At 39.7% G+C, this 60,948-nt stretch overlaps 1 long non-coding RNA gene across 2 annotated transcripts; it reads left to right on the forward strand.

Annotated features, from left to right (window-relative positions):
• The first annotated feature begins 1,985 nt into the window (after positions 1-1,985).
• On the forward strand, positions 1,986-37,108 carry LOC117196936 (uncharacterized). 2 transcript variants are annotated; one of them, XR_004477372.2, is made up of 3 exons: positions 1,986-2,573; positions 18,631-18,757; positions 36,378-37,108. It is a non-coding gene; the product is annotated as an uncharacterized LOC117196936 (long non-coding RNA). The 2 variants fall into 2 exon arrangements; XR_007470909.1 differs by lacking the exon at positions 36,378-37,108 and adding an exon at positions 24,357-27,486.
• The last annotated feature ends 23,840 nt before the right edge of the window (positions 37,109-60,948 follow it).

A 60,948-nucleotide genomic window follows, 5' to 3' on the forward strand; every position in this document is an offset into this window, starting at 1 on the left:
GAGAGCATTCCCATGAAACCTTTCCTAAACCGAAATGGTATAAAGCGAAGACACAATTACCTTGGGGACACATCTTGCTAACAGATGCACAAAATAAATCGAGATGCTCAAAGACACAGTTCAAAGCTATGGTAGCTTGATGCTGAGATGCTCTGTACAGCTCTTAAAATAGAACACACTAACACCTCTCATTCTCTATTGTCTCTTCAGCACTCTTTGTCTTTGTGGGTTTTACATTTTCTTATTTCAGTGGGGTTTCACAGGGAAACAAAATAACACGTTTCACCTCTCAAATTAAGTCAAAAGTCACTTTGTGGAATATGTTTCCAAAATTATGAACTTTAAAAATCAATGATGGAGTTTTCAATTTCTTTGTTTTTTTCTGATTAGAAAAGTAATGCTTGCTCACTATGATAATCCAAATAATACAGAAATATCTAACAAAGAAAGTCTCTAATAGACCTAACCCTAGACAAAGTCACAGGTTGGTTTCTATCAAATAAACTGTTTAGTGATTCTATGCTTGTAAAACATATGATAGGAGAAAACAGAAAGATATTAAAATATTAACAACAGTTAACTCTGGATAGTGGGATTAATGGATTTTCCCCTTCTTTTTGTTTATCTGTATTTTCTAATGTGCCCAAAGAAACATCTAATTTTTTTTTGGAACGTTTTTTATTTTAAAAAACTTATAATGTTAAACTATAAGTATCTTCCTTAAAATATGTGTAATTATATACAAAGTCTTCTTTTTGCAGTTTTTTGAAATGAAAATTTTCACTTAAAACAATATTCCAAGAATAAAATAGTAAAAGGCTCTCATATCTACAAATTAAGAGAAATTTAAAATTATAATTAATAGTAGCCAACGAGTCAGTATAACCTACCATAAAGTTTCCATCACTTAGTTTTGTAACTCAGTTTTGTAATTTGTTTTAAGATAAACAGGTACTTAAGCCTGAAGAGTTTCACAGATGAGCACACTCTCAATTCTTCCTTTAAACGTCCTTCACCAGATCGTCTGGAAATCTGGAAGCCTTACTCATCTGCCAGGTCTCCCATGGAGGTATTACTCTCTCGAAACATTATGTGATTCTTGTCCACTCTCTGGGGCTCCAAACGACTTTTACTAAAGCTACTCACTCATCACCATAAATTAGATAATAGCCAAAGTGAACGGAATGAATTGTACAACGCCATTTACCGGCTGTTTTTAGTATTATAAAGACACAAATCAGTATTATAAAGACACAAATCAGGGAACCACTTTCCACAGGCAATTCACAAAGACTGCCTTAAAAGACCTCACGTCAACATTTCTACCCAAATGTCCTGATACCCTAAACCCAATGGCCATTTATCTTGAATGACAGTCGTTCAAAAATTGGTTATCAACCCCCACCCCAAACACAAGCTTAGTCAGGTCTATCTAGTTCCCAGTAACCAGGACGGTGACCCTCACGAGTTAACGCGAGGGTGTGAGCCTGCTCATCTGCCGGGCCCCTCACCTCCTAATAGTCTACTCTCTCGTATCAGCTTCGCTGTATCAGTGCGGTCTAGCGGGTAGGGGCGGGGGGGGGGTTCGGGGCAGTGGGCCCCTCCACTCCCGCTTTCCCGCCCAAGTCTTCCCCGCCCTTCGCTACGCAGGCAGCGGCCCGCACCTGACCCGACCTTTTGGCCTGGGCCTCGCCTCTCCCTCCTCCTCTGCAGTTCCTCGCCTGCACTGGGCCAGGCCTCGGAGGAAAGCCTCGATTGACTCACGCGCCCGGCTAGTTACGCGTGTGAGAAAGATTAACCGCCTACATTATCGAGGCCAGGCCTTCATAACTTCCTTCGCTCCGCCCAGTTCCCCGACTGGAGCACCCACACTGGCACCGGGGAGACCGGCAGGAGCGCGAGGACGCCTCTCCGCACGCGCGCCGCGCCGCCCCGCCCTTCCATCGGCCTGAGGAACCGGGGGCCAGTCAGAGCGTGCCTCGCCTCCGCGCCCGGCGCTCCGTCGCGCACCGTCCACCTTTCCGGGCGGCATTAGTACACAATAGTCGGCTCGCGGCATTTAAGCTTGCCGTGTTCCTGCAAGTTGTCACCCGTAGAAACAGCCTTCCCCGGGGCGGCCTCGAAGCTCCTGCGGAGTGACGGGAAGAGGCTGGTGGAGGGGAGGGGGAGACAAGGAAGACTTTAATTTTAAAGAAAGACTTTCGCCCTCGCGACCTCCCCCGCACTCATCTCAGGATAGAAACGCCCCTTGACTGAGCTAATGGTGTTGTGTTAAAGGAAAGAGATGGTTTTTCTTTTAAATGTAACAGTTTCTTCCTTGTGAGGTAACGCGGGACCAGTGCGTACCCAGAATTCCCGAGGTCTCGCGTGGCGTGTTTCCGGTTACTGTGCTCTCGCGGCAGCGGCAGGGCGAGGCTCGGACGACCGGCATCCGCTTCTCTCAGTCCCCGGTCTGGCGGGCTTGTCACCCGTTGCCCGTTTCTCTCAGCAAATTAACAGTTTCCTAGTATTTTGTGATTGTAAGAAGAACACTGCTTTTTAAAAAAATGCCTACTTCCTGCAACTGTCCAGTAGTAAGTACATAAACCTGTATGAAAGAAACTTAAACTCACCCACGATCTCGTCGCCCAGAAATAACCGTATTAACGTAGTGCTGTATAAACTTGGAGACTTTTCCATATATACACGTAAAGCTTTTTTTAAAATAGGAAAATGTGAGCATGTTATATTCTCCAAATAATGTCTCATATCTTTACAGATAAAGTAGGCTACGTAATCATTTTTAATGGCTATGTGTATGTAATGGCATTTAATGGCTATATGGTTATAATATGTACAACCAACCCCTAAATTGTTGGACTTTTAGGGTATTTACAGTTTTTTACTTGTGCAAGCAAAACTAGATGAGTGTTCTTATACATAAACTGTACATATCCCTGATAATTTCCGTACTGTAAATTCATACAAATATAATTACTGGATCAAAGGGAATGCACATTTGTAAGATTCTAGATGTTGTTACCAGACTCTTCCCTTGAAAAGTATTGAATACTTTTCCACCAACATAGTGGCTAGTGAATGACAGCTGGGTCTTCCTCTCTTTGCCGGTCGAGTATTGTTAATCTTTGTGATCTTTGTCACCTTTTAAAAAAATCTTTTATCATCTTTATCGTCTTGTTCTAATTTGCATTTTGTTGACTAAGTGTAAAACTGAACATCTTCCGTATATTTATTGGGTCTGTTTCTGTGAATTGCCAGTTCATGATTTCTGCCTATTTGAAATAGTCACATTTTTTAAATTACAAGGGCTTTTTGTAAGTTAGGAATATTATTAACCTTTGTCTAAAACATAATCACAAGTATTTTTCAATTTTTCAATTTATCTTTAAATATAGCCTGTGGTGTTTATTTGCTGAAGGAAGTTTTTCTTTCCTTTGTTTTCTTTATATGGCTTCCACCCAATAAAACTTTTATTGGAAGAAAAAAAGGGACGTCTAGCAAAAAGAACATACGATGCCAGATGGACTAATACAATTATCAAAGGATACAGTTCATCTCTAGGTTATTTGTATATTATCAGTTTCAATTAAAATGCAAAAATATATATATACTTTATAGATCTCAAGAAAACAATACTAAAACTCACTTAAGAAAAAGTACATGGTTATAACTTTCAAAGAAAGTTATTTTAAAAGGGGAGAGAGAAGCAGAGTAGAGAATGGACTATCCTGGCATGATGCGTGGGCTAAATAGAAAGTAGGAGTACAAGAAAAGTACATGATAAGGTTATATAAAATGTTTACCATAAAATTATATATGTTCAGTTTTGTATTATGTAAAAACTGTTTATATAGAATTAATCAGAATCAGAACCCATAAATAGGTGCAAATGAGTAGTAAGTTTAAGGTGATGGGGTTCTTGTGAAGTTTTTCATTTTTAGGTAGGTCCTTTATTTACATTTACAGCTTTAATGTCATGCTTAGCAGTGTGTATTTTCTTCTAACGTTTTTAGGTATCTTCTTAAAAATATTTCAATAGTTAATCCTTCTGAAATTTGTTTAGGAGGAGGAAAGGAAGAATCTAGCTTAATATTTTTTTCCCTAAACGACTTGATGGTGCCCTATACCATTTATTGAATGCTCAGTCTTCCCTGTAGATTTGAAATTCTACCTTTATACAGTACTAAATTTCCATATGTACTTTATTTTCTATTCCATTGATTTGTTATTGGATAATAATATTATTGTTTTAGTGTACTTTTAAATTATTTTTAAATTTCTTGTAGGGTAAATCCCTGCTTAGTGGTCTTCTTTTTTGGAGTATTTCTTTAAGAAGTGTCTTTTTGTAGAGAATGGACTTGAGGACACGGGGAGGGGGAAGGGTAAGCTGGGACGAAGTGAGAGAGTGGCATGGACATGTATACACTACCAAATGTAAAATAGATAGCCAGTGGGAAGCAGCTGCATAGCACAGGGAGAACAGCTTGGTGCTTTGTAACCACCTAGAGGGGTGGGATAGGGAGGGTGGGAGGGTGACGCAAGAGGGAGGAGATATGGGGATATATGTATACGTATAGCTGATTCACTTTGTTATACAGCAGAAACTAACACACCATTATAAAGCAAGATGTTAAAAAAAAGACGTTAAAGAAAAGACACTGGGGTTTGTGTTAGTCATTATCCCTCTTATAAGCATAGAAAAAACGGAATGATCAGAATCATTGACATAGGAAGAGCGGTGTTACTGGTGTTTTACCAAGAAAAAAAGAAGTATCTTTCAAAAATATATTTGATACATATAAAAGAAAATTTTGTCATATATGTACATTAAAAAACATAATGTGAAACAAACCACCAATGTAATATCTAGAACATAACCAATAACTTGCATCAGTCTCTGTGCTCTTCACATTCTACCTATGCCATTCTCTCCATAGATATTTCTTCCATAGTAACTTTAAAATTATTTTATCAAATTAAGAGTTGTGATTTTGATTTGAATTGCATTAATTTTATAGACTAATTTAGGGGAAATGGGCATCTTTATAAAAGTAATAAAATACTTATGTGCTTTTTACTGAGTGCTTTATATGTGTTAATTCATTTAATCCATGCAACAACTCTATTATCATCACCCTCATTTTACAGATGAGGAAACTGAAGCATAAAGAGATTGAATAACTTGTTGAAGGTCAAGCAGCTAATAAGTTGGCAAAGTCAAACTCAGGCAGTTTGGTCCCAGAGCCTGTGCTCTTAACCTCTGTATTGTATTTCATCTCCACAGTGTGGAATCTGCTCATTTGTAATGGACATGTCATTCAATTTGCCTGCACCACTCACTCATGTTCCAGTCTGCATCCTTATCCCATGTTAGTAAGCAGATAGCCACTTAACCCTCTCCCTTCCCCTGCCATAGCTGCTTGGACCAGGAGTAGGTGGATAACGGATTCAAACTGGTCCAATCAGATTCTCTCTCAAGAAATTTGCAGTCAGTCTTACCTGGGCTCTTGACCTAGAAAGTGATGACACAAGGGTAAGGCAGGGAGAGACGTTTGACCCACGTGCAGGTAGTACAGAGAAAGCAGGCCTGCAGAGAGCAGCAGATGCACAGAGAGCAGCAGAGTTAGGAAGCCCTGTGGTCCCCAAAGAGGGTAGTGGGGTAGTTGCCTGGCGTTCTGGGGCTTTCCAGGTCCTGGTTTGCCCTACTAAGGTCTTACTGTCCTTTCTGCTTCTGGGGACCTACACAAGTTACCTCTCTTCAAATAAACTTCTCTTTCAGTTTAAAGTCACCTGATTCCTCTTCCTTTTGAAACCAAATATGCAGTCTAGAAATATGTGGTCCTCTATTTACCCAAGTTTTCTTTTAATGTTTCCCAGTGGCGTTTTCTTCATAGATCCTGTACAGTTCTTGTTCAGTTCATTCCTAAATATATCTTAGGTGTTTTTTGCTCTTTACAGTGATAATATCTGTTACTGTTGTCCGCTTTACATTTTAATCTACAAAAATTCTGCTTTCATCAGTTGAGTCTGCCAAATGTCAGTGGCTTGTAAGTGTGACATTAGCCTTTCAGATGTGTTTCAAAATGATATGTTTCCACTAGACATTTTTTTTAGTTCTATACTTTCAGTTGTTCTGGTGATGATTCATGTGAGGATGATGATGATTCATCTGATGGGAGTGAGCCACAGGATCCCGAAGAAGTATAGAATTTCCTTAATTTAAAAAGAAAGTATCATATATGAATAGAAGCAGTGAGTTTCCAACAGTATTTATCTAATGTTAAAACAGATAAAATGAAGAAAGCTTTTTTTGGGGGGCCACACCGTGCGGCTTGTGGGATTTTAGTTCCCTGACCAGGGATTGAACCTAGGCCCACAGCAGTGAGAGCACAGTCCTAACTACTGGACCGCCAGGGAATTCCCAAAAGCTATTTTCATTAAGACCAATTTTTCAGATACAAAATGAGAAAACAATAGGGGGCATTATTTAGATAAATATTTCAAATACAGTAGACAAAAATACAGGGATTAGAGAAATTGATATCTCAATACAGGCACATAATCCTTCATCCCAACCCTTTGGGCCAAATGTGTTTCAGAATTCAGAATTGTTGGGATTTTAGACAGGAATATAATGCATATACCATATTTTCTATAACACCTCAGTGGGGTCTGGAGTAGCATCTTAGAATCAAACATATTAATATTCATGCCACAAAAATGCATTAGTATTAACACTAATTTGGATAAAGCCCTATAACATAAAATAACTACATATCTGTTTGGGTCAGATTTTGCTGCTAAATGAATTTGCCTTAAACTTGTGAAAAATTTTACGTTTCTAGAGCTTTTTTGGAATTTGGAATTTTAGATAATGGTTTATAGACCTGTGCAAGCAAGTATGTTCTGATTTCAACATCTGGCCAGCTCTGGGGTTCAATTAAAGCGTTCTTTGAAGTCCTGGCTATGTTAGATAGTCTTGTGGTTTGGGGTGTTTAGTCTGAAGGGAAGAGAGTTCACTTTTAGAAGAACAAAATACAGACTTTGAAGTAATTATTGAAAAAGTATGGGTAAAGTATCTTAACTTGAATTCTTGACCTTTGTCATCAGTCATTATTTCAGTGTGAGGTGTTCTGGTTGAAAAGAATTGTAATAAACAATAACACTTCCTAGAAAATCTTAACATTAAAAATTGCCTTATTTATCCTTAAACCTATTGATGAAGGGATCCTTGGTGTGTTTTCATCTTTTATTTTTAGCCCATAGAAGCACTGCCTTCTAAATAACATATGACTGTAAAGATATTGTTTCAGTTGAGTCTTTTAAGGTATCAAAATTAAGGAACCTATTCAGTCATTATATACATTGAGTGCCTACTCTGTCAGACTGTGCTAAGTGCTGAGGATATAGTCTGGTGGGAGAGAGACACACCTAAATAGGACATTATAATATCCTGTGATAAGTAATGGGATAGGGTAAGTACAGTGTGCCGTGGAACACCATGTTCTGGGGTGAGGGAAGGACTGAAGGTTAAGTAAGAAATTAGGCAAGTGAAATGGGAAGGGAAATAAAAAAATGTTCTAACACAATGATTTTCCAAGTATGGTTCATGGACCAGCAGCATCAGCATCACCTGGGAATTTGTCAGAAATGCAGATTCTCAGGACTTATCCCAGACCTACTGAATTTAAAACTCTGAGAGTGGAGCCTAGCAATCTGTTTGTTTTGTTTTTAAGGGTTATTTTATTTTGTTTTGTTTCGTTTTTGGCTGCGCCAAGCGGCCTGTGGGATCTTAGTTCCCTGACCAGGGATAGAACCCGTGCCCCCCCTGCAGTGGGGAGCACAGAGTCTTAACCACTAGACCACCAGGGAAGTCCCTAGCAATCTGTTTTAATAAGCCTGATCAGCCGGGTGATTCTGATGCACACTAAAGTTTGAGAACCACAGTTCTAAACAGCAAAAGTGGAAAAAACAACAACAACACATCAGAGCACATAGGCAATCTGCTATAAATGGCAAGATGTTTAGTGTAACTGAATGGCGTTATTCACTATTTAGTGTATCTGGATGGGAGTGGTGTGGCAGGGTGGAGGAGCCATGGAAATGAAAGATGAGGTTGGAAAGGTAAGCATGCTTCATTTAGGATCTTATAGGTCATGTTGAAGAGTTTGGACTTTATTTATTCAACAGATGTTTATGCCTACATCATAAGTACAGTATACAAAATAGATTCCCTGCTCTCGGGGAACTTTTCCTAATAAGCAAATAAATATGTATGTATATATGTCAGGTGATAAAAAATGCCATTACAAAACAACTTGGATGCATCTCCAGGGAATTATGCTAAGTGGAAAAGGCCAATCCCGAAAGGTTAATACTGTATGACTACATTTATATAACATTCTTGAAATAACAAAACTATAGAAATGGAGAACAGATTAGTGGTTGTCAGGGGTTAAGGAGGGAGTAGAGGCTAGAGGGTGGTTGGTGTGGCTGTAAAAGGGCACCATGAATCGCTGAGGTGATAGAACTGTGGAAATGTTCTGTATCTTGGCTGTATCAGTGTCAGTATCCTAGTTGCACTATTGCACTGTAGTTTTTGTAAAATGTGACCATTAGGGGAAACTGAGTAAAGCGTACACAAGGTCTCTCTGTATTATTTCTTGCAAGTGCATATGAATCTACAATTATTTCAAAATAAAAAGGTGTTAAGAATAATAAATCAGGATAGGGTATCGAGAGAGATGAGGGGACTTATTTTATACAGGATAGTTAGGAAAGGCCTAGGTGACAAAGAAGGTAGAGCATTACGTAGGAATATTTGTAGAACATTAGAAGTCCAAAGGCCCTGAGATAGAGTGTGCTTGGTGTCTGTGAGGAGCAGCAAGGACACTATTGTGGATACTGTGGGAGCAGGATACTGAGGGAGAGCAGTAGGAAATGAGATCAGAGAGTTGGTAGAGGTGTTGTTGTTGGTGGAAACATCATAGGGGGCTTATGGGTCACAATTAAAGACTTTTCATTTTGAGTAAAATGGGAAGCCATAGGAAAGTTTTAAGCAGAAAAAGTAACAATCTAACTTACATTTTAAATGCATTGCTTCACGAGATAAAAAACTGACCAAGTGAAGGGGACATGAGATGATAGAGGTTTGGACTAAGTTGGCAGAGCAGAAGGTAATGAGAAGTAGTGTGACTGGTAGTGTGAATAAGTTTACAGCTGACTAGATGTTCTAATGGACTGGATGTGGGGTGTGAGAGAAGGAGAGGAGTCAAGAATGATTCCAGGGTTTGGGCCTGAGCAAGTGGAAGAATGGTGCTACTACTTTTATGAAATGGAGAAGATGAAGGAAGAGCGATAGGGTAGAAGATTAGCAGTTTAGTTTGGGGCTTGTTGAGATGCCTGTAGACATCCAAATGGAGATGTCAGTAGCCTGTTGGATATGTATACCTGTCTGCAGTTTGTGTAGGAGTTGGGCTAGGTGTATGAATTTGTGAGGCAATAGCATGTAAATAACATTTAAAGTCATGGACTGGATGAGAACTCCAATGAGTGAGTGTATGTAGATAATGAAGAGGTCTATACAAGGAGTCCTAGACACTCCAATTTTTAGAGGTTAGGAAGATAAAAGAGAACTCAACAAAGAATGCAGAATGCAGAGAAAGAATGGCCATTGAGGGAGGAGGAGAACCAAGGAGGGAGGTGTCTTGGAGATCTAGTGAAAAAACTGTTTCAGGAAGAAGAAACCAACCAATAAGTCATATGCTACTGATAGGTGGAATGAGATAAGAGCTGAGATTTGTCCTTGAGATTTAACTGCATGGAGGTCATTGGTGATTCTGATAAGCACAGTTTTGATGACACAGTGGGAGGAAGACCTGATTGAAGTAGGCTCAAGAGAGAAAGGAGAGTCAGTGGAATTAAGTAGACAATTCTTTGGAAGAGCTTTGACCAGGGAAGAGGAAGTGCAAAGAGAAGAGTCAGTAGCTCTTGCCTAAGGACAATGGGGAGTCCATGAAGAACTCTTGGTGTCTACCCTTTCAAGGACAGTTTAAAATACTTGACACGACTGCTTTGTTAATGTGTCTTCATTAGCTATTACATGCCAGAAAGAATGATTATGTTAGCTAACATTTAAATTTTGTGTCCTGTGGAACAATGTCATTGAAAGTGAATAAATAACTCAACTATTTAAAGAATTTTGATTGTCTGTTTTAAGTAATAAGAGATTTGTTCTATGCCTTTGTGTGTATATACATGTGTGTGTGTGCATGTGTGTATGTATATATACAGTTGACCTTAGAACCACTTGGGATTGAATTGTGAGGGCCATTTATACACATATTTTTTCAATAAATATATTGGAAAAAGTTTTTGAGATTTGTGAACAATCTAAAATAACTCGCAAACTGAGTAGCCTAGAAATACCAAAAAATAAAAAAAAGAAGTTAGGTATGTCATGAATGCATAAAATGTATGCAGATACTAGTCTACTTTATCATTTACTACCATAAAATATACACAGATCTATTATAAAAAGTTAAAATTTATCAAAACACACTTACAGACCATACATGGCACCATTCCCAGTCAAGAAAAAGGTAAACAAACATAAAGATTTAAATCATATTTAAATTTAAATCATATTTAAATCATAACTGCATAAAACTAACTGTAGCACATAGTATACTACTGTAATAATTTCGTAGCCACCTCCTGCTGCTATAATGATAAACTCAAGTGTTGCGTGTTATGAGTACAGTGCTGTGTGACGCTAATCATCTCCATGTGAGCACTTGTCTCCCTAGTAAATTGCATATTGCAGTAAAAAGTGATCTCTCATGGTTTTCAAGTATTTTTCATCGTGTTTAGTGCAATGCCATAAACTTTGAATAACACCAGGGACCCATATGAAGTGCTGCTAGTGATCCTGGAAATTCTCCCAAGAAGCAAAGTTATGACATTACAAGAAAAAACTGAATTGCTTGATATGCAGCATAGATTGAGGTCTGCAACTGTGGTTACCCACCATTTCAAGATAAATAAATCCAGAATAAAGACCGTTGTTAAAAACGAAAAGGAAAATCATGAAAACTTGTAGCTGGTGCAAAACTTCGCACTTTTGGCGAAATACCTTCTTATCTCATATTGAAAATGCAGCTTTTATGTGGGTGCAGGATTGCTATAAGAAAGGGATACCTATAGACTCTAATATGATTGGAGAGAAAAACAAAGCCATATGGCAACTTAAAGCAAAAGGAAGGTAAAGGATCTAAAGCTGGAGAAGTTAATGCCAGCAAAGGATGGTCTGATAATTTTAAAAAGAAGTTTGGCTTTAAAATGTCAAGATAACAGGAGAAGAAGCTCCTGCTCACCAAGAGGCAGCAGAAAAGTTCCCAGATCCCATTAAGAGAATCATTGAGGAGAAAGGATATCTGTCTGAACAGGTTTTTAATGCAGACAAAAGTGCCCTATTCTGGGAGGAAAAATGCCACAAAGGACATTTATTAGTAAGGAAGAGAAGCAAGCATTTAAGGCAGGGATAGGCTAACTCTAGTGTTTTGTGCAAATACAGTCAGGTTTATGATCAGGACTGCCCTTATCTATAAGGCTGCTAACTCCTGAGCTTTGAAGGGAAAAGATAAACACCAGATGCCAGTCTTTTGGTTTTACAACTAGAAGGCCTAGACAACCAGAACCATTTTTCTGGATTGGTTCTGTCAATGCTTTGTCTCTAAAGTCAGGAAGTACCTTGCCGGTAAGTGATTGCCTTTTAAATTTCTTTTAATATTGGACAATGTCTTTGGCCACTTCGAACCCCATGAGTTCAACACCAAATGTGTCGAAGTGACCACTTGCCCCCAAACGCAACGTCTCTAATTCAGCCTCTAGATCAGGGGTCATAAGGACCTTTAAACCTCATTGCACATGGTACTTTATGGAAAGGATTGTCAATGCTATGGAAGAGAACCCCAAGAGAGAGAACATCATGAAAGTCTGGAAGGATTACACCATTGAATATGCCATCACAGTTATAGAAAAACCCATGAAAGCCATCAAGCCTGAAACGATGAATTCCTGCTGGAGAAAACTGTGTCCAGATGTTGTGCATGACTTCACAGAATTACAACAGAGCCAATCAAGGAGATCATGAAAGAGATTATGGATATACAGTAAAAAAAGGTGGGGATGGAGGGTGAAGAGTTTCAAGATACGGATCTTGGAGAAACCTAAGAGCTAACAGACACCACACCAGAGGAATTAACAGAAGATGACTTGGTGGAGAAGAGTGCTTCCGAACCAGGGCCAGGAAATGAGGAAGAAGACGTAGAAGAAGCAGTGGCAGAAACAATTGACAGTAGACAATCTGGCAGAAGGTTTCTGATTATTCAAGACTACTTTTGACTTCTTTTATAACCTAGGCCCTTCTGTGATATGGGCACGGAAACTAAAGCAAATGGTGTTTGCTCCCATATAAAAACAATTTTAGAGAAATGAAAAAGCAAAAAAGTCATTCAGAAATTACAATGTATTTCCTTCAAATTACACCAAGTGTGCCTGCCTCTCTTGCCTCCCCTTCCATCTCCTCCACCTTGGCCACCCAAGACAGCAAGACCAACCCCTCCTCTTCCTCCTCAGTGTGGAGACATGAGGATTAACTGAAATAATGTACATGAGGGGTTTATTACAGAGCAATAACAAAAAGTACATCTGATTTGATTTTTTTAAAGCAAAACTATTAATTCTTTTGCAACTAACTAGTTCACATCTAATGCTTCCATATATTTACATATATATATTCCCCCAAACCCTTTAATGTAGATTTACATGAAAATATTCCTTGTTTCCAGAAAGAAATATAGAAGTGAAATCAACTTTAATAATTGTTTCCCAATTTAGAACATTATGTGGGCTGGAATTCTGCTTTTAATGGACTAATCTCTTAAAATGTACAGATATAAAACCTAGAGATGGGGGAGGGGACAATCCTATAAGACAGGAGATTTGGACATTTCTGCTCTGTGGTCTGAATAGTATATAACCAGTTTTCAGAGAAAATAGTTATATGTAACATTTACCAAGAATTTACTGTCAAACTACCAGGCTCTGTGCAGAGAGGTAACCTGACCAAAGCTCTGTAGTTTGTAAGTGAGAGAGGTGGGATTTGAACCCAGGCAGTCTGCCTCGGGAGCCCAGGAACTTCACCACCACCCTCACAGATAAAGAGAAAGAAATTGACACAACAAATTGCAAGAATACCGCTTAAATTTGCCTAAGCAGAAAGCAAAAATGGAAGTTATTATAAAGGCACAACAAACCTGGTTACCTCCCAGAATCCAAGGGCAAGGTATCTGGAAGGACTGTGAACTGGTGATTCATCAGGAAGCAGGCAAGATGTCTCATTACCAAATGGCAGACTTTATACGGAGTCTGCAGTATAAGTTTGGGGCTTCTACAAATAAAATATTTTATCTTCAATTATGTTCTTTTCCATAAATGTACAATAGCACACAATATGGATGAATAACATACAAAATCACAAACTTTCTTCAAGTATAATAGAAGCAGCACCAGCCTAGGAGTCTGAAGATTTGGTTTTTGTTCACACATAAAGTTGACGGAAGCTTTTGGGAGTGATGGATATGCTTGATAATGTTTAATATCTTGGTGGCGGTGTTGGTTTCACAGATGTATACATATGTCAAAAGTTAACGTGCAGTTTATTGTAAATCATTTATACCTCAGTAAAGCTGTTTAATCTTTTATTTTAATTGAAGTATAGTTGAGTTACAATGTTGTGTTAGTTTCTGGTGTACAGCAAAGTGATTCAGTTATACATATATGTACATATTCTTTTTCCTTTTCTTTTCCGTTATGGTTTATTACAGGATATTGAATATAGTTCCCTGTGCTATACAGTAGGACCTTGTTATTTACCTAATTTATATATAGTAGTTTGTATCTGCTAATTCCAAACTCCTAATTTATCCCTCCCCCACTGCCTTTCCCCTTTGCTAACCATAAGTTTATTTTCTATGTCTGAGAGTCTGTTTCTGTTTTGTAAAGAAGTTCATTTGTGTCATATTTTAGATTCCACATATAAGTGATATCATATGGTATTTGTCTTTCTCTTTCTGACTTCACTTAGTATGATAATCTCTAGGTCCATCTATGTTGCTGTAAATGGCATTATTTCATTCTTTTTTATGGCTGAGCAGTATTCCATTATGTATATATACCACATCTTCTTTATCCATTCATCTATCAATGGGCATTTAGATTGCTTCCATGTCTTGGCTATTGTAAATAGTGCTGCTATGAACATTGGGGTGTATGTACCTTTTTGAATTAGAGTTTTCTCCATATGTATGCCAAGGAGTGGGATTGCTGGATCATATGGCATTGATTTTTAGTTTTTTTAAGGGACTTTCATACTGTTTTCCATAGTAGCTGCACCAATTTACATTCCCACTAACAGTGTAGGAGGGTTCCCTTTTCTCCACACCTTCTCCAGCATTTGCTATTTGTAGACTTTTTAATGGTGGCCATTCTGACCAGTGTGAGATGGTATCTCATTGTAGTTTTGATTGGCATTTTTCTAATAATTAGCAACGTTGAGTATCTTTTCATGTGCCTATTGGTCATCTGTGTGTTTTCTTTTTTTTTTTGTATGTCTTCTTTGAAGAAAAGTCTATTTAGGTCTTCTGCCTATTTTTTGATTTTTTTTTGTTGTTATTGAGTTTTATGAGCTGTTTGTGTATTTTGGAAATTAAGCCCTTGTCAGTCGCATCTTTTGCAAATATTTTCTCCCATTCTGTAGGTTGTCTTTTTGTTTGTTTTTTGTTTGTTTCCTTTTCTGTGTGAAAGCTTATAAGTTTGATTCGGTCCTATTTGCTTATTTTTGCTTTTATTTCTATTGCCTTGGGGGACTGACCTAACAAAACATTGGTGCGATTTATGTCAGATAATGTATTGCCTATGTTCTCTTCTAGGAGTTTTATGGTATCATGTCTTGTATTTAAGCCTTTAAGTCATTTTGAGTTTATTTTTGTGTGTGGTGTGAGGGTGTGAGAGCAGCCACATGTAAATCAACTTTATTGATTTACATGTGGCTACCCAGCTTTCTCTGCTGAAGAGACTGTCTTTTCTCCATTGTATAGCCTTGCCTCCTTTGTCAAAGATTAATTGACCATAGGTGTGTGGTTTATTTCTGGGCTCTCTGTTCTATTCCATTGATCCATATTTCTGTTTTTGTGCCAATACCACACTATTTTGATTACTGTAGCTTTGTAGTATTGTTTGAAGTCTGGGAGGGTTATGCCTCCTGCTTTGTTCTTTTTCCTCAAGATTGCTTGGGCAATTCTGTGTCTTTCAAGGCTCCATATAAATTTTTGAGTTATTTGTTCTAATTCTGTGAAAAATGTCATGGGTAATTTGATAGGGATCACATTAAATCTGTGGATTGCTTTGGGTAGTATGGCCATTTTAACAATATTAATTTTTCCAATCCAAAAGCATGGGGTATCTTTCCATTTCTTTGCATCATCTTCAATTTCCTTTATCAATGTTTTATAGTTCTTTCATCTCCTTGGTCAGGTTTGTTCTTAAGTTTGTTTGGTTTTTTTTATGTGATTTTAAAAGGGATTGTTTTTTTCTTTCCCTTTCTGATATTTCATTGCTAGTGTAAAGAAATGCAACAGATTTCTGTATGTTAATCTTGAATCCTGCTACCTTGCTGAATTTATCAGTTCTAGTAGCTTTTGTGTGGAGTCTTTAGGGTTTTCTATACATAGTATCATGTCATCTGCATATAATGACAGTTTACCTCTTCTCTTCCAATTTGGATACATTTTATTTCTTCTTGTCTGATTGCTATGGCTAGGACTTCCAATACTATGTTGAATAAAAGTGGTGAGAGTGGGCATCCTTTCTTTGTTCCATATTTTAGTGGAAGGCTTTTCAGCTTTTCACCGTTCAGTATTATGTTGTCATATATAGCTTAAAAAGCTGTTTAAAATGTTTATGGAGTGACCAGAATGTCATCTGTTAAGAACTAAAGCTAAAAGAAGATGCAAATTATGTTTAGTGCAGACTCAACATAGAAAATGAGTAGTAAATCTCTAACAAAGTGCCCAGCTCATAATAAATGCCCATCACAATAGTTTTTTTTTTTTTTTTTTTTTTTTTTAAACATCTTTATTGGAGCATAATTGCTTTACAATGGTATGTTAGTTTCAGCTTCACAACAAAATGAATCAGTTATATATATACATATGTTCCCATATCTCTTCCTGCTTGCGTCACCCTCCCTCCCACCCTCCCTATCCCACCCCTCCAGGCGGTCACAAAGCACAATAGTTTTTGAATGTATAAATGAATGAATAAATTTGAATGTATTGCCATATGTCCCATATAGGTCCTTTAAAATGACTTGTATATCAACCAGTAATTTTTTTTTTTTCATCTCACCTGATTCTATCTCATTTAAACTTAAAAGTCCTGGCCAAGGATCCAGCAAGTGAAATAATTTCCTTTAATAAAGACTTAAGTTTACTTTCTATGTATTTCCTTAAAGAACCTCTGGCACATATATTAATAGCAGATCTTATAAGCTCTGCAAAGTGGCACTGTTATGGAATACTTAGATGAGTGGATTCTCTTTAATCTAAATAATATTGAAAACATTTACATAACTATAAACTTTAATATTAGAAAGAAGCCCACGGTGATTGAACACATACTACTTCCCTAAATTATTATCTCCATTAATCCTCACAATATTAGTTGAAAGAGGTATTACCCTCTTTACTGCTGCAGGAACTGAGGGTCTGGGAAGTTAAGTAAATTGCTCCAGGATAAATAGTAGGTAGTAGAGTGAAGATTCAAATCCAAGTCTTTGGATTCCATGAAGAGGGTTCTGTCTCCTTGTGCTTGCCAAGTCCCAGGCATTAGAAGTAAAAGGAAATACAAAGATGAGTAAGGCATAGTCCCTGCCCTCTAGAAGCTTAGAAGCCAACTGGTCAGTTAGAAACGTAAGCGGATAGTTGAAATAAGTTCTAACTTCTTTGTGTACTGGAGAGTTATCCAGTCTCCTGGAGTAGCTGCAGCTTAAGGTGGACATCACATCCCAGGTCTCTTTCTCAGTTTAGCATTATTTTATTTTATAGTATTTATAAGTTTTAGTTTCTTTATGAAGATTAACTCATATAATTCTCATTTAACAATGCTATGAGAGGGCTTCCCTGGTGGCGCAGTGGTTGAGAGTCCGCCTGCTGATGCAGGGGACATGAGTTCGTGCCCCGGTCCAGGAAGATCCCACATGCCGCGGAGCGGCTGGGCCCGTGAACCATGGCCGCTGAGCCTGCGCGTCCGGAGCCTGTTGCTCCGCAACGGGAGAGGTCACAACAGTGAGAGGCCCGCGTACTGCAAAAAAAAAAACCCAAAAAACCAAAAAAACCCACAATGCTATGAGGTAGTCACTATTATATCCCCATTTTACAGATGAGAAAATAAGGTACAGGTAAGTTAAATAACTTATCCAAAGTCACACAACTAGTAAGTGGCAATGCTAGGATTCAAATCCAAGCAGTCTGGCTCGAGAGTCTATATTTCAGCCACTAGATTATGTTGCCTCTAAACCTTTCTAGACTCAGAAAAATTAACATTAGCATCCACCAAAGTGATCTGATTCTAGGACATTGACCCATTAGGTGCCATCTTATTGCTTAACAATGAACAATATAACTGTCAAGTAGATTGTTTATTACGCTCTTTCTAGGCAATTCTACCTAAGAAGGCAATTTATAATCAAGGGCTTGTTGGTGTGCTTGGAATTAGATCAAGGGGAATTACTGGCTGATCTTAAGGATCTTCTGATTCCATTTTCACTATAAGGTTATATCTGTGGCAACCATCTCCCTGGGCAATACTGAAGGCATACTGCTTTTGAGACTCTTTCTAAACTTAGGATGATGACCAATCCTCCTCAAAGTTTGAAATACTCTTTAGACATTTGTGTTAGTCAAAATCCCTCTATTTTTAAGTGTGGAGAGTCCCAACTCAAATAAACTTTAGCACAAATGGGAATTTTTTGACTCATGTCCCTGGAAAATGAAGAGGTGGATGTGGCTTCTCATATTTTCTCTCAAATGAAATCATCCTCCAGATTTCTTTTTCTATCTGTGTCCCTCACCCTCCACAACTCTTGGCTTTGCTTACCTCTGTGTGTTGACCTTATTCATTCCTACAGAAAGATACTTATTGGGCCATGCTGGGTCACCTATTCTGTTTTCGATCAATCAATATAGTCAAGAGAATGAGATACTCTTGTTTGGTTGGGTTTGGTTCACTTGTCCATCTGTGTGGCCTTGGGGTTTGAGTTTGCTTGATAATCTCACCAGGGGAACAAGTTGGAGGGAAGGAGGATACATTCCTCAAAGGAAGTAGGGATGATGTACAGACAAAAACAATAGGATCAGTAAACCGTATGGTAGCCTAAGATAAGAGAAAAAAATAATTAAAACTAATTCTATCCTTGTTTAAAATCTTGATGGGTTCATCATGGATTTTTTGCCTTAATTTTGATTTTTAAAATATTGCATTAAATATTATTTATCTTGATTTTTTCAGTTTTTTGGCATCCCTTAAATTTTACATTAAGGGCAGATGTCTCACTCGCCAGGCTTCCTCACCCTAGACCTGGTCCTACCATGAAGAGTCAACTTACTTCACAGATTAACATGGTGTCTGACTCAAAGTAAGTGCTCAATAAATGTTTGCAAAATGAATAGATTTATGAATAAATTGAAAAGTTTAGTCACTGAGATGTATGATAAAGCTGTCAATTCTATCATTTTTTAATATACAAAAGTACACATTTTATAAACTTATGTTAAGCAAACATAAGAGACTGAATGATAATCAGAATGCCGTTTTAAAAGTTTGCAGTTAGAAATGTGAGACAGTAAACTTCTTGGAGGGAAGGGTAGAAGAGTAGAAAGGTTACTAATGTTTGTTGCGACCTTATACTGTGGATGTACTATCCACTATGTGAGGCATTTTGGATGTGTCATTACATTTAATACAAGTCTATGAGGTTGATATTTTTGTGTTGTTTAAATAAGGAAACTAAAGCTCAGACAGACTTGCTCTATAACTGATAAGTGACAGAGAAAGGATTTTTTAAAATAAATTTATTTATTTTATTTTTATTATTTATTTTTGGCTGCATTGGGTCTTCGTTGCTGCATGCGGGCTTTCTCTAGTTGCAGCGAGCGAGGGCTACTCTTCATTGCGGTGCGTGGGTTTCTCATTGCGGTGGCTTCTCTTGTTGCGGTGCATGGGCTTCAGTAATTGCAACACGCGGGCTCAGTAGTTGTGGCGCACAGGCTTAGTTGCTCCACGGCGTGTGGGATCTTCCCGGGTCCCCTGCATTGGCAGGTGGATTCTTAACCACTGCGCCACCAGGGAAGCCCAGCAAAAGGATTTTAATCAAGGTCTTTCTGTCTAAAACACCCTTATTCTGGCTGCTGTGTTTGTTGGAGGCAAGGTAAGCTAGAGGGGAAGAAAAAGAGAAAAAATATAGTGGTATCTGTCCACAGTGTCAAGCTCACGTCTTATACATAAACACTCAGATATAATTATGAAACAAATGTGTAATAAATAAAATAACTCGCAATTGGTCTAGATAAATTAGTTATCTTGGCTAACTAAGGCATTATTCCCTTCTGAATTCTACTTTTTTTTCTTTTAAACACAGAAAAGAAATAACTTGCCTCTTCTCCACACTCCCCAAATCTAAAAGTAATTCACAATTATGGATAGTGGTCTGAGAACATTCATTGACACCCACCTCTCACCTAAAATCCAGAAAGAGGCGTGTGTATGTGTGTGTATAACACACAAAATATGTACATGCATTCATTCTTTCATGCATTCAAAATATACAGTATTTATTGGATACTTACTATTTCCGTGGGACTGTTTTACATTTCTACATGCTACACACACACACACACACACACACACACACACACACACACACACACACCTGTGTGTGTGTGTATGCATATCAACTTATAATAGCCTGGAAAAACGAGAAAGAACTTTATCAGAAACATTGAGAAGTTCCTAAGAGATCTAAGACAGAATCAGATATATCTAGGAACAAAAATAAATAAAACCACAGGGACTTCGTTGGTGGTCCAGTGGCTAAGACTCTGCACTCCCAATGCCAGGGGCCCGGGTTCAAACCCTGGTCAGGGAACTAGATCGCACATGCTGTGACTAAGAGTTCACATGCCGCAGCTAAAAGATCCTGCATGCCGCAATGAAGGTCCCGCATGCTACAATGAAGGTCCCGCGTGCCACAACTAAGACCCAGCGCAGCCAAATAAATAAATACTAAAAAAAAAAACAAAAAAAAACACAGTCCAAAAACTTCAGGAGAAGACGGTTATACAGATAGGACTTTGGTCCTATCTGTATACCAACTCCAGACTCAATGGATAAAACAAGCGAGATGGACAAGCCCTGGACGTTCATAAAAGTTATTAACTGAGGGGACGTAAAAGAAGTAACTAGGCTGGTTGACCACCAACTGTCTCCCACTCCTCCACTAAACAGCAAGTGGCAGCAATGCTTATTCATTGGTTAAAGAAGAATTGTGGACACTGAAGCCAGAGAGAGAGGGCCATGCTGCCTCAGCTAGCTCCTGACCACCGAGAGCTCCTGACCTCAGAAGAGAAGTCATTAAGACACTCTTCCTAGTAGCATATCCCTTCCCTTTAGTTAAGAAAAGGCAAGCTAGTATAACATATATTGAATTTATTGAGCAGGAAACTAAGGATTAACAGATACAAAGATAAACAGATGTAAGAATCATCAAAATTTTGTAAAAAACCAACCGCATATAAGAAAAGCACTGAACTCAACAAACAGAAGGACTAAACACTCAAGGAAAGCGGGTTTATAGATGATCTGTTAATAGAAGAGAGATAGTTGAAGAATAAATTGAGTGGAAGATAGAGGCTGAGGAACTTTTCCTTATTCATTTCAAAAGACAAAGAAAAGTTAATAGATCTAGAAGTTTCAATATTTATGTAATAGAGGCACTAGGAAGAGAGAAAGAGAATGCAGAGGAAAAAATAATGATAAAAGTGTATTTCTCAGAGTTTAAGAAAGATGCAAGTCTTTAAATTGAAAATGTTAACCAAGATGAATGAAACAGAACCAACACTTAGACTCGTCATGGTGAAATTTTAGAACACTAGGGATAAAGATAAAGTCCTAAAGGCTTACAAAGGAATAAACAGGTTAAGCTCAAAGCAATGAGAATCCGTGTGGCATCAGATTCCTCACTGGCAACACTGCTGGAAGACAACGTAACAATATCTTCTAAGATCTGAGGAAAAACGATACTGAGAAAAACTAGCTTTCAAGTGAGAGTACAAAATATTTTCGCATACCCAAAGATTCAGAAATTTTACCCCTCGCCCCCCAGACCTTCACTGAAATAATTATTTGGGGATGTACCCTAGCAAATGAACGATGAATCCAAGAAAAAGGAAGATGTAGGATTTAGGAACTAATGTGAGGGGGAGACTGGGTAGGCTTGAGGTACAGTGTATTCTGGATTACTCCTAATGACCTTGTATCCTAGACCTCCAACACCACACCAAATAGGACCCATTCCAATTCTAGATGGTACTTAAGATTTTCATCACCAACAAGCTTCCCTTCAAAAAATATAATCAGAAATTTTTTTGGCCATAAGGGACTTTACCAACTCAGAACTAAACTCTGGAATATGGCTTTACTCTATTGTTTCTTATAGGGTTAGAGTTAAGAAAGTCACATTTGCTATGAAAATAATTACATGATATTTTATGCATCACCATATTTTGCCAATTGCAAAAGTTTGGATTAAAAGGTGGTTCTTTCTCATAGAGGCATATAAAGATGGGAACTGGTATAGCAAAATGTTCTGTGATGTCATACCCATCTGGGTTTGAATTATGACTCTGAGATTTGATCTTGAGAAATATATTTAGCCTCTCTGAACCTCAGTTTATTTACACATAAGGATAATCAGACCTACCTCTCAGGTTTGTATAAGGATTTAAGAAGTTAAAATACGTAAAGTAGCATGGTGTGCCAAGAGTTTCAACCCTGGTTGCATGTTAGAATCCAGGGGGCTTTTAAAAACTATAGATGCTCAAGCCCCACCCCTAGAGATCTGGTTTCAATTGGTTCCAGGTTGGTGTATATATATATACATATATATATTTTTTTTTTTTTTTTTTTTTTTTTTTTCGGTACACGGGCCTCTCACTGTTGTGGCCTCTCCTGTTGTGGAGCACAGGCTCCAGACGCGCAGGCTTAGCAGCCATGGCTCACGGGCCTAGCCGCTCTGCAGCATGTGGGATCTTCCCAGACCGGGGCACGAACCCGTGTCCCCTGCATCGGCAGGCGGACTCTCAACCACTGCGCCACCAGGGAAGCCCTCCAGGTTGGTATATTTTAAAAGCTTCCCAAGACCTAAATAGACATTTCTACAAAGAAGACATACAGATGGCCAAGAGGCACATGAAAAGATGCTCAACATCACTAATTATTAGAGAAATGCAGATCAAAACTACAATGAGGTATCACCTCACACCGGTCAGAATGGCCATCATCAAAAAATCTACAAACAGGGCTTCCCTGGTGGCGCAGTGGTTGAGAGTCCGCCTGCCGATGCAGGGGACATGGGCTCGTGTCCCGGTCCGGGAAGATCCCACATGCCGCGGAGCCTGTGCGTCTGGAGCCTGTGCTCCGCAACGGCAGAGGCCACAACAGTGAGAGGCCCGCGTACAGCCAAAAAAAAAAAAAAAAAAAAAAAAAAAAAAAAAAAACATCTACAAACAATAAATGCTGGAGAGGGTGTGGAGAAAAGGGAACCCTCTTGCACTGTTGGTAGGAATGTAAATTGATACAGCCACTATGGAGAACAGTATGGAGGCTCCTTAAAAAACTAAAAATAGGGCTTCCCTGGTGGCGCAGTGGTTGAGAGTCCGCCAGCTAATGCAGGGGACACGGGTTCGTGCCCCGGTCCGGGAAGAGCCCGCGTGCCGCGGAGCGGCTGGGCCCGTGAGCCATGGCCGCTGAGCCTGCGCGTCCGGAGCCTGTGTTCCGCGACGGGAGAGGCCACAGCAGTGAGAGGCCCGCGTACCGCAAAAAAAAAAAAAAAAAAAAACTAAAAATAGAACTACCATATGACCCAGCAATCCCACTATTGGGCATGTATCCAAAGAAAACCATAATTCAAAAAGACACATGCACCAGTGTTCATTGCAGCACTATTTACAATAGCCAGGACATGGAAGCAATCTAAATGTCCATCGACAGATAAATGGGTAAAGAAGATGTGGCTCATACATACAATGGAATATTACTCAGACATAAAAAAGAATGAAATTGGGTCATTTGTAGAGACGTGGGTGGACCTAGAGTCTGTCATACAGAGTGAAGTAAGTCAGAAAGAAAAACAAATATCATATTTTAATGTATATATGTGGAATCTAGAAAAATGGTACAGATGAACCTATTTTCAGGGCAGGAATAGAGATGCAGACATAGAGAACAGATGTGTGGACATGGTGGGGAGGGGAAGGGGAGTAGGATGAACTGGGAGATTGGGATTGAGATATATTCATTACCATGTGTAAAATAGATAGTGGGAACCTGCTGTATAGCACAGGGAGCTCAGCTCAGTGCTCTGTGGTGACCTAGATGGGTGGGATTGGAGTGGGGGGAGGGAGGTCCAAGAGGGAGGGGATATATGTATACATACACCTGATTCACTTTGTTGTACAGCAGAAACTAACACAACATTGTAGAGTAACCATACCCCAATTTTTAAAAATAAATTAAAAAAAAATAAAATACAGGCTTCCCAGGTGATTCAAATAGTGGGTTGGCCAAAAAGTTCGTTAGGATTTTTCCATAACATCTTACAGAAAAACCCGAACAAACTTTTTAGCCAACCCAATATATCGACAAGGTTGAGAAAATTTGACAAGCATATATATGGCTGGCACAAAGTTAAGTGCCCAATAAATGGTAACTTCAAAAAATTGGGGGGAAAATGTAACAGAAAGCTTCTAGGTAGAGGTGGATTTAAGCAAATAAGGCTTAAGTTTTCGGACCCTTCACCAGCACAGTCTCCTTCTAAGGCTCAGTGTGGCTCCTTAGAGTGAGGGGAAGATGTTAGCAGCCCCAGCCCAGTGCAGGAGTGCTGCCCCACCTAGGGTCATCTGCCTAGGCTATCTAATTCTCTTTCGCTTCACTATTTCTCTTTCTTCCAATTGCAAAAGCAATTTTAGATATTAGAAGAGATCAGCCAGATTTCAGAACAAGGATAAAAATTATTTCCATGGGAAGATCTCAGTATACTCCACAAATAGGTAATTCTTGTTATTCTGTTTTACTAGTGTTGAAATAGACACCCAGAGATTATATCACTGCCACACGTCACAAATCAGCAAATAGTAGCCGAAGCAGCATAGTAATAGAATCTGCAAGTCTTGTCTTACACTCCTGTGTCTAAGCACACTGGTATATCTCCTGGGCAATTATGCAGGTCTGTGCTGGGTGATCATCCATAAACTCCAGAGGATGGTGCCACTGACCTTTCAAAACTTGCCTCATTCCTTGAGTAATTGATACGTCCTCAGGCCTTACTAGCTTGTGACCTCAGAACAAGGCCACGCAGCTTAATATCCAAACTGCAGCTCTGAGCCTCTGGAGTTGGGAAGTCTGTTCCTCTGCTGGATCCACACTTTCCTCCCCACCTCCCACAAATCCAAGGAGTGTTTAGGAGTTACTTTTCATCTCCATCAGTCCGTCACTTGCATGGGCCTCCTCCAAGGCCCTGGAAGAAGCCCTGGCAGTATATTCAAATGGGTGTATGATTTTATAAAATTTGTAAATATTTTAATAGCAATCAGTTGACTTCTGTCTCTTTCTACCACTTCTGCTCCTTTGCACTCTCCTGTATAGTGTGGTACTGGAACAGCTTTTTGTAGGATCTGGCTAGGAGGAAGGTAAATACTATACTATATGTATATGTTCCTCAAAAATATTTTTTAAAAAGAAAGTTAAGTTGGAAATATGCTATTTTTAGCAGGTTTAATGCCAGATGTTATTGACATACAATAAAGGCACATTTTTAAAGTGTACAATTTGGTAAGTTTTGACTTATGTATAGCAGGAGAAACCATCACCAAATCAAGATAATGAACAGACCCATCACACTCAAAGATTTCCTCATGCCTCTTTGTAATTCCTCGTTCCTGCCTTCACTTCCATCCCCAGGAAACCATTGGTCTGCCTTCTGTCAGTATAGATTAGTTTGCATTTTCTATAATTTTTCTATAAATGGAATCATACAGTATGTACTCCTTTTTGTCTGGCTTTTTTCATTCAACATAGTTATTTTGGGATTCATCCATGTTGTGTGTATCAGTAGTTTTTTCTTTTCTTTGCTAAATAGTATTCCATTTTATGGATATGTTACAATTTCCTTATCCATTCTGCTGTTGAGAGACATTTGGATTGTTTCCAGTTTGGAACTATTACAAAGCTGCATTGAACATTTGCATATAAGTCTTTGCATGAACATATGCTTTCATTTCTCTTGGCTGAATACTTGGAAGTAGAATGACTGTGTCAGATGGTAGGTATATATTTAATTTTTAAGAAATTGCCAGGTCTTCCAAAGTGGTTGTATCATTTTACATTCCCACTAGCAATGTATGAAAGTTCTAGTTGATCCATATCCTTGCTAGTACTTAGTATGGTCAGCCTTTTATTTTAGCCATTCTAATAAAGGTAGTGGAATCTCACTATGATTTTAATTTATATTTTCCTAATGGCTAATGATGTAGCATATCTTTTCATGTGCTTATTTGCCATCTTTATAGCTTCTCTATGAAGTATCTTTTCAAATCTTTTGCCCATTTTTAAAATGTTTATGTTGTTTGTTTTCTTATTATTGAGTTTTGAGAGTTCTTTATAGATTCTAGATATTCTCAGATGTGGTCTGGCTCCATATGGCCAGGATAAACCAATCACCATGGATGACAGAATATTTCCAAAGCTGATTACTGAGTCTTGAATAATGTCATGTGTAGGACATCTTCTACCCTACCCTGCAGTGTAGTCTATACACTGGGCCAAACCACTCTGTAAGGGAAAAATACCTCCTGTGTCTCCCGTACTCTCACACTACTACCACACTTCACATCACTTCTGCCACCAGATGTGCTAGTTTTCCACACATCTAGAAATTCTGTCACACCAGCTGGGTGTCCCATAATTTAACTCAATTCTGACACTATTGGAGGTAGTATCAGATCACATAGTTTAAGGTCTCAGTCCCACAAGACACCCCCCCCCCCCGCTTCAGATGCCAATTGCAAGTCCCAGGTTGTCACCTGTGTTTCTGACTGATCAGCTATACATCTCACAACCTACTCCTTGGGTTTGATAATTTGCTACAATGGCTCACAACTCAAGGAAATATTTAACTCATGTTTGCCAGTTTATTTTAAAAGGATATGACAAAGGATACAGATGAATATCCAGATGGAAGAGATGCATAAGGCAAGGTATGGGGGAAGGGACACAGAGCTTCCATGTCCTTGCCAGGCATGCCACCCTCCTGGTACCTCCATCCTCCATGTGTCCAGCCACCTGGAAGTTCCCTGTACTTTTGGGATTTCTATGGTGGCTTCATCACATAGGCAAGACTGATTATTAATTCAGTCTCTAGCCTCTCTCCCCTTCCTGGAGGATAGGGGGTGGAGCTGAAAGTTCCAAGCTTCTAATCACAGCTTGGTCTTGCTGGTGACCAGCTCCCATCCAGGAGCCCACCAACCACTGCCTCATTAGAACAAAAGACACTCCTATCAGTTAGAAAATTACAAGTTTTAGGAGCTTTGTGCCAGGAACCAGGGGCAGAGACCAATACATACATTTTCTAATTATTTCACACGCTCTAAGTCCTTTTCATGGCTTTTTTTCTAGCATGGGGAGAAGACAAGTTCAGACCTGCACAGTAACCTGCCTGCGGTCTAACATTACAATCTCCCATGAGCAAATGCTTTAACAAAAACACGCACACATCTTCCAAGAAGCATCACTTTCAGGGACACACCAGTCTACAGTTGCAATCAGAAAAACAAAAAACAAAACCAGCTCTCTTACTGGAAAGCATATAGTCTTGCTAACACTTGTTTCCCTGAATAAAAGGCTTAACATTTTAAGCTTTCAGATGCTTTACAATTGCCTGCAGTTTATCTTCACAGTGTCTGCAAGAGCAATTGATGGATTCCTGCTTGTCATTTGCATTTTGCAGGTTCCATTTTGGCAACTCTTCCCCAAAGCAAAGATTTTCATCTTTGCTTCTAGAGACAGAACATCTATAATATCATTTCTTCAGCTTCTCAAAACACTAAACTTGCTTGTCCACGGGACATTGAAAAATATATATATACAAACATACATATATATGACTGTTGCAGATGTTCCATATAGTTATGTGTATATATATCTGCAACTCTCCCTTCTATAGAACTTTTGATTGAGGGGGGATGAGGAGTCTCTGGATCAATGAACAAGCACATTTCCAAACACCGGTAAAACTGACGGAAGAGTGAGAGAGTGACCCTAAATGGAGCCAAGAAGTGGATGGCAGAATTTTTTTTCCATCCTAAACTTTTCCCTGCTGCTATAACCTTTAGTTATACAAAAACAAACAAAGATTTTACAGAGGGGCATGGAATAGGAAAACTCATGGAAATTAGAGCTAAAATTGTGCAAAGAACAGCTGTAGCTGATCTAAGACTGATAAGAGGCCACAGAGCAGAGAGGGAGCTGAAGGAAGTCAGGGGTCTTGGAATAACTTGACAGTAGTATGAAAATTAGTCGTATCTCTGGATCCCAGGAATATGAAAATATTTCCCGAAGTTTTGCCATTTTTTTTCTGCCTTAATGCCCTTTTTGTTTATGCTGCTTCTTAGTTTAAATGAGAAAATTACTTAAGTCATTTTTCATCAGCTTTTATTGCAGAATCTTGCAAAACTTTGGAAACTAAAACCAAGTCAACCAAAGGAATTAAAAAATCACAGTTGTTTGGGAAACAGTTATTATAGAATCAAAAAGCTTTATACCCTTCAACATCCTTTGACCACCTTATCATAGTCAATGTAGTCATCATCATCGTATAACTATTGTCTTTTTTTTAAAAGATTTTTTTTGATGAGGACCATGTTTTTAAAGTCTTTATTAAATTACAATATTGCTTCTGTTTTATGTTTTGGTTTTTTGTCCGCGAGGCATGTGGGATATTAGCTCCCCAACCAGGGATCGAACCCTCACCCCTTGTATTGGACGGCGAAGTCTTAACCCCTAGACTGCCAGGGAAGTATTATTAGTGTTATCCATCTGCCAGGCACCAAACCACATGCTTTACACATTGTGTCAATATCTTTCAATATCTCAGTACAGCCCTATGTGTTAAGATATTATCCCCTTTTCACAGATTGAAAAACAGAGGCACGGAGAAATTAACTTACTCACAGTCACAAACTAGTTAAAGTGAAGTTAAAAATCAAACGCCAACCCATTTAACCCCAGAGTCAGGCTCATAACTGGCTCACCATATTCACACTTTCACTCAGTGATTGATACTTGTGGAAGCAGGTTTACCATGACCTAGTGAAGCTTAAATTTCAGGCCCTTTCATTTGTACAAGCCCCTTCCAAAGCCTTGGGAGTGGGGGTCCATGATGATGTGTTCACATGACCATAAGTCTTTGTAAAATTAACAATCAGTTAAGACTGCTATCTCTTCAATCCAACTCCTCCTCCATCACACTTACCCTCACATCATGGGGCACTGGAGTGGCTATGGACATTTTTGGGATCATGCTGAATTGAGGGTTGGAGGATATATTTAATCTGAGTTTTATGTGATATTTTATGTAGTTCATAATCATGTTTGTGTACAGTTAAGCAATTGCTATCTATGTTGGTGTAGGAATGGCTTTCAGTAATTCTCTTAACCACTGATTGTGCCAACTCACCTGGTGGTGTGACAGTTAAACTAAAAGAGTAAAAGTGTAGTGGGAAGAAAAAAGAAAAGAGAGGGAATTAGAGCAAATATTACATTTTTGACATTTTAAATTAAACTTGTATAAGAATTCGTAAGTCTTAAAATTAAGCTCCTTACTATTAGAATTAACTATTTTAAACCATAAATGAAATTAGGTACAGTATAATCTCTAAGACATTTTAGAGAGACTTTATTAAGTGTTTTATATAAATGATCATCATTTTTTTGGGTAATATGCTTGTATGAAGCAGCTTATTCCCCTGTGGTGCCTGATGAAGCATATATTTGATGTGAAGGAGCCCTGGCATATGATCACATGTGATGTGTGATAAATTTATAACATTGGCCTTCCCAGTCTGAATTGTCAGATGAGCAGTGAGAGGCCTACCTGGCACATACTTAATGAAGCATTTGTGAAGTGAATGAGCAAATGAATGAGTGAATGAATCATTAGATTTATAGGGTTTATATGTCATCAGATTTACATATCATTCTCTAGATTGAGACCCCTTGGTTCCGAGAGGCTGAGTGATTTACCTCCTAACACTCGATGGCAGAGTGAAACAAGGACCAGTTTGCCTGACTTTCAATCATGCATTCTTTAATAAGATTTCAGATCATGGATATTTTCTAGAAGGCTTTAAATAAATCTCCACCATTTCCAAGCACTAAAAGTACCTCTTTTATAGCCTAGAAACTGCTGTCCTTCAGTGGAAGAGAATTCCTCTTTAGAATATCTAGGAAATTAGGCAGTGATTGTTTTAAATATGCCTTCATGTTACCTGACCTGGTTCTGATAAAAAAAGATGCCAAAAGAGTCTTGTGGCAGCCGGTGGGGTGGGGTTAGGAGTGGGGGGCGGTGGGGAGACTCTTTAGATCAAGGGTTTTCAAACTCAGAGTTTTGACCCATTAGTGGTTAGTGAAATCAATTTAGTGGCTGAATTTTTTTAATAGAATAAAAAAGAAAATATCAGATTGCATTGCCACATGGTAAAGGAACTAAGTATTGCTTAGGGAAAACTTTGATGCACCTTGTCACAATATAAAATATAAATATATATTTTTTTAATTCATTAATTTTTTTATTTTTGGCTGTGTTGGGTCTTCGTTGCTATGTGCAGGCTTTCTCTAGTCATGGCGAGTCGGGGGCTGTTCTTCATTGCAGTGCACTGGCTTCTCATTGCGGTGGCTTCTTTTGCTGCAGAGCGTGGGCTCTAGGCTCACAGGCTCAGTAGTTGTGGCACACGAGCTTAGTTGCTCTGTGGCATGTGGGATCTTCCCGGACCAGGGCTCGAACCCGTGTTCCCTGCATTAGCAGGCGGTTCTCAACCACTGCGCCACCAGGGAAATCCCTAAAATATATTTTTTACTGTGGATCATGGTCAGAATTTTTTTAATTAATTAATTTTATTTTTTAATTGAAGTATAGTTGATGTACAATATTATGTAAGTTACAGGTGTACAATATAGTGATTCACAATTTTTAAAAGTTATACTCCATTTATAGTTATTATAAAACATTGGCTATATTCCCTGTATTGTACAATATATCCTTGTTGCTTATTTTATACCAATAGTTTATACCTCTTCATCCCCTACCCCTATATTGTCCCTCCCCACAGAATTTTTTTTTTTAAACTAGTGTTGGTGACCAAGTGCCTAGAACAGAATAAGAGTATAACATTCAGCATAGTATGTATTTAGAAGGAATAAACCCAGGGGCGGAAATGTAATTGTTTTGGGCTGATGAGAAAAGGAAGGAGGAGGACTACCACAGTTGGGCCAGCCCTTAAATGATGCACAGAGGACAGAAAGCTCAGACCCTGTGTTGTAAGGCCAGAGGTCGAGGCCTGGAGTTTTTTACAGAATGGGTAGACCTCCAGGGCCGTGGGAAGCTTCTCATTGGATGGAGATTCAGCCTGAGCTGGGCCTGTGATAGAATTTGATATGGACAGGCTTGCAAGAGGCTAAGTTGAAGTGGAGATATCACTGGGCATGGGGGAAGATCAAGGTTGTTGACTATGAAGTTGGTTGAGCTCCAGGTGCAAGTGTAGTTGGTTTATTCAGTGCTAGATTTTGAAAGAGTGGCATGAAAGGATGTAACTAGAGTTCATTGGGAGTGAGTATAAAAACACTGGAGAAACTGGCACTGGGCACCTACTGAATTGTGGGGGACCCTGCAGGCAATGGGGTGGGGTAGGCAAGAACGATACATTGGGATTAAGAAGTCATCGCTATTACCTGTTTGCTTCAGACTGCTTAGTACATAAAAGTTATATATTTACAATACTGCAGTGCTATACCAAATAATATCCAAGTAGAATAATGAGTATGAAAGTGTTATATCCACCTTTTGTTAGCATTTTCCTAGTGAATCTTTCTCCATTCCTCTATTTATTTATTTATTATTATTATTCTTTTGCGTTACACGGGCCTTTCACTGTTGTGGCCTCTCCCGTTGCGGAGCACAGGCTCCGGACGCGCAGCCTCAGGGGCCATGGCTCACGGGCCCAGCCGCTCCGCGGCATGTGGGAGCCTCCTGGACCGGGGCACGAACCCGCGTCCCCTCAGCAGCATCGGAAGGCGGACTCTCAACCACTGCGCCACCAGGGAAGCACCCCCATTCCTTTATTTTTAACTTTGACATATTGTTTTTGTGTCTCTTGTAAATAGAAAATATTTTCATTTAATTAAGAATATATCAAAATGTAAAACAGTGTTTTGATTAGGAAGGTGAATAACTGTCAAGATTCTTACCTTAAAGAAGCAATTATAAGAAAATACTAAAAATTATTAACTATATAACTGGATGGGTTAAAACAAATAGTTCACCAGGTAGCTTGAAATACAATTCATTAAATCTGAATCTATAAAATTGTAATTACGTTAGAGTAAGTGACCAGAAGAAAAAGAGGTGTGGAAGCAAATAGTACTATTAGATCACACTGAACCAATTTCAGATTATTAGGGATTTGACATCCCGCTATTGCTGAAAGAAAAAATGACAGAAAAAAAAAAAAGATATGTGATCAATCTATTTTAAAAATCATTTGAGGCCTTGGAAAAGGGTCAGAATTTAACTTGAAATTTTTATATAAGAAAAATTCTCTAATAAATCTACATCTTAATGAAGTATTTGTCTTTTAGCTAAAAGAGTAAAAAATACATCAATCTTAAAATTCCTGGGAAAAAAACTTGAAATATGTTTATCATATTTATATAAAAATACAGTATAAAGGCTCCACTCTCAAGAATTCCAGGTGTTGAGTATAGTTTTATTGTTGTTATTGTTTTCATTTGTTTTTTCCAGTAGGAGGATAGGTTTTCGTTGAAATATTCATGCTGTCTTACCTGATCCACTTTGTCATATTGTGAGGAAGGCTGGCTAAGGATCAGAACCAGGAAAGTCAGCCTGCCCACACTGGCATCAAACTTTGGGGATTATGAGCATCAGATAACTCTCTGAGTGGACCTACTACAAATAGCTGTGAAATACATTATGCACGCTGACATTATTCAGGCAGCTGCATTTTCTGTTCTGATTATCTTTTCATAGAATAAGTTTTTTTCTCAGTTTCTGTGTTAACAGAAAGAGGGTTAAGATTGGATGGTCAGTGTGGTAAACATGGACCAACACAACAGTGCCAACAGTTACCAAACAAATTCATTTTCATAGCCAAGCTAAGCCAAAACTTAAAACACAAAACAATCATATTCTCAGGTTAAGACAGAAATACTTTGTGGGCTATAGTGAGCTAACTCCAACAATAACATTTAACAATATATCAAAAGTCCCTTATATCAGCCATGATTAATTAGTATAAGGTAGCAATTATACCATTAATATGGAAAGACCAAGATATTATCTGAATGAAGTAGTAATTAAATCAGAAAGGATTTAAAAGATAACTCTGTCAGAAATCATGTCATCATACTTGCTGGAAAAATAATCATTGTTGAAGCTGAGTTATACTTGGAGGTTCTGTTTTCTCTACTTTTGTAGATCTTTGAAATTTTCCATTAAATAAGTGAAAAGGAAACAGACAAAAGTTAGAAAAACCTAAATCACTTTTTTTTTACTTCTCTAGAAGTAAAAATAAAGCTTTAAGTGGCAGGTTATGGAAGAGTGAATGCTACAATGAGTATAACTAGACTTTACCACAAATTGAATTCATATTCATTAAAAATTTTTCATTCATTTTTGTGTGTATAAGCGTGTTGGTTTCAGTGCTCATAATATACGTGGTAAGGTTGAGTAAAATGTTTTTGTAAGTATATATCACAATATAAATGTCAGATATTCTTATTCATTCTGAAAATTACCAGTGGCCGATGTCACTGAAGCTGATAGAGGGCAGTATGGTCTTGTGATTTCTAGCAACAGATCCTGAGAAATGGGCTGTGATCCCAGTTTTGCTTACTAAGGAAGCAGCCCAATTCAATCGTCATTTAAGTGACATTCATTAAGGGTTCAACACCATACTAGAACAGCGTGACATAATGGTAGGTTTGGAGTCACACATGGGCTAGAATCCTGGCTTGGCCATTTATAGTCGTGTGATCTTGGGCAAAATAATTTAAACTCATTGGACCAGGCTCAGCTTCGTCTTCTGTAAATGGGAACAGTAATAGCTAACTGAGAGGGTTGTTGTAAGGATAAAATGAAATACAGCCCATTATGTATCTAGAACAGTGTCTGACATATATTGACAGTATGTGCAATAAACGGTGGTTATTATTACTGTCTGCCCCATTGAGTATGATATATTCCCTCCATAGTGATAAGTAGAATATAGAAATATCCATAGTGGTAAGTAGAATGCAGAAATAGGTAATATCCTACTGCAGTAGGCATTCTAAGATAGATACGTACGCAGGGTAGCCTAGCTCTTGACATGGACAGCATTATTCAGATGAAATTTTCTTGCATCAGTCTTTCAGGCTCCTTTACTTTGGGGGAATCTAACATTAAAGTTCCTGCAGCCTCCTGAGGCTGGCATTTTGAGAAATCAGCCAAGAAGGAAACAGGCTGAAACCTATTCCACCCTCTAACTTTGCACCTATTCCACCCTCTAACTTTGAAACCTATTCCACCCTCTAACTTTGCACCCACTAGCTTCACAGCTGGACCTCTCTTCCAGGTGCCCTTATTTCCAATTGATCTGACTCTAGGTCTGCCCCTGGCACCATGACAATTGCCTGGAGCTTCCAAAGTCAGGTGCCACCACCCCTTTCTTATCCCTCATATCAGACCACCCCTTGCATGCCATGGCCTGGGTGGAGTTTAGCCACTCATCCTAGGCCTGAGTGTTAAGACTTCTATGCATCTCCGCAGTTAAGAGAGCATCCACATATATACAATGGAATGTTGCTCAGCCATACAAAGAAATGAAACTGAGTTATTTGTATTGAGGTGGATGGACCTAGAGTCTGTCATACAGAGAGAAGTAAGTCAGAAAGAGAAAAACAAATACCGTATGCTAACACATATACACGGAATCTAAAAAAAAAAAAAAAAAATGGTTCTGAAGAACCTAGGGGCAGGACAGGAATAAAGATGCAGACGTAGAGAATGAACTTGAGGACACGGGGAGGGGGAAGGGTAAGCTGGGACGAAGTAAGAGAGTGGCATGGACATGTATACACTACCAAATGTAAAATAGATAGCTGGTGGGAAGCAGCCGCATAGCACAGGGAGATCAGCTTGGTGCTTTGTGACCACCTAGAGGGGTGGGATAGGGAGGGTGGGAGAGAGACACAAGAGGGAGGAGATATGGAGGTATATGTATATGTATAGCTGATTCACTTTGTTATAAAGCAGAAACTAACACACCATTGTAAAGCAATTATACTCCAATAAAGATGTTAAAAATTTTTTTTTTTTAAAAAGAGAACATTCACCATTTCTAACAATTGCTTTCCCACTGCTGCCCTCTCCCTGGCTCTATTTCTCACCCACCCCAACCCCTCCTAGCATGCTACATGACATGCATAGTTATCTAGCATGTAGAGGATATTCACTAAATATTTGTTGAATAAATGATGTTTATGTTAATCATGAGGATGGGAGGATATTCAGCTAAGCATGGGCATGGGTGTAGGTAGTTCTGTAAGTCATTGTATATTTAATACTCAACACCAGGCCTTTTGTTGATGTCTTTCTATTCATTCTGATTGTCTGAAGCTCATTCTCTAACCTATTTCTCAGGAAAGGCACATGAGAACAACATTCCCTAATAGCAGTTTCTTTGTGCCCTTTATACTTGAGTCAGTTTTGCTCTAAAACAGGTATTTCAAACTTTAACATCTCAAACTTCTCAAAACCCTGATCATTCTCTTCTATTTTCTCGTTGGTGATAGCAAACCTCACCTCCTACATTATAGAGGAAATAGAAGCCCCATTTCCTAATATAAAATATATAGGCCTACTTTCCTCCTTCCTGTCATTACAACAGAGAGCCTATCTTTATTGCTCTTTAATGTTAATCCCTCTTCTCATTTAGATTCCATTCCCTCCTTCTTTTTAAGGAACATTACACTGTCAATTATAGTTTTTTTGTTCACGTATATTTAAACTCTCTCTCTTGATTAGACCCTTCTCATCAAGTTTTAAATACATTCCAGTCATTCCCATTTTTTAAAAAAAGTCACTCAAGGGCTTCCCTGGTGGCACGGTGGTTGGGGGTCCGCCTGCCGATGCAGGGGGCGCGGGTTCGTGCCCCGGTCTGGGAGGGTCCCGCGTGCCGCGGGGCGGCTGGGCCCGTGAGCCGTGGCCGCTGGGCCTGCGCGTCCGGGGCCTGTGCTCCGCGACGGGAGAGGCCACAACAGTGAGAGGCCCGCGTAACGCAAAAAAAAAAAAAAAAAAAAAAAAAAGTCACTCAATCCCACATCCCCCTCCAACTATCATCTTATTATCTCCTTCCCTTTATGGACACACTTTATGAACGTGTGATTTGTACGTGCTATGTAGCTGCAGTGGTTGCCTTCTCAATATCCATCTCCCATTCTTCCACAGAAGCTGATTCTTTTAGGGCAGCAATGGGTCAAGCTAAAGAGTTACATTTCCTAGCCTCCCTTGCAGCTAGGAGTGGCCACATGACACAACTCTGACATATAACATGTAAGCTGAAGTCAGCTGAGGATTTATAGAAAATGCTTGCTTTCCTGGTATAGACACCAGACCTTTCCCTTTGATGTTTCTTTCTTCCTTCTGTCTGTAGCACTGGCTTGAGAGTGAGCAGCCACTTGTATTCACAATGGAAAAAAAAAAGCCCATATTGAGGATGACAGAGCAGAAAGAAGGGTTCTAGGATATTGATGACATCATGGAGCACTGCACCAGCCTGAATGTCACCCTTTGTCATTTTTGTTATGTGAGAAAAATAACTCTATTTAGTTAAGCTACTGTCATCAGGTTCCATTACATGTGACCAAATGTGATTCCTAAACTATAACCTTGCTCCCTATGTTTCCTCACCTTTGACTCATTCTCAAACCATTCCATTCTGGCTTCTGGCCCATCATTCCACTGGGCTCACCAATGACCTGCATGTTGTGAAATCCAGGGGACACTTTCAGTTCTCATGTTACTTAACCTCCCAGCAGCATTTGACTCTGTGACTTCCTTTTTGAAACAGTCTTCCCATGGCTTCTATGGGTTTGCTCCTTCACCTCCAGCTGCCCCCTCTCTGTCTCCTTCATGGGTTAATCTTCCTCTTCTAGCCAAACTTACCATCTTTCAGCCTCTATGACATACCACGGCCTCAGCAACATGCCTTTCCCTCTTTCTGGAATGCTCTGCCCTCCCTCCTTTTGCCAGCTAACTCTTCCTCACCCTTCAGTTCTCCATCTTTTTTTTTTTTTAAGGTTTAATTTTGTTTATTTTTCACTGCATTGGGTCTTCATTGCTGTGCACAGGCTTTCTCTAGTGGTGGCGAGTGGGGGCTACTCTTCGTTGCGGTGCGTGGGCTTCTCCTTGCGGTGGCTTCTCTTGTTGTGGTGCACGGACTCTAGGTGCGTGGGCTTCTCTTGTTGCAGAGCACGGGCTCAGTAGTTGTGGCTCACGGGCTCTAGAGCGCAGGCTCAGTAGTTGTGGCACATGGGCTTAGTTGCTCTGCGGCATGTGGGATCTTCCCGGACCAGGGATCGAACCCATGTTCCCTGCATTGGCAGATGGATTCCTATCCACTGTGCCACCAGGGAAGTCCCTCCATCCATTCTTCACTTCCTCCTTGTGAGGTCAGATTTCCCTTATTCTATATCCCTTCATAGCTCTTACATAGTTAAAACTTTACCATCTTTAGTGTAACTCTTTAAGTTGCCCCTCCCCTCAGAATGTAGGCTCCATGAAGGCAGGAACCAGTCTATTTTTGCTCATCATTATATCTCCAGAACCCAAAATATTCCCCGACACGTAATATGTGCTAAAGAATTAGTTCTTGGAGTAAAAGGATGAATGTATAATTATACAGTGATATTTTATTGTCTGTCTTCTTCCCGCTCCATGAGAGAAGGAAACATATCTGTTTTATTCACAACCATATATGTGGTACCTAACACATACTGCATGGCACATAGAAGAAAACATAATAAATTAATTTTTTTAAGGAATAAAAGAATAAATGAATGAGTACGGTTCCAAGGCAGACATTCTAGTAGTTCTACAAGTAGCATGTCAGTGTTTGGGATTTTTTTTTTTAACTATCTTTTGATAAAGTTTCTGGTTATAATAGAGCACCAAATACCTTTATTGTCTCCAGAGAACAGTCTTTTGGAAAATATTACTTACTAGCTTGTTCTCCTTACAATATGTCATGCCTGAAATAGGCTGTCTATAAAGATCTTGAATCTATACACTTCTCCCCCCTTTTCGTTGCCGTCACTCTCATCAAAGTCACTATCATATTTCCCCTGGACTAAATTGGGCCACACACTTTTCCTTAAGCATTATTTATTAAACTGTATATAAACTTGGATAGTCCAGAGTTTTTATTGTATCTCAGGGCCAAGTATCATATCTGTTTATGTTACCTCCAAAGAAAGGTAGGCAAGTATAATATTTTTACTACCAAAAAAAGCATAAATAATATTTTATTTTGTTGTGGGAGAGGATTATTTCCGTTCTTCATTCTACAAAATATTTCCTTTACTTAAGGAAAATAAGTATTTTTTAAACTAGCAACAAATCTTTGTTTTCAAATGACCAAACTGAAAATATTCAGTTTAAAAAAAAAACAAAAACAGCCAAAGACCTTTTAAGTCCCCCTACCTCCCTGCCCCATGAATTCTTAGCCTTTGAGGTACCTGAGATGCTCAAGGAGATTGACAAGAAGAGGCAATTATGCAACTGTGACAGCCTTGAGAATGTGCCCAGTCTTGTAGTCAGCATGTCTGGATCCTGCCCTTCCTCCAAGGCAAAGCTCCTGTCTTTCTTCCTCAACAAACCTTCCCTTCACCCACTCATAGCTGTGAATCTCAACTTATTATATATGTCTAAATAAACATATGTGTATATGTATCGTTTCCTCTCCAATCAGCCTGGGAAGGATGGAACATGTATCTTACACATTGTTGTATCCTCAGAACTTAGTGCAAAATCTTGTAGGTATAATGTTTTTCTGCTGCTGCTGTTTATTAGTATTATTTTTGCTAATAAGATTTACCAAGCACTTGCTATTGTGCCAGGCACTGTGTTACGCTCAGTAGAGGCTATTATTGTTCCCTTTTAACCAATGACAGTTTAAGTAACTTGCACAAGTCTCATAACTAGTGAGCAGTGGACCCAGGACTCAAACCCAGCTTATCAGATTCCAGAGCTTGTGCTTTTCACCACTAGGATACCTTGTCCCTCATGAATATTCATAGGTGCCAAACTCTAACAAGCCTGCATTTGCTCCTGCCTAATGTTGAGAGGGTACCAGGTGAGCAGCTTTGCTTGTAACTACTCAGAGGCATTTCAAATTGTTTTCAAACGAAGTTGTAGCTCTGAAAATAATTAAAGAAACCATTTTTAAAACAGCAGGAAGGGGTGATGTATAGAGGTCCACTTTGACATTTTGATGTGTGTTTAAACACATAGCTCAGGGCTATAAAAAACCACTACACTGAGATTGCAGAAGCATTAAAAATCAAATTGCCTTTGAAAAATTAATAATTTTTTAGAGAACTGTAAATGACATCCTATCATTTCTGGGGAAATCTTTCCCTAAAGCTCCAAGCCTCTTGGTGACCAGGATGAATAAGTTGGCCTTCCTTTTTGTTTCTCCATTTTCTGCCCCAGAGGGCCAAAAGGAAACCATCTCAGTTTAAGATTTAAGCTTTATTTGTTGAAGTTACTAGCTAGTTAAACTGGAAGCAAGAAAAGCCATTTCATGTTGGCATGACAGTAGAAAGCATTCAGCCGCATTCCAACTTAATGATGGAAGATTAGCCAAGGTTATTATTAAATTTTAATCTCTTCACTTAACTAATAAGGTCGATTAATACCCTTCCTGTCAAGGGAAAAAAAAGCATTACAAAGTCTTGACTATTGGTATTTTAACCAGCTTACCCTGTTGTATTGTGAGTAAAAGGCACTATATCATGGACCGCTGAGTTTCCTCGAAAGCTTGAGAGAAACAAACAGATGGAGAAAAAAAGTCCAGGTGTAAGATAACCCAGAGACTTGAACCTGTAGCAAAATGGAGTTTCTCCAAATTAGGCAGCAGGAGAAGCAGCAGATAAGAGCAACTGGCAACTGAAGATATCCTTGTTATTTTCTGGGCTAGAATCATGCTGGCAGAAGCTTTAACTAACTAAATTTACTTGCAGGTTCTCCGAAGGGAGTGATCATATTGCAGCAGGGTCACTTTTCATAACACACTATTTTGCAAATGAGTTCCCAGGGCCTTGTAAAATATTTGACTTCTAAACCTCAATATAAGTATTAAAATGTCAGCATGTCCATTACATGTCCCAACTATAAAAAATATGAGTTTAATGATCTACTTAAAATGGAAAGTCCAATAATATTTATGACTTCTTAGAGCATATAGTCTTCATTTTGAAAGACTTAAAGCCTCCAGGAGGTATTTATTCAAAATTAGCATCCAGTAACAACACCTTGGGATATCCCTGTTCTGGCAGCACCTGTAGCCAGATCTGGTTACAGTTATTAAATCTAATGCTGGAGTTGCTGACCTCAGGAAGACAGGTGTCCTCTCCAACAGCAGGTCCCTATTCTGGTCAATAAAATTTGTGCTCTTCAGGCCTGGTCTGTTTGCTCAGGTATGTGGCCAGCATAGTAGCCTTGTCACAAAGAATTAATGGAGTTTTCATCTCTTCCCCAAATAAGTTGCTCTGTAGTTAATTGAGCATTACATTTCCCAAAAGAAATGCTCACTTGGCTAAATACATAATGCCATTCATCAGTTTATTTATTAGTTAATCCAATATTTATTGAATACCTATTATGTGCTAAGCATTGGAAGGTTATGGAGATACAAAAATTAATGACGAAATCTCTTTGATCAATAAGCTCAACTTAGTAGCCCAATAATTGTTTGAAGGATCCAGATTAGATCCTCTATCTATATTTTATCCACTCAGCCTAAACTTCAAAGCCTATTTCAGGTCTTATCTCTTCATTCACTCATTTAGGAAAACTTTATTGGATTCTTAAAACTGTGTTAGGCATGGAATGATGAAGATGAAGAGAATATAATCCCCACCACCAGGATCCCCCAGCCTTGTGGGGAGATATGTGAGGTAGACAGGACCTGATGTGGAAGACGTTGTAAGCCAGGTTAACCAAGGAATACGGGTTTTATCCTACAGCAGCAAAGAGCTATTAGACAACCCTAAGGAAGAGAGAAGCATGATTAAATTTGCATTTTAGAAAAATCAACTTAACAATGACAAAGAAGATAGATAGTAAGGAAGAATGGCCAGAGGGAAGAAACCAGAGGGGAGGAAAATCCAAGTTCTAAAATTATTCAAGAAATAGAAATAACAACATTTTATTAACAAACTGAATGTGAAGACTGAGGGAGAGGATGAAGTCCAAGATGACTTCTACGATTCTGGTCTGAGTGGCATTAGCAGCAGGAGAGGAGGAACAGGGTTAGTGAGAAAATGAGTTCAACCTCAAACATTGCAGGTGCCTTTGGAACATCCAGTTGTCAACATTAGGTTTGCTGTTATAAATGTTTGTCTACAACTCATGAAAGAGGTAAGGGAAGGAGGTAAGGATGCAGGAGTCATCACCTTATAGACTGTAGCTGAAACATGATTATAACATTATGAATGACATTGCCAATTCTGTAGCCATCTCATACTACTCCCTAGTCCCAAATGCCTTATCCTCATCCAACATTCATTTTTAAAGTTAATTTATTATTCATTAGTTAATTTCTTCATTTGGTTGAATAATACCTATGGAACTCTGATATATTCCAGGCAATGCAAAAGACCCTGGGTGTACATACATGAATAAGCTTTGATTCCCTACCCTAAAGGATCTCATAACCTGGCTATTGACTATAAACTAATTCTCTAATTCTATGTGTGTCTGTCATGTCTCCAAGAAGAGGATAAACTCCCAAAGTTTATCCTCTTAGGCTCTTTTTAAAAAAAATCCCTGTAAAGACCTAGCACAAAGTTCTGCTCTTTGTAGATGCTCAGTGTGAACATTGAATGATAGAGTGATTACTTATTTTAAAACATAGACCAATTTATTTATTTTTAAATAGTTTTTGGGGAAGAGTTTGGACTAAAAAAGTATTAAATTTTCATTAGAAAAATTTAGAAACTACATTAAAAAGATAAAGAAAATAATAATTATTAATATACTGTTCAAAGATAACCACTATTAATATTTTATGGAAAATACTCATAATCCTTTTTCTAAGTGTAAAAACATGCCTTATTACATTTTTGGTAAAAGGAATCATATTGAACATATTTTTGTGTCACTTCTTTAAATTTAAAAATGCTATATCGTGAACATACTCTAGTGCCATTAAATATAGGTTTTCATCATTATTTTTAAACCATTTCATTGTATTCCATTGTATGACTGTCCTATGATTTATTTAGCAGGTCCTTCACTGATGGAAACTTAGGTTTCCTAAGAAAAACCTAAGACTTTTTAAAAATAGAAATACAGCATATATTCATAAAAGTTCACAGATCAAAACTGAGCTTGATAAAATTTTATAAAATGACCACACACATGAAACCCAGACTAAGAAACAGATCATTACCAAAATCTCAGAAGCCCTCTTCTGTCCTCTAGTTACTACACACCGTGACCACCTTCTTCCCAGGAAGCTCTCAGCCAGTGACTAAGCGTGGTATAGCTACTAGTACCTGGACATTTCTGCCCAACATTGGCCCCCTCTGTTGGCTGGCCAAGATTTTGTCAGAGCTACACCTCAGTCTAAGGCTCTTCCTACTCAGTACTTCCTTTCCCCTCTCCTTTCCCATGTGTCAGACCTGTATCACGGTCTAAAATTCTACCCTGACTACTCCTGCTCCTTTCCCCTTTTGTCCTTTAATAGATGTTACCAGCAATAAATCTCTTGCATTTCTAACTCTGCCTTGATATCTGCTGCCCAGAGGAACCACCAACACAAATGGTACTGGAAGTGGACTGAAATGACAAGCTCAGTTTGAAGACTGGACCACATACCTCCCTTCTGTTAAGGAGGATCCCTTCCAAGTGGTATGTGGACATGGATAGTCTCAGCCACCAGTGGTAGCCCAGTTGCTAAAAATATCACCAGTAGTGACTTGAGAGTGACATCCTAGTGCTGAATGCCCTGGCTGGTGAGATGATGCAAACCTTTTTAAATGCCTGTGATCAGGCATAAGGATAATGGAATTGGCTGGGCATTAAAAAGTTGCATTGACATCCTACAGAGGAATAATTGGAAATGGAGGGCAATTAACAAATAGTTATGGCTAAATACAAGAGCCAGAAGGTCTCTTTAGTAGCTTACAAAGTAGAAGAGTTAGCACAACACAGGAGTAAACTCAGGGTCTGATAGCTAGGAGCCCCCCAAACAGTTGACTGCTCAGACAGGGCAGGTCTGTTATTCCCTGGTTGAGAAAACCTGGGACCCTGAAACATGGGATGGGAATATCTCAGTGGATACCCTCAAAGATAGTGCTTCGGCAGACTCCCCTGAACCCCCAGAATTTACAGAGGTGGCCCACCCCTCGCTGTGTAGGACAACACTGCACAGGCCACTCCTCAAGGCAACAGATACCCCCTCAGGAGCTGTGCCACCTCCTCTTCTGGCTGCCAGATTGATAGTTACTGTTAAATCCCCACATAAGTTGACTGGGACATACTGGACCTGATAAGAGCAATAGTGTTCCTCCCTCAGCTCACACCTATGGCACAGGGTGCATCCAGTATGACCAGCTAAAGGAGGAGGGAAAAGGCCAATCTTGTTACAGTCAGGTCAGTGCAATTGTGGGTGCAAGTTTTGTCACTGGAACTGGCACAATGGGCACATGAATGGAGTGGCCACGGTGGCAGAGACAGAAGCTATGCATGGGCCCAATGGCATGGACTCCCACATATCAAAGCTGGCCTTGCAATTACTGCCTTTGAATATGCAACCTGTCAGAGACCAGTGCCCAGCCCCTTATATGGCTCTGTTCCTTGAGGAGGCCCACCAGTAATAAGTAGAATAATTGGGCCCCTTGCATCCCGGAAGACAGAGATTCATTCTCACATAAATGGACATTTATTTGAATATGGATTTGCTTTTCCTAACCTCAGAGCTGCAGCCATTGCCACTATGCAGGTTTCCAGGGGCTTACAGAGTATTTGGTCCACAGGCATAGAATCCCACACAACATAGGATATGACCAGGAGACCCTGTTCTCAACAAAGGAGGTATGGGTGTAGGGCCAGGATCTTGAGATTCGCTGCAGCATCAGAAGATGCTGACCTGATAGAGTGATGGAATGACCTGCTGAAAGCATAGCTGAAATGCCGTCTTAGAGGCAAGACTCTTAAGGATCGGGCACTGCTCCTGGATGCAGTATATGCACTGAATCAGAGCCCTCTATATGGTGCTGTGTCCCCAGTAGGAGGAAAATATGTGCCTAGGAACCAAGAAGTGGAAGCAGGAGTGACTCCACTCACCATCACCTCACTGGAGGACTTTGTGTTACCCCTTACAGCAACTCTGGACTCTTCAGGGTTGGAGGGCCTAGTCAGGAAGTACACTCTTGCCATTGAACACAGTGAATGACAAACTATGGCTGCTGCCTGGGCACTTTGGATTCCTGTGTCTAAGGACCAACAGGCAGGAAGAAGAGTCACCATACTGGCAGTGGTCATTGTCCCTGATCAGCAAGTGAAGGCAGGGCTCCTGTTATACAATGGGAGAAAGGAGGACTATGTGTGGAACTCAAGAGACCCACGTGGGTGCCTCTTAGCAATTTATCATCGAACTGCAACCTTGAGTGGACAGGTGTAGCAATCCCAGCCTGAGAAGGGTATGATTAAATAAAGCTCAGACGCCACAGGATGGAGAAGCATGAAGGAGCTGCTCCCTGAACCTGTGCAGAGAAGTAAGCCTGTGCGGCACAAAGCATGAACCACGGCAACAACGGATAGGTGTGCTGTTCAAATGTCCCTTCAAGAAAGAACTTAGTGATGAGCTGCAAGGAGCAGTTAACTGACAGTCTCAATTTGCAGCACCGTAGGGATATGCTGCAGTAATTGAGCTGAGGCCGAGCTTTTCCCTGGCAGTCTCCAGCCCACGACTGAGCATGGCAAGGGGCCCAATACGCTCCTTTATGTAAGGGAACTTCTCTACCCAAACTCCAATCATAGGTTTCCCACAGGAGCAGTCAGGCTCTTATATGTCCCGGCTCCCACCACCCAAGTTGGCTGGTCTAAGGATGGGTACCTGACCCAAGCTAAGCCACCCATAGTCCTTCCCTTGGATTTTTTCTTTTTTTTAAGTTATAACTCAGGGTGACTTGCCTGGTGGCACAGTGGTTAAGAATCCACCTGCCAGTGCAGGGAACAAGGGTTCGATCCCTGGTCCAGGAAGATCCTACATGCTGCGGAGCAACAAAGCTCCAGTGCCACAACTACTGAGCCTGCACTCTATAGCCCGGGAGCCACAACTACTGAAGCCCGCGCACCTAGAGCCTGTGCTCCGCAACAATAGAAGCCACCGCAATGAGAAGCCTGTGCATTGCAACGAAGAGTAGCCCCCCTGCTCTCTGCAACTAGAGAAAGCCTGCATGCAGCAACGAAGACCCAACGCAGCCAAATATAAATAAATAAAATAAATAAATAAAAATAAAATAAACTATAACTCAGAAGAAGCTCTCTCCAGTGGACGAAGTTGCAAGAGGTAGTTTGGGGAGTTGTTGGTTTCTGGCCACGTGAGGAAGCCCATCTGCAGTGAGCGAGAATGAAATCAGCACACACAGAACCACAAAGACAAGAGACAGAGAGTGCCTGCAGCGTTCAAAGTTCTTGAGGTCCAGCTGTACCCAGCTCCCTGGGGTCTGACTGTTCTAACTTTTCTTTCTATTGGGTAAGATAGTCTAGTGTGCTTCCAATAAATAATTAATTGGAATCAGATGTTGATCACATGTGACCACATAAGTTCTAGCACACACTTAGAAGTATCCTATGCTTATTTTGTATTAATAGTTAACACTGATTGAGTTGAGGGTTTATTATATTCCAGACACTGGTCCAAGCACCTTACATATATGAATTCATTTAGTCCTCTCAGCAATAATATAAGTCTACCCAAATGTCCTCTCTCTATTGTTTTCCCCAAGGCTATTTTATTTTAAAATCATAAATAAATAAGAGATTCTACATGACCTTTTAATAGAGGCTCCAAAGAGCCAACTTTGGAGATGTACAATCTTCAGCATTTTAGTCTCTCACCCGGTGATGCCAGCTCTGATTTGGGGCTTCAGCAAGACAGGTTTGCAGGTACAGGTGTCCTTCAGTGCCTCAGAAAGGCCCATTTTTAATAATAGAGAAAGTGGTATTACAAATAAGCAGAACAGATAATTTCCTATGGATGCACATTTTGGGATTTTATATGGGATTCCCAAGGTTTGACAAGTATGAATACTTACATTGTCAGAACATGTAAATCAGGACAATCTTTGAAGTCCAAGAAGGATGCTACCAGCACCTATCAACAGAGATTTCTACAAGGCCAAATACCCCCTCACTGAGGCCTGAAATCCAATTGACAGTGAGCCATTCCTTTATGTAAGGCATCCACATGACCTCTGCTGTCTTTTAAAATTAAATACTCTGTAGAGGTATGATTAGGCACCTAATCCCTTCCCTACCTCAAGGGTGTGAGGGGTAAGAAGTATGGAGAAAAAGGACAAATGGAGACAACTAGAGTAGTAAAAATTGGGGAAAGGCCTTCCAACCCCACCACTTGACTGAAACTTCTGTTAGTACCAGGATCCTACCTTCAGATCAAAGCTGTCCAACAGAAATATAATGCACACCACACATTCAATTAACATTTTTCTAGTAGCCACATTAAAATTTTTTCTACAACCAGGTGAAATTAATTTTAATAATGTATTTATTTAAATCAACATATCAAAAATATTATTTCAACATGTAGCGAATTAAAATTATTAATGAGCTATTTTATATTCATTTCTTTCATATAAGTCTTTGAAATCTAGTGTATATTACATGTACAACAAATATCAATTTGAATGCTAACTGTATTTAGAGTTCACAAATTTTTAATTGAAAAAGTAGTTTTATATATCGGTGTTCAAAATATACTTAAAATTTTCCAGTAACTGAATCAGATGTTTTAAAATTTAAATTTAGACTAATTAAAATTAGGGACTTCCCTGGTGGTCCAGTGGTTAAGATGCTGTGCTTGCACTGCAGGGGGCGCAGGTTCCATCCTTGGTCGGGGAACTAAGATCCTGCATGCCATGGAGTGCGGCCAAAAAATAGAAAATAAATAAATTTTAAAATAAATTTTTAAAAAAACTAATTAAAAGTTCAGTTCCTTGGTCACAGTAGCCACGTTTCAATTGCTCAGTCGCCACATGTGGCTAATGGCTACTGTATTCAACAACACAGATGGAGAATATTCTATGAGTGCAGAAATGTTATGGGACTATGCAGCTCTAGACGTAGCCTTTGGTGTACAGTAAACTCTACTCACTGCTTGGCTGGCAGTGTCAGGGAAGTGGGTTACATCTATAAAACACATTCCTTAACAGATTCCAGAAGCCTCGCCATGCCTCTCCATTGCCTACCAGACTCCAGGTCCCCTCTCCCATGCTGCGCCAGCCTCCATCCACACCCAGCAGGCTAGTAAAGAGCAAGGGCTCTGGAGTCAGAGATCCAGTTTTCATCTCAGTTCATCACTTACCAGTTGACTTCCAACAACTTAATTAACTTGTTTGAGTCTTAGTTTTCACATTAATTAATTGACGATATTTTAAAGGATTGTTGAGTAAGTGAGGTAATGTGCACAAGACATTTAACACAATGTCTGCCACATAGAAAAGAATAAATGGTAGCTCTTAAACAAAAACCTCTGTATATGCTTTTGTATGTGCTTCCACAACTTCCCGCCACCCAGGAGTGGTTATTCCTGGGTATTCTTAAGTGGGGCAGGAGTTAATGGGAGTGGGGGAGAGAGGTAGGGAAGAACCCTGGCATCTGGGCACTGACATGTGTCCCAACTCAGCCTTGTGGCTAATTTACAAACAGTTTTTACTGCTACTGTTTTATTCAGCTCTTCCTTCCCAGCTTATCAGTTCAGATGGCTTTTGCTCTGGAACTCCAAGTCCCACATGGCCCCCCTCATTCTGCTCTGAACTAGAACAAATGATTAACCACACAAAATAGCCATCAACACTCTTTCCAAGGACATCAATGACCTCTTTAAACCCAAGCCCAGGGACACTTTCTCCTCAGCCTCTCTGCAGTGTGTGACATTGTTGCTTCTCTTTCATCATCCTGGTTCTCCTCCAACATCCCTCAGACCATTCTTCCTCCTTCTTTTTTTTTATAAATTTTTATTTTATTTATTTATTTATTTTTGGCTGCATTGGGTCTTCGTTGCTGCATGCGGGCTTTCTCTATTTGTAGCGAGCAGAGGCTACTCTTTGCTGTGGTGCGCAGGCTTCTCATTGCGGTGGCTTCTCTTGTTGCAGAGCACAGGCTCTAGAGCGCAGGCTCAGTAGTTGTGGCACACGGGCTTAGTTGCTCTGTGGCATGTGGATCTTCATGGACCAGGGATTGAACCCGTGTCCCCTGCATTGGCAGGCAGATTCTTAACCACTGCACCACCAGGGAAACCCCAGGCTTTCATTATTTCTGACTTAGACAATAGACTTCTAACTGATCTCTCTTCCTCCTTACTTTTCCTTTGCAAGTCTATTTTACACTGATGCCGATTAATCTTAAAGCAGAGCTCTCATCATCTTACTCCCTTGTTTAGAATCCATAGTCTGGCTTTCAAGGTCTTCCACAATGTGAGTTAAGGGAATGTTCAGTCAGGAAGGAGAGGGGTGGAGGTCAGAGGCAAATGGAACATGTTCCCCAGGTAAAGCATAGTTTCTCAGGCCCCCCTATTCAATAGGAGCTTCAGGGCCCTTCTGGAAGAGGTAAAGGCTGGTTAACCACCCGAGATGTGTCTTTTGCAAAGTCCAATAACCGTAACCATGTGCTCTGGTTCAGAACTTCTCTTAATATTTCCTTTGGAAATTCACAAAAGAAGAAATACAAACAGCCAATAAACATTTAAAAGTTCAACATCACTAGTTAGAATGTCAGCCATGAGAAAAGGTGTGTACCATTTTTTTCTTTAAAGAGCTTATCCATTATTATCTAATAGCTGGACAGTTTAGCTGGCATCTGCTTTCCCCTCCTCTGTGGTCTGAATCCTTTGGGGAACTGGATAGGCCTGGCAGGGGGCACTAACTGCAGAGAGCATGTGAGGCATGTACCTCTGTGTCACGGAAGCTGCGACACTGAGCGGGATTATTTTTAGAGGTGACCTTCTAGGTTCCCAGGAAAAGTAAACAGACATGCACATGATTTCCTCTGAGAGACTAGTGGTAAACAAATTGGCATGCACACACTCACTATTATCCCATGTTCTGACTCCAGGGCTCTTAAAGAGCAGTTTCAGGTGAAAAGCTTTACTGAAAGCTGAAACCAACCAGGATGAAGAGAGGGGTAAACTGAGTGAAAGTTCACAGCTTCTAGCTACTGGGTCAGAGAACTGCAGGTGAAACAACTTATCTATTCCAAATTCTTGGAAAACATGTTGTTTTAAATGAAGTTTCAATAATTCCTCATGAAAATATTGCTAAAACTTATTATTTAATGTCTCACCTCTTATTTTGTATTATTCCATTTGTTTTACTTTTGTTGTTTTTCCTATGTAATGTGTTTATTATTTTTAAGTGAACATTATAGAAAATGCAGAAAGAAAAAATCCCTATAATCCTGCTCCTTATTGTTTGTTATGTATCCTTCAGGTATTTTTACGCATATACTTATATCTATATATCAACAAAAGAAAAACATACTGTCATAAATTTCTTTGTCATCTCATACTGGATCTAGGGCATCTTTTCACATTGGTATATATAGGTCTGCCTCATTCTATTGATGGACATTTAGGTCATTTCCAGTGTTTTACTATTACAAACAATGCATAAGCAAGCATCTTTGAACAGATATCTTGAGCACTTGCATGAAAATTTCTGTTGGACAGCTTCTGGGAAGAATTTCTGGATCAAAACATTTACATATTTTTAAAGGTTTTGGTTTTTTGTTTGTTTGTTTGTCTTGGCCGCACCACACTGCTTGTGGGAATCTTAGTTTCCCAACCAGGAATCAAACCCGGCTTTCGGCAGTGAAAGCGTGGAGTCCTAACCACTGGACCACCAGGGGATTCCCTAAAGTTTTTTTTTTTTTTTTTTCCCCTAAAGTTTTAATTTAGTTATTGCCAAGCTGCTCTCCACCTGTTTCCTGGAAACATGCAAATAAATTAATTTCTCATGGAGACTTAGCAGCAAACACAATGCCTGGCACATAGTAGCTGTTCGTTAATTGATGGTTAGATTAAAGCTTCATAAATATTACTTATTGTTCTGACTGTGACACTACTGAAGTGCATTGCCCTGCCTGCCTCACTCTTAATTATCCCAGACAACTGAGGTATTTAAGTGTGGTAAAGTAGTAAATACAATACACATTAGTAGTAAATACAATAAAAAAATAGTATTAATATATACCACAACACATAGCACTTCTGATTGTCTCCTCTGTGACAAGATATTGTTGTCATCTGAAATCATAAAATTCTAGAGTAGACAGGAACCTAGACATCAAATAGTGTTTCTTTTTTTATATGAAGAAGTGAAAGCCCAGAAAGGTAATGATTGTCCAAAGATTTGAGAATTAATAGATCCTACTGAAAACACCTCTTATTTCTCACTTTCCTTCCTTGACTTGAATGCACAGATCTATTATTATTTTATTTCACTTGACTATATCATACAAACAAGGCACATTATTGACTGAGATATGTGTCCTCAAGTCTTCTTAGTTCTGTCAATTTACCTGCCTAGAGCTTTCCTGCTTTCCCTTCTAATTTTCTACTTCAAGTTGGCCAAGGATTGAAAACAAGATAGCCAAGCTTATTAGAACTATACATCAAGTGATGGGATCTGAGAGTGAGTCTAAGATTTTCTTATGAGTGAAACACAAGAGTCTTAATACTTTTTTGTCAGCTATTTTGGCTACTCAGGACAGCTTGTGTGTGTGTGTGTGTGTGTGTGTGTGTGTGTTTGTGTGTGTGTGTGCATATGCACTTCCTAAGCGTTAGCAGCTTAGGAACATGTTGCCATGTTCTGGATAGATGAGACTGTTATCTATATATAAATAAGTGTATATGCAGTTGACCTTTGAACAACACAGAAGTTAGGGGCATCAACTCTCCTTGCAGTCAAAAATCTGAGTATAACTTTACAGTCTGCCCTTGGTACCTGTGGTTCTGCATCTTCAGGTGCAACCACACCTCAGATTGTGTAGTACTGTAGTAGTATTTATTGAATATAATCAGAGTATAAGTGGACATGCACAGTTCAAACCCCTGTCAAGGGTCAACCGTATATGAAATATTGCTAAGAGTAAAATCCTGGAAGGTATTCAGAACCATTTAGATTTAAAAATTTTCCCAATTCTAAGGAAACAAATAGTCAAAGCATGTGTCTTCATGTGCTATTAACATTTGGCCAAGGTCTATTTAAAGGACAGTGAAATAAGAATCCTTTGTCCTTCCATTTGCCGATATATAACGCCAACTTTGGTCTGATCATCAGTAATTTCAGGAATAGTTTCTGTGGCAGTCAGAATAATGGCTGCCCAAAGATGTCCACATCATAATTCCTGAAATCTGTGAATATGTGCCCTTACATGACAAAAGGGACTTTGCAGATGTGATTAAATTAAGGATCTTGAGATGGGGAGATTAGCCTGGGTCATCCAGGTGGGCCCAATGTAATTACAAGCCTCCTTAAAAGGAAAAGAGGGAGGCAGGAGAGTCAGAGAAGGAGATACAATGACAAGAGCCGAGGTCAGAGTGATATGATTGTTTGAGGAAGAGACCATGAGCCAAGGAATGCAGGCAGCCTCTAGAAGCTGGAAAAGGCAAGGAAGCAGATTCTACCTAAGAGTCTCCAGAAAGAAATGCAGCCCACTGCCAACACTTTGATCCTGGTCCAGGAGACCATTTTAGATTTCTCTCCAGAACTGTAAGAGCAAATTTGTGTTATTTTAAGTCACTAAGTTCATGGTAATTTGTTATAACATCAACAGGAAGCTAACACAGTGTCTTACCATAAGCCAGTGTAAGTTTGAGTTTTGATTGAAGGACAATTGTTCTTTTGCATCTGAATCAAATATTTAAAGAATGTGAAAATGTTTAAAAGAAAAAGAGCTGAAAAAAGTAACCACATAATAATAGTAATAGTTAACATCAATTGAGCACTTACTATATACAAGACATTGGATTTCCAAAATTTCATGGAAGGCTTACAATGAAAGGATGATGTAGGACTATGACAATAATCTGTTTATTAGATAAGAAAGCAAATATAAAGAAGGTGAAGAATTTAACTTTAATAAGCAAAGAGATTAGCTGAACTATCCTGTGGTAAGGTGCAGAATTCCATCCTCTCAAACCAAGCAGGGAAAATTTGAAGGTAGTTACTATAAAAATTAGGCAAAGGTAAAGCTTGTAAGATTGCTAAGGGATAGGTGATGCCTTAGGTTGTGAAAATAAATCCCACCTGAAATGCTTTGAGTTCTTACTACATGGCAGGCAGCTCCCAGCTATCACAATGGGCTCAGCTTGTTAACTGGCAGACCAGGTGGAATCCCCAGAAGGTGCATCCTTTCCTCCCCACCCTCCCTACCCCCATCTGGAACCTTTGACCCATAATCCTGAATTCATAACCCCAATCTTGTCTTTGACTGACAACGCTGAATACATGACATCAGATTAACAGTCCCAAAATAAATCTGTTCCTCTCCATTGGAATGTCATTGGGTAATGACTGCAATCCCAAATAATATACACAATGATATAATTCTAATGACATCTTATATTTACAAGATGTAGTGACAAATTTTTAACTCACTGTGCTGTTTGTGTATGTGTTCTTTGTATTTAAGATATTTGAAATGTTTTAGAGAATCTCACAGGTTGGATAAAGATCTGACATTTTAAACTGACTTTTCATTGAAATACTTAGGATTTGACCAATTAGGGATATAGTGAATATTTAAACGCTTTAGTGAACTATAGGTTTGATTTTTATGCTGCATAGATGCCTAAGAGAATCTGATTTACTAGATTTACAATAACACATTTGTTAAGTGCTTATTACTTACCCGGACTGTTATAAGTGCATTGCATGGACTAACTCAGGTAAACATCATAACAACTCTATATGAATTTGGTATTATTGCTACTCCCACTTTCAGAGGGTAAAACAGAGGCACAAAGAGTTATGTGACTGAACCAAGATCAGGCAGCCGGTTAGTAGCAGAGCAATCTGGCTGGGAGTACATGCTCCTAACCAATGTCCCCTCAGTGCTCAGGAAGACTCTTACAGGGGTACTCTGATAAGGGCTCAGGACTCGGCAGAGAATGGCCCAAGATGATTTACAGAGTGTAAATCTGCCTTGTTAGAAGCGTGAAGTACCTGGGACAATCAGATACAGCAATGTGTGAATTTGACATGTTAAAGGGAATTTAATAAATGAGGTTTATAAACAGTGTCTAAATGTGCAAGAGAATGCGATTTGTTAGATTTGTATGCTTTTGTGACTTTAATATGTAATGCTTAAAAAAATTCTATCCCATTTATAAATGGGAAGTTTAATACATCAAATTAATATGCTCACTGGTATTTATCAAAGAACAAGTGAAAGTGTTTTAACATGAAATTGACAGATTTAGAAATGAATTTGATTTGTGTTTAAATACTTAATAGACTTAAATTTTACAACCCTAATAAATATCATTTAAAACACAAGCAACTTTATGGGTTCCTTCCCATGCACAAGAAGTCCACTCTGACATTTAAAATCTCAACTGATCATTGGTACAGTTTTAGCCCTGTTTTGCAGAGGGGGAAACTGAGGGGAAGAGAAATAACTTCCCAAGGTGACAGAACTGGGAGGTGATGGATGCTGCATTCCAGCCCAGATGACACCAGACTGCCAAATCCAGCACACTAACCACTCTCCTATACCACCTCCAGGTTCTAGAGATGCCATTTCTATAGAATACAGTATCAGTTGTGAATACATAACCTGGAGGAATATACACCAGTACAACAACACTGGTCTTTCCTGGAATGGGAATTATGGAGGACTGTTATTTCTGTAACATTTAAGATTTGAGTAAAAGGAGTTCTCTACCCCTTCACCCCACTTTCTAACTAATTTCTTTATTGACAATTAAGAGAATTCTGCATCTCTTTATATTTCACTTCTCTGCATTGTCAATCAGCATTTTGTAGTCATTTATTAATATCTACCTCATGAGCTTTTTTTTTTTTTCAAACACTCCTGCGTATGCTCAGATGGGTATCATTACTGGGTGAAACATTGTATGCCCTCATCCTTGTATGTCCCATAGAATGTCACTTCTTCAATTATGCTACTTTTGTATCTAGTATATGCTTTTGTTAAGTGTATAACACTGAATTATAGTTTTTCTATTCAGCCATCTTCCCTATTAGAATATCTGTGTTATATATGACTTTCCCCAGGGTCCAGCACAGAATTTGGTTGGTTAAACCACACATATTTTTCAGTTATGGAATCTGAAGTATGCTTTGCATAGGCAATCGTTATAGTTTTTCCTTTTCGTAAAAGGCTTACTTTCTTTCGGTCTTTGAACTCTTTGGTCTAGCACTGGGGTAAATGACACAATGCAGACTTAAGTAGAACTGGGACTTCCCTGGTGGCACAGTGGTTGAGAATCCACCTGCCAATACAGGGGACACAGGCTTGATCCCTGGTCAGGGAAGATCCCACATGCCATGGCAACTAAGCCCATGCGCCACAACTACTGAGCCTGCGCTCTAGAGCCCACGTGCCACAACTACGGAGCTCTCGTGCTGCAACTACTGAAGCCTGCGCGCCTAGAGCCCGTACTCCACAAGAGAAGCCATTGCAATGAGAAGCCTGCGAGCAGCAAAGAAGACCCAATGCAGCCAAAAAAAAAAGACTTAAGTAGAACTAAAAGTGGAGGAATTCAGTTAAGAAATTATTACAAAACTAGAAAAAAGTTCCTGAAAACACGAATCATTTACAAGGAGGAGCTGAGAGTGGAGCTGTGTAACATATTAAAAACTGGGAGAGAACGAGAATCTCTTTGCTTCCCGAGGTGCTCCGTGTTTGGTTGCTCTCAGACTAGCTAGGCTGCCACATCTGGTATGTATTTCTAAGGGTCAGGTTTTCTGCTTAAAAGAGAGAAGAAAAAGCAGTTAACCCCTTAATCAATAGAATAGTTTTAGATAGTTGTGGGCCAGAAATACTTCAGTTACTTATCATGACCCCAGTACATTTGCATTTTATCCTGGATTGCATCTATGGTGGGAATCTCGGGGGCGCCGGTAATGTTTTGGATGATGCAGCCCTCCAGACCACCTAACTTCCACAATAGTGCTCCTGTGCCCTCCAGCCTGGGGGCGAGGGTGGTGACGCTGGAGCTGGCCCCGGCCACTTCCTCCCCTCCAAGTCTGCGGCCAGGGCGGGAAAGTGAAAATGAAAACAGAAACTGCTCTGATTGCCCCCTCGCCGGCTGGCGACCCGCGCTGGTCACGTAGACTGTGTGAGAGGATGGGAAGAGCCGCGAGATCACGGGCTGGTGACCCTCTGAAGAGTTTGCCTTCTCCTCTGGGGAAAGGGCGGGGGATCTCTTTTCCCACCGCGAGCGGACTAGTGCAGCCCGACCGCCCACTTGGGGGAGGCTCTAGCTGCCCCGCCCCGCCTCGCTTGTGCTCGCCCCATGAGTCTCTGCCCCCACGAGGCCCCGCCTTCCACTTTGGTCCCTAAGGCCACGCCCCCTGGGGCCCCAAGCCCCTGAGGCTCCGCTAGGCCTGGCCAGCCTAGAAGAGGGAGTTTCCTTTTCCTCTCCTGCTCCACCTCCTCCTCTTTCTGGTCTCTCCGCCTTCTCCGCGCTGCCTTGGATCGCCTGATGCAGAAGTTCCGGCAACGACTGGGCCGAGGCGAAGCCAGGGTGCTTTCTTATTAGGGCCTTGGCCAGGCCTGGGGATCCGGCGGCGACGGCCGACTCAACCTTGGGGTTGAGTCTCCTTCCAGGCACATCTCTGCAGTGAGAACCTTTTGGGGAGGGTAGATCCTGAAGATCCGTTTGGGAATTTCTTTCTCCTAGCTCACCAGCCCCACGTCCCCCAAGTGTAAGTGATAGGATGGGGAGTAGGTAGACTGTTGAGAGGTAAAGAATGCAGCCGAGTTACGAAGTGCCTGGCCAAAGAAAAATCGGGGAGCAAGGACATGAGAGCAGTAAAATTTGGGGCGGCCAATTCATTGTCAGTTAAAAAAATACAAATGGCTAGAATCATCATCAAAGTATCACTAATTTCAAACTGCCTTCTAATTAATTACGGTTCACAGGATGCCTGTTAATTACAGGAGACACCTGACCTAATGTTTGCAAACGAAGTGCAGATGGCAGTGTTTAGAGAAATGCAGGCATGAAGCAGGAAAATGGGGTGTTGGTGTTTTCAGAGTTCCCATCAGGTATCTGAAAGATAGTGGGGTATCTATCTGAAAGATAGATCCAACGAATATATATCAACGACATAATCAAGAATGACTTAGTCACTGCCTTCTGTAGTTCTCTGATAGCAGATTGTAGTCAGGGCAAGTTATTCATTGGCTGGTGTGAACCCTTGTGATTCAAATGAAGTCAGATGGTTTAACACATACAGTTGTTTGCCTATGTTCTCCGACACTGAAGAACGTTGCTTTCACACTTGTAAGGAGTTTAAAGGAAAAAAACAAAACAGTTACCTGCTTCAAGTGCTTAGCATTGTACTCAAACAGTTATAGACGCCATTTAGCTTCTGTGAATTTTTGCCTAAGGAAATGTGTAGTTGTGAGACTTACTTCATGACTACCTATTCCTAGTGAAACTTTGTCCTTTAGAAATTACTTAGCAGTGGTTGGTTGCAGAGTGAAAGGTACACACAATTGTATATGCCTGTCAATGCTGACAAAGACATACTGAAAATTCTAAGAGTTGTCAAACGAGATGTAAGTTCAGGCTGTTTCTCCAGTGTTCTTTCTGCCTCTGACAAAGAATAAGTGAATATGGTTAACAGTCAGAAGTGAGGAAGAAATGAGTTTATAGATTTCTATTTGAAAGACCCCAGATAGAAATTTAGAAATATGAAGGTTTTTAAAAATCCTACCTAATAGTAAAAGGTGAATTGAGAACAGGCTGTATGCTGGACACTTGCTGTTCTTTATTTCACAGAACATTCACAACTCTGAGATCACCACTATCCACATTTCAGAGAGAAGTATCTGGGCTTTGAGAAGTTAAGGTAACCTGTCCACGGTCACATGGCTAGTAAGTGACGAGTTTAAGATTGAGCTCAGGTCACCCATCTCTCCAAATTAAAAACCATGCAGAATGCATGTGTATACATTTATCTAAGTGCATCAAGATGTACAGTTTAAATGGGTGAATTTTATCTAAATCATACCCCAGTAAAGTTAATTTTTAAAAATCATGCAGGATGAATGTGATGTTTTTATAATAAAACTCATCCAAGAAAGAGCACTATGATGATTTCACACCTGACAGTTTCTGAGGAAAAAGAGATGGAGATGACACATGTATGTTATTAGCATACACACTGAAAGACTGGTGACACCACAGACTAGAATTGTTCATTCAGGTGACCTTCCCAAATTTAAGATACAGACATACAGAAATATCAACCAGGATGCTACCATGTGTAAGAGGCATGCAAGTCTCTTGTGGAAATCAACCAAGCAAATGCAAAATTGGAAAAGACATTTGAAGTATGTGATATCAAAATTGTCTAACAAAAATACGTCCCAAGTGCTGGGCATTAAAAAGTTAGATACTTTTGCTGTGGTATGCATTAAAGTAACATTTTCTGTGTGTAAGATAGTATGTACTATATTAAGCATTGCGATTATAAGCTGTAGCAGAACTTACACATTATTTTCAATTAAAATTTGTTTGAACAGTATGTCAAAACATGCCAAGGCACCAGTTGTTAGTGCTTTTGTGTTTGAAGGCTGTGTTTGGCTGTTTAAAGAGAATATATTGACTCCTTTTTCATTTTATGATGTTCCATTTTGAAGTTTCACCAGTTTCAGAAACATTTTAAACTTAAAGCTTTAATTAAAATGTATCAAATTTTTAAAATAAATTTATTTATTTTTGGCTGTGTTAGGTCTTTGTTGTGGTGCGCGGGCTTCTTATTGCGGTGGCTTCTCTTGTTGTGGAGCACGGGCTCTAGGTGTGCAGGCTTCAGTAGTTGTGGCATGCAGGCTCACCAGTTGTGGCTTGCGGGCTCTAGAGCACAGGCTCAGTAGTTGTGGCGCACAGGCTTAGTTGCTCTGCGGCATGTGGGATCTTCCTGGACCAGGGATCGAACCCATGTCCCCTGCATTGGCAGGCAGATTCTTAGCCACTGTGCTACCAGGGAAGTCCCTCAAATATTTTGTGAACTGGGTATTCTGAATAATCACAGTTGCCCATACATATGTAGAAACAGGACACAAAATATCTCAGTACTTTTTACAAGCACCCAAACTGGCTTTCTTAGGATGCTTAAACTGATAGTTGCCATCCCCACCTGAAACAGATATATCTGTATTGGTCAGTTTAACAGCCCCAATAATGACAAACTCCACAAGACCTCGGAATAAGATTTGATCAATGAGATTTCACTCTTAGGAATTCTGCACAACCTTAAATTCTCCCAGAGAATATATTCTTCAGTGGCAATCATGAAGGCAGTGACATATCTTGAGTGAAAAAGAGAACAACTGTGACAGAAAGCATGAGTCTTTTTTGTCACAAATGAGGCAATTTGATCAGGATGCATACTTAGCACCCCTCTTGAAGTCCAAGAGGAAACTCTAACCCAGCGCTCCCCATCAGGAGAGTCCTTTGCAAGTCTGAGCATAACAACAGAAAATCACTACTCTTGGTAATTCAGTATAACCAGGGTGGTGGGGAATAGCACAGAGCCTGAGATGAAATCTCTGAACACCTATCCTTCCTCTCTTTACTATTTTACTGCTTTAACATTTGTTTAGTATTAGTGCAGCTTGCTTGGCAATGAAAGCTATGTCTTCTCAGACATGCATAAGCCTATAGTTGATGGACTACTAAAAATGTTTCCACTCCAACTAACTTCTAGTGTGGTTTTTCATAATTTATTCACCAAATTTATGATTAATTCCAGAAATGTACAGTTTACTAGAAACCATTCTGAACAGGTGGAAGCAGTTTCATTTTGCATACCATGGATGTGTTATCCATAATAAATCCATAATAAATGCACATTTTTTCCTGTTTATAGCATATCACCTCTAGTCCTTCTATCTGCATAATAAAAATTGAGGTACAATTTCAAAACTATACTTCAAATTCTTAAGATACATTTTGGTGAGATATATAAAGAACCTTTAAAAAGTATATGACCTTTGATCCAATAATTGCCCTCTAGAAATCTATCCAAAGAAAACAGAAATTCAAGCAAAGATTTTTATACAAAAGATGTTCACTGTCGTGTCATTTATGAGAAACATTGGAAAATCTAATCTAAATCAACCTTAGTAAAATCCTTTAATGAATTGATGTATCAGTTTATGGTTATTTTAAAATATAGTCATTTAAAATTTATGGGAGCTTGGTTCAAGATGGTGGAGTAGAAGGATGTGTGCTCACTCCCTCTTGCAAGAGCACTGGAATCACAACTAACTGCTGAACAATCATCGACAGGAAGACACTGGAACTCACCAAAAAAGATACCCCACATCCAAAAACAGAGGAGAAGCTGCAGTGAGACAGTAGGAGGGGTGCAATTACAATAAAATCAAATCCCATAACCGCTGGGTGAGTGACTGACAAACTGGAGAACAATTATACCACATAGGTCCACCCACTGGAGTGAAGGTTCTGAGCCCCAAGTCAGGCTTCCCAACCTGGGGTTCCAGCAATGGAAGGAGGAATTCCCAGAGAATCAGACTTTGAAGGCTAGTGGGATTTGATTGCAGGACTTCGACAGGACTGGGGGAAACAGAGACTCCACTCTTGGAGGGCACACACAAAGTAGTGTGCACATCAGGACCCGGGGGGAAGGAGCAGTGACCTGCATAGGAGACTGAACCAGACCTACCTGCCAGTGTTGGACGGTCTCCTGCAGAGGCGGGGGTGGCTGTGGCTCACCACGGGGACAAGGACACTGGGAGCAGAAGTTCTGGGACATACTACTTGGCGTGAGCCCTCCCTGAGTCCACCATTAGCCCCACCAAGGAGCCTGTGGGCTCCGGTGCTGGGTCGCCTCAGGCCAAACAACCAACACGGAGGGAACTCAGCCCCACCCATCAGCATACAAGCAGATTGAAGTTTTACTGAGCTGTGCCCACCAGAGGAACACCCAGCTCTACCCACCACCAGTCCCTCCCATCAGGAAGCTTGCACAAGCCTCTTAGATAGCCTCATCCACCAGAGGGCAGACAGCAGAAGCAAGAAGACTTACAATACTGCAGCCTGTGGAACGAAAACCACATTCACAGAAAGATAGACAAAATGAAAAGGCATAGGACTTTGTACCAGATGAAGGAACAAGATAAAACCCCAGAAAAACAACTAAATGAAGTGGACATAGGCAACTTTCCAGAACACGAATTCAGAATGATAGTGAAGATGATCCAGGACCTCAGAAAAAGAATGGAGGCAAAGATCTAGAAGATGCAAGAAATGTTTAACAAAGACCTAAAAGAATTAAAGAAAAAACACCTAGAAGAATTAAAGAACAAACAGAGATGAACAATACAATAACTGAAATGGAAAATACACTAGAAGGAATCAATAGCAGAATAACTGAGGCAGAAGAATGGATAAGTGACCTGGAAGACAGAATAGTGGAATTCACTGCCATGGAACAGAATAAAGAAAAAAAGAATGAAGAGAAATGAAGACA

Source organism: Orcinus orca, chromosome 13 (genome assembly GCF_937001465.1).
Source record: "Orcinus orca chromosome 13, mOrcOrc1.1, whole genome shotgun sequence".
In the NCBI taxonomy this organism is placed as follows: Eukaryota; Metazoa; Chordata; class Mammalia; order Artiodactyla; family Delphinidae; genus Orcinus; species Orcinus orca.